The 72,089-nt window shown below is 34.4% G+C and overlaps 2 protein-coding genes and 1 long non-coding RNA gene across 3 annotated transcripts; all 3 read right to left on the reverse strand.

The window, feature by feature from the left end:
- Positions 1–1,167: 1,167 nt before the first annotated feature.
- Positions 1,168–3,499, reverse strand: LOC124843090 (F-box/kelch-repeat protein At1g67480-like). The gene is made up of 2 exons (XM_047319731.2): positions 2,809–3,499; positions 1,168–2,120 (listed from the first exon to the last, which is right to left on the reverse strand). Exons 1-2 carry the CDS (start codon positions 3,345–3,347, stop codon positions 1,493–1,495), a joined length of 1,167 nt encoding a protein of 388 aa, XP_047175687.1. The 5' UTR covers positions 3,348–3,499; the 3' UTR covers positions 1,168–1,492.
- Positions 3,500–3,793: 294 nt separating this feature from the next.
- LOC124843100 (uncharacterized) lies at positions 3,794–4,978 on the reverse strand. Its single transcript, XR_015783439.1, has 3 exons — positions 4,874–4,978; positions 4,630–4,795; positions 3,794–3,864 (listed from the first exon to the last, which is right to left on the reverse strand). It is a non-coding gene; the product is annotated as an uncharacterized LOC124843100 (long non-coding RNA).
- Positions 4,979–41,969: 36,991 nt separating this feature from the next.
- LOC124843078 (signal peptidase complex subunit 1-like) lies at positions 41,970–43,048 on the reverse strand. The gene is made up of 2 exons (XM_047319715.2): positions 42,911–43,048; positions 41,970–42,432 (listed from the first exon to the last, which is right to left on the reverse strand). Exon 2 carries the CDS (start codon positions 42,430–42,432, stop codon positions 42,151–42,153), a length of 282 nt encoding a protein of 93 aa, XP_047175671.1. The 5' UTR covers positions 42,911–43,048; the 3' UTR covers positions 41,970–42,150.
- Between the last annotated feature and the right edge of the window lie 29,041 nt (positions 43,049–72,089).

Genomic DNA, 72,089 nt, shown 5'->3' on the forward strand with positions numbered 1-72,089 from the left:
TACCTAATTTTTCACTATATTCAACATTACTAAATAATATATTGTATTAATTATTTATTATTTTTTAATTATATTATTTCAAATAACTTTTACCGGAAAATATATTACTTATAAATCTCTCACAAACTTCTCTTATAAAAACATATTTTATTTTTAAATCCATCCACTTACTGTTTCCAAAATCATTTCCCTCAAATACACATACTTTATAAAAATACACAGTTACCTGATATATAAAATTGGTGTGTTTTCCATTTTAAAAATCAAACTTATTTCATAAATAATAATAACAATAATAATAATAATGTTTAAATGCAATTATTATTATTTTTAAAATTAATTTAACACTGTTAAATTGAAAATCTTTTTAAACTGTCAGTTTAAACTCGTAACCACAATGGTCCAAACACACTACCCTTCTGCTCGCCATCAGGAAGGGTCGGGCGTGATAGGCCAGACGCCCATATGTCCACGATTACGCAACCTTACCGCTTGCCACCCGTAGAAACAGCAACTCGCATGAAGCCGACCGGTCATACCGCCAACCAACCAGGTTGCCTAAATGGGCCGACCGATCGTAAGGCCAAACTTCGCGAGACCGGCCGACCACATCGCTAATTAGCTAGGTTTAAGGTAAGTAGTGGTTAAAAGTTATTGGACTGAATTTGGACCGTGATTAACTTTTCACTAATCCCAAACCTATAGCGAAAACTATAAATACAGATCCAGGGTGAGTGGTAGATAGATTGCATTTACTGCATATTTATTACTGTTCTATTGAAAAAGCCATTGTTCTCAAACTGACTTTTGACATCGAAGAATCTTTCACAGGTCTCTCATCCGCGCATAGAAAAGAAAATCGAGAAGGTAAGACGAAAAGTCGGACATACGAAATACGAGCAGAAGAGGACGTGGAAGCATTGGACAACTCAGCCCCTCACAACCGAAACATAAACAATACTACTTTTATAATAATCCACCTTCATCTTCAGAAAGAAAATCACATCCGTTAAATTTTCTTAACTTAGTCATTTGGTTTCTTCTTTTTGTCTGCTATTACATGGCCTTTATTCGCACATAGTTGAATTTAAACAACCACTGTTCGTGCAAATGCCTGCAACATAAAATATGAACATGTGCGCCCCACTACAAAGATTGAGACACAAGTCCAACAAATGCATAAACATTTAAGTAGCTCTCAATATCTCATACCATTACTTTCCAATTACAAAAGGACATACAACAGAAAAGAAAAAAAAAAAGAAAATTGCTCGCCATAATTTCATAATTTATTTAAACTAGCTCTGCTCAAAGTTGATGGCAACTTCTTGAGTGAAATTGTGGAAATGGTCCAAGCACAAATCAGAGATATGGCAATCCATGATAAAACTACCAGGAACGAGCAAAAACAGAAAATTAACATCTAATCCTATTAAAATAGCAAGGGTTCAAATCTCTCTCAAAGTCTCTAAACTCAGAAGCAGACAAACTTTCATGCCCTAATAGTTACACTGCATAAGCACAAGCCAGATGGTCTTATATCAGAAGTCTGCCATTCAGATCCTGGTGCTGCACTTGGATCATACAACAAAGTCCTATATGAAGGCTCCTCCTCCAGTGAGAATAGCAATAACTTATCGTCCAATATCCCAAACCGAAAACCAATGCTTGAACTCCCTGTCAAAGGGACTGGTACCATTTTCCATGAATTGTCCTCTGGATTGAATATTGCCAACTTACGCTGGTTTTTCCACTCCGTACAGAACAACTTCTTTCCCAGCACTGCATGAGCAGTGACCATCACACACCCATTTTTCATCTCACACCAGCCATGCTTCTCTGGGCTGTACACATCAACAAACTTGGAATTTCCAATTGTAAAGCTTGACCTTCCACCCATGACATAGAGCTTCCCTTCAAATCCACAGGCAAAGCAACCCCATCTTGGGCGACGGAGGCTTTCTATTGGCGTCCACTTGTTGGTATCCGGATCATACACCTCTGCACTGGAGAGGCTATCACCGTTTGCGCCGTAGCCTCCAACAGCATAAACTAAGCCATTCACTTCAGCACAAGCAAAGTCATACCGAGCCACATTCATATTTGACAATCTGCTCCAGCTGCAATTGCAATTACATAGTTTAACAATAGCACTGTGCTCATAGAACATGTAGCCAAATAAAGATGCATCACATGGACAAAATGATGCATCTTTATCAATTATAAAAGTTAGAGGCTGATATATTGTCAAGCAAATCTCATGTTTCAACGTTGCAATGATTTTTTTAATCTTGAAATCCATTTTAAGTCCTAACATAACTGGGAAACTAAAATCATACAATACAACAAGTCATTTTCTGTCAAGCCATTCCAAACTTTCCTAGTTTATATTTCCTTCCTACTTTATAGTGTTTTCAGTGAAACAGTTGTCACAGATAAAACATACTTGTTACAATAGCTAAAATCTTGTATCAGAAAGACTTCTAAGCATACACAAACAGTCCCTTCAGTTCTAATATCTAAAATCAACACAACACCAGAAATGGATATATTATAATGAACCATAAAGAACTGGCAGTAGGATTATTTTCACCCCGTATAAAGGATTACAGGGTCGAAAAAACAATATAACAGGTTTAAATCTCTCACCAAATCACAAATACCCAAAGGTTTCCCGTGCGAGAGTCTCATAAGTACACCAGACAACTAAGTTAAGTGCCATTTATTAACTCAATTCTGAAGGAGGAATTATAAAATGAAATGTAATAAGTACCAATGTAAAGGTAAGTTTACAGCAGAAAAGCATACCTGTTGAGGCAAGAATCATATTGATAAACCTCTTCTGAGACAGATGCAGTTCCGTCAACTGATGAACAACCAGCCATAACAAGGAGCTTTCCATTGAGAACCACCACTCCAAAGCCAGCCTTTGCTGGACCAGGCATTGATGGAAGAGATCGGCGATTATGTCCCAGACAATCCATGACCTCCCAATGGCTCCCTTTTCCTTTGCTACCAGCTGTTAAGATATAGAGCCATTCCTCGTCCATCCCAGCCAATTTTCGGACAGTTATAAATTCTTTGCTTTGAATAAAGCCTCTCCATCTCTTATTTACACCGCCCATGGATGGGAAGTTAGAACGAGGCACAAGTGCAAGGCAGTGCTTTGAAACATCATCAGGCAGCCCAGGTAGAATGGGGCTACTACAATCTTCATCATCATCTACAGCCTCAGACCTCACACAACGATTGCTTTTTGTAGGGGTTGGTTTATCATGGTTGGCCAAATTGGGAAAACACATATTTGGGTCTGTATATCTCTTCTTTTCAGCCACAAAACCAGGCATTTTTCAAATTAGCAAACACAGATATGACGTACCACAAAGACGTAGAGAAATTTTGTTGGCGACCAATCAACCAAACAGTGTGAAAATGTCTTAATGAATACAACTAACTAAAGGAATTCATAATACCCTTCACCAATTGGGATTCTACAAGACCATGGCATAAAAGATGTTGCACAACGAACCACGTGAGCAGAATATGAAGACGACTTTCTGTGCTTTATCCAATCTGACTGTAGTTCCATAACAGAAGTTATGCTCCTACAGTAATCCTTCTTACTTGTGTTCTGCCAATTATATCTTAAGCTTCCAAATCCGTATTTACCCTCACACATTTCCCAAGTATCTACAAATTAAGGCAAGGAGTTGTAATATTTCAAAGCTAAAAATTGAAATTAACCAATAATACTCATTAAAAAAAAAACTGTAAAGCCATACGAGAATAGGCCATAGAACTCGCAAGCCTTAGCCACCAGTGACTTCCATTCCCTTTAAGTCCATATCAGCTGAAAGAATGAAACTGAGTAGAGGGAAAAGTAGCAGAAGATTAAGAAAACTTCAAGTATTTAATTGAGAAAAGGAAACTCAAATTGAAAAATATTCAATTTGCAGGGTAAACAAAAGACAAATAAGTGTTCCTTTTACAGATATTACTCGAACAAGAAAGCATAAAAAATGTTTGCAAACACCGCAATCTAGAAGTATAGACAGGAATTAACCTTTAACAAAAGTACACCTTTCCGTGTACCTAGAAAGTCCATAAGTTTGATCTCGGAACAAAAGTAAGTTTTTAACAAGAAAAATAATCTTTTGACCTTATTGAATTAAACGTTGGGCCAGATGAAATCATAATCAAATAAAACAACTCAATTGAAAACTACGAAGAGTCAACTGTACTCTTGCACGAAAACCCGGAGCAACATTAGCCAATGGATGCGTTGATAAAAAGAAATGAAGCTAACAAGAGTTCCAAAAACAGCATAAAAAACGAAAAACACATCCCTTCACTGCAAGGGATTCATTTTGATTTTATTGGTACGAAACCACAGGTATCCTCCATGGATCACGAGGAGACAATTTTGTTTGAGTCAAACAGGATTAGGACCACTATAGACAATAAAACACTTAAATACAATTGCACATTCAGAGGTTGAATCCAAAGATTATGAATTTGAGATTGGTAGTAAACATAAAGAGTCCCTAATAAATTTGCAAGTATCCATAAAACTCAGCTGTTGAGAACAAATATATCAATGAGAAACAAGAAGATAAATGGCATCCAAACCAAATCTGAGGTTTCAGAGACACGAATACACGTTTTCAGCATTGTCCTTGGGTTCTGAAGAGAGTACACACAATTCTAAAACCGGAATCCTAAGTAGCTACAGTAACGCAAGAGACAAATAATTAGAGTGCGTATGGAAATCGATTAGAAACGACACTTGGTAGATCTGTAGCAAGAAAAAAACAGAAATTGTAATAATAACAAAAGCAAACTGAAAAACGAAAAAGAAAGAAGAGGAACTTACAAGAATTATAATGAGCTTGAAAGGGAAAAGGGAGTGAAGGGCAGTTTGTGTTGGAAAGGAGAGGAAGAAGATAGGAGTGGCGACAGAATATGAAGCAAAGAGGACTTTATAGGATTTTTTTACTTACCAAAACGGTCTGACACAAGATATTTGGATAATGCTGACACATTTCACCACGTCAGGAAGAACAAGTTTATCTTGACAAAGTAAACACTGAACAAAACTTACACAAGATAGTATCTGCATACTTTATGTTCTTTCTTAATTTAAATTTAGAGTTTTATATTTAAAATGTGCATTATATTTAAAAAATATAAAATTTTTAAATCAACTATATGTATAATCCTGTATATAAGTTTTTTTTTACGTCTACTCGTCTACCTTCCTAAAATTAGGAATTGTATAATATATAATATTATATATTATAATATATAATATATAATAATATATTAATAATATTATTATATATTATATATTATATATTATAATATTATATATATAATAATATTATAATATATAATATAAAATATGTGTATTTATTCTAATAAAATATATGATAAATATTAATAATTTGATTATATGATATAGTAACATGATAAGTATACTTTTATATCATATATAATAAAAGAAATATATATGATTAATCTTGTTAAATGGTATATTACTACTATTTTATCATACATATAGTAAGTTTTTATTATTTATTAATATTCTTTAATATTCTCTATTTTATAATAGATTTTATAGATTATAAACTCTAAAAATAAACATGATATTTTTTTCATCAATCATAATACTTTTTTATTAATTTGAGTATTGAAGAAACTTTTATGAGTAAATCTTTTTCGTCAAAGTTATTAAATTATTAGAGTCATTATTTCGACCCTGCCACATGTCTTGTACACTATTCGCCAAATCCTACTAAGAACGTTTGGCACTCACTGTGGGTTTGTGAAACTCGTCCCATGTCCCTATAAGATTTCTATATCTATTATTGTTTTCGTATACAAAATCATATATTACATACAACATTACACAGTACATATTTTATTCATTTATAAATCCCTACCAATAAGGTATAAGTATAAATCCTTACTAACTAAGGTAGAATACCTAAGACCTTTTATTAAGGGATCACATATCTATTGTTAGTTTGAGGATCCATATCATTCATGAAGACAAATCCAGGTATGCTTCCGTATTAAATTTTACCATGAATATGTGTATGGGTTTGTTAAGGATAAAATATAAGTTTTGGATTATTTGATAGCATTATCTTCAAATCAGGTCGTAAGCATGCTTCATGGTCAATATGTAATTAGAAGAATCTTTCCAATACCCTCTATCACTTATGTGCTAAGACTAATTCTCTAAAATGATTAAATTTACTTCTTTTGTATGCTTGACCATGAAGCAATAATAGAATTGTATCCATTACTCTTCTTTGTGCCCCGAGATTTGAGGAATGTTATTTTGACACTTCATATCTTTTCTACATCAATATTTTATTATGATAAAATTCATTTATTGAATATTTATAGAGAATTTATGTCAAGTCGATCTCAATGGTAATCACGCTAAAGAAAAACAAACACCGCTAGCCACAACTTAGCTCTCGTGGAGTGTCTCAAATTTTATACTTATACTATGGATGACATGTTATCATGGTCATTTAGACACTTGCACCCTTTTGAAGCTAATGGAAGTATATCAGGGATTGATTTCATGTATGAAAATCCATGTGGGGCTCAATACAAAATCAAGTTGACTTGTAGGGCACTTTGAATTCAAGATACATTTCTACATGCAGCAAGGGCCCTCGGTTTCTTTTGTTTGTCAAAGTCCACCATCAACTTCAAGTCCTATATGCTCCACCAAGCCAACAACATCAATCGTCATTCAAAATTTCAAGAACCATTGTAATAGCCAAGTTGAGCCTCAATGCCAAGGGAAGATAACAAATAATTTATTTTCAGTAGTGTAACAAGGAGGCAACAACTTGGCTCTTTGGAGCCTAATACACCAACTCAAAGACAAAACTTTGATGAAGCTCACAATGATAATAACTTCCAAAATAGTCTCGATTATTATGACCACAAAATTCTATCGATTTATAACAAAAAAAAAAGATATCTAGAAAGCTGGTTTACACATCAATTATGTTAATTAAAATGAGAAATAATATTTTAAATAGAATAGGAGTGTAGCATAGTTGGTTAGAGTTCATTGTTATGGATTGGTGGCCATGTGTTTGAATCTTGCTTTGTGCATCATATATGTTTAATATTTTTATTATGTGAAAGTCTTATGTGTATTAATATTTAGGTTTAATTGCTTGTTTTGTCCCCAGTTTGGTTGAAGTGTATCAAGTTCGTCCACTCTTTTAAAAAAGTTACAAATTCGTTCACACGTGATTTAAAAGTGTCAATTGCATCCTAACATAGAAAAATTTGTATCAATGAAGTCCTCTCCGTTAAATATAGACTAACGGTGTTAACTGATTGATGATTCACGGTATAGGGTTTCCGGGAACAATATGCAAGGAGCGAAAACTGATAAAGACCCAGAAGGATAATCAGAATTGGGAAATTGGGAATCTTGCAAGTTGATATTGGGAATCGTGTAAGTTGAAACTGCAATTCCATGTCACCCAACATTTCATTCACATGTTATTACCAATATTGTCACTCTTTTGTCACGTTTCAATTTTGTACTGCCAAATATCAATCAGTTAACACCGTTAGTCTGTATTTAACGGAGAAGACTTCATTGATGCAAATTTCTCTACGTTAGGATGCAATTGACACTTTTAAACCACGTGTGGACGAACTTGCAACTTTTTTAAAAGAATGGACGAACTTGACACACTTCAACAAAACTGGGAACAAAACAAGCAATTAAACCTAATATTTATAATAATGAAATTAACAGTAGTTTAAGAAAAAATTAAAATAAAATATTATTATTTTGTTTGAAAAAAAATTAAAATAAAATATTATTATTTTGTTTGAAAAAAAATTAAAGTGCAATAGTAATTAATTATAGATCTTAAGTAAGGTGCATCATGATTATATTATATATATTTAGAAAAGAAAAAATATGGTAACTTATTCTTTTTTTGGTAATATATATATATATATATATATATATATTATTGGATTTAATTTATTTTCCGTTCATATCTGTTTATATATTTATATTCTATTTTTATATTTATATTCCATTTTTATATTGTTTTAAACATCTATATATATAAATTGTACTCTCTCCTTATCATTGAATAAAATATACATTTTTCATTCTTTCTTTTCTCATAGCATGGTATTAGAGGAAAATTAATTCTTGATCATGTTCTTCCACAACAAATTTTGTTACTGCCAAGATCTTTATCTTCTACCTTTCGTTCTTGGCTTTCCTACAATTTATTCTCTTTCTATGGCTCCTCCCTCTGTTACTTTCGCATCGTTATGTTTCATGTTTTGACTTTGCTTTCTAGGGTTTTCAATGAGACACAATTGGGTGATTTAATCACTCGTAGCCCTGGATTGATTTTTGAGGAATCTGGAGGAGTTTCCAAAGATTTGGGTTGTGAAATTTTGTCCAATTTGAGGTTGTGAAATTCAATGGCTTCTGCAGTTGTTCCTTCTTCTAATAATTCTCTGGCACAATCACATTCCTCAACTTTGGAACTTTCTCAAGAGAAAATTCATGGTCTATTGACACTTCTTCCTCAATCTAATCTCACAGTCACACATTGTACCGGTATAGTGAGTTCTCATAATGTTTGAAATTGGTTTTATCCAAATGAAGTGTATGATTTCTACCCACTTTGCATCTCTTTTTTTGAAACGCATGCATAGAGAAAGTAGGTGATGAGGATGATTGGGTCGAGAGCGTGAAGTGGAACTTTGGAGGGACCAAGAGTCATAAACACATGCCAAGGCATCTCAGGATTGAGGGAATAGACCATGATGCAAAATTAAAGGTTCCACCACCTTAGTAAAGACAAACCCAATATTTAAAATGTTTGAGCTTCCTTCCTTTGAATCATTTTTGAATGAAAGTGACCCGACCAATCTTTCTAAACTAATCCATCTCTCTGCAAAATCTTCCACCCACACTTCACTTACACTTTTAAGGTTTTAAGTAAACTGTTATCACAACCAAATGCTAAGAAAGATCCACATCGTATCCTATCGTGTAACATCTTTCAACCAAACATTACAGTGAGGAACAGAATCGTAAAGAGTAGGGAGAGAAGACTGGTCAAGATATGCTTCATTCCATTTCCACTCACAAAACTCTTTTAACTTTGTTTCCCATAAAAGGCTTGCCAATTCAACGATCACAATCAAAGGCCTCGCCATAACCTTCAACCATGAAGACCCTTCACCCTTTAGACTCAACACCACCAATTCACGCTTTTTCAGGAAGAAAAAGGGCACCAAAATCCTCGAACCCTTTTCTTCTAACTCGTCCAAAGTCAAAATTTTGTGGGATCTTTCAAACGCCAGGTACGAATCCGGTCCTGAACCCGTTCAAGGCTTTCACATTGTGATCATCATTGACTCAAAAATTACCCTGGTTCTCGATGACACCACGTGCTTCAACTTCGTGCTTCCAACGACACAAGGACCCACATCTCACCTCGTGCTTCAAATTCTTCCACGAACCCGAACATGCACCCTCGTGCTTCTAACCCGATGTTCTTCACTCATAAACCCTCGCGCTTCGAATCGAATCAAAGAAAATAACGCTTTATTTTTTTCTCACACGAACACGAACCCTAATAATACGGAGCCCCGATTTTTTTTTCCCAAATCTCATTTGCATTTCTGAATTGCAGGGGGCTGCACTTAAATATTTACATTTTCCCCACTTTACCCTTCCCTAAATCTGATTCAACATTTGTGCAATCCAAATTTTTAAACAAAATTCATTTTTAATGCCACGTGAGATTAATGAATACACTTTTAATGCCACGTAATCCAAACTTAAACGACCGTTTGTCCAATTTGACAACAGGCCTCTAATTGCTTCAATTTTACAAAAAAAAAAGACTTAATTGAAACACCGAAAAAAAGAGGAACCTATTTGAGATTCTGAACTAAAATAGGGACCTACCGAGACATTAAACCTTTTTTTATTTAAGAATGTAAGATTATGGTTTTAATATGAATTGGGTTGGTTATAGTAATATTATATATATTATTTATAATATAATTTTACAATTATATACAATTATAATATATAAATGAATAATTGTCTATTGTAGTGTTTAAAGACTTATAAATTTGGATTTCTGCAATGATATTATAATTTTACGACCCAACAAGGCCCATTCGATATTATTGTCCTAAATTGGCTAAATAATATTAATAGAAGTTTTACATTATAGTTATGTAATGTAGTGCTCATTTCCTACTTATAATAATGGAGTTTTGTGTTTTATTGAATGTATATTTTACATTTTGTCTCAGGTAAGATTTGATTTAGAATGATAGGGTTCGGTTCTTAGGAAAGGTTTTAACTAGTAATTGAAGATGCACAAGTGATAATTGATTTTCAAATGCATTATATGAAGAGGTATAATTTTCAAAATTCTCTACTAAAAGGTAGGAGAAAAAAAATAAACTTTTCAATATTTATAGTTTAAGAATGTCTGAACATTTTGGGATTTATGTGGGACAGATAAAATTATTTTTGGTTCGTAAGATATATATTTTTAAGAATTTACGAGTTTATCATGCAAGGATTACATTCAAGTTCTTGAAGAAATCATGCAAATGATGATTGACCTAAAGATGCAAGTGGAGAAAGGGCAACAAAGGCCTAGATAGCACATTAGGAGCCAGAGAAAATGCACAAGAAGAATAAAGAACTACCATAAGAGTTCCTGTCCAATTTTGAGGTTGAAGCTACTCAACGTCAATTTCAAACATTTTTTTTTATGAAGGTAATGAAGTAACCATTTGTTCATCATCTAGTTTCTAAAATTAAGCAGTTCACCATCTCTCAAGACTTGGTAGCCCATTTAAAATATTTTCTTAAAATTTTCCAAAAAATTTATTTCATAATTAAGTTGTTAACATTAATAATTCGTATACAAACATTTTAAAATATTACTATCCAATAACAACTCCGACTCAAAATTATGTTGCTTGATTAATAATTCTAATATATTTTATTTAATGGATGGTATTTTTAAAATAAAATTATTTTATTTTATTTTAATAATTCAGAAAAATATAATTTTAAAGTTATTATTAGGTCAACATATTTTAATAAACCAAAACTTTACAAGACCTTGATTACTTTAAATATAACCTAAAATAGAGATTTTTTTCGTGATTATCTTACAGAATATCGTTTCTAATATTTTCCTTTTGAAGGAACCAGCATTAAGAGCCAGATACCTTGAATTCCATCTACATCAATGCTAATCAATGAGAGTGATGTTGTTATGATGAACAATTGGTGGATATGCACTGTGCCCTATCTTCTTTCTGTGACTTTTTCCCTCTAATTGTTGACATTTGTGGCTTGTAAGACCCTCATTTTTTTTAATTTAAAACTATATAATACTAGTGGTAGGAAATCACCAGTTCGAGATTTTACAGAACCTTTTTTGTCATTTTTTAACAATGAACATCTACTGTTTTTATGGACAAAATTTACTCACTTTCCTCTCTATAAGAGTTTCAGATACATTTAATGAAATGTAATTTGTTAAACGTCACATTTAATTAGATATTGGTTTTATGCTATTTTTATTTCGTACCTCATTAATCTCTCCTAATATATTACACTATTTTAAGATAAAGTATATTTTCAGTTGTTATTCGTGTAAATTAAATTTCAAATCTTGATTTAGAGACCCAAATACTGATAATGTTATTTGGGGTGAGAAATAAATTGGTATATAACATCTACAATTTGTGCAGTGTAGATATCCGACAAACTTGGTCATTATTTTGGATGATAATTCTTACCAATATCATAATGAAAAAAATATAAAATAATAAAGTATATTTGAAAATAATTATAGAAAAATTAGTAATTGGGTTTTACAGAGAATATTTATTTGTTGAAGTTGTTTTCGTCTAACTTACCTCATCTATATTTCTATCATAACGTGATTTTAGTTTATAAAAAATTACACTAATTTCTTCTTCGTTGAAATAATATTACATTTGACCTCCTTCCTATTTCCTGTCCCTAAAAAATTTCTACTGAAATTAATAATATGGTGACACTTGCATCACTTGTTCTATTAGGGATTTTACGTTAACAAAGTTATCATGTGATGTACCCACATCTCTTTAATTGTCTTATCTTCTTCATTTTAACTAAGCTAAAGTCACTAACATGTTTCTCAATCCTAATAACTTGGTTCGGATGAACTATATATAAATAATTTCAGGTATAAAAAACGTTAAACATACATTTTAGGCATAAAGAAAGCATTAAACGAAATTATGGAACTACATAAAAATGCATTACCTTTGGGAAGAAAAAATTTACTTTTACTTTTACTTTTACTTTCTATTCTCTTTTACTTTTACTAATTTACTTTCTATTCTCTTTGGGAAGAAAAAATGAAGCAACAAAACCTTAAATATTTTAAAAGAGAATAAGTAGATTAGTTTTTGTAAAAAAAAAATGGAAAAAAGTTTTTTATTAATAAAAAAGTTATGTAAAGAAACTTTTCAAAGACAAAATTTTGTCTTTTTCTTCCCCACTTTTCCTTACGTCTTTCCCGTGAAAATCTCTTTTCTTCCTCCTTCTCTCTCAATTTATATATTTCAAGTTAAAAAGAAGCATTAAAAAAAATTGTTTTATTATAAAAGCTTATATTTTAAACTTTTATTGTAAATTAAATTTTTAACCATAAAAATTCAGATATTAGCATAAACCAAATAACTTCAACAAATATGAATCGGTTTAGATTCATTTATGTTATAATTTGAAATAAGAGATGAGATTGGGTTGAAAATGTGAATTAATTTTTTATTTTAGTTCATACTGTATTTGATTTGTCCTTAAAAATTTAGTTGAGGTAGACCGATCCATATAACATATGTATTAATATGTCAGATTCATCCAGCATAAAATATAGTTTACGGATGTCACACAAAATTTAAAAAAGTTGAAAAATAATAAATTTGAAAGTAGATAAAGAAATATATATTAAAAGTAAAATATGAAACACAATTTGTAAGTATATAAATCAATAAAATAGTAATTAAAAAATTTTAATTCTATTTAACACACAAATATTATGCACAACAATAAAAGATTAAAATAATAAATACTTATGCAAAATGCGAGGTAGGCATGTAGGTATTCTTTAGCCCGTGGTGTAGACTGCAAATTATATAGTGCAAACCTTTCACATTTCACATTCCTAGATATTCAGTCTCTCTCACATTCTTTTATCGTGGGTTATTATATATTTAATATTCAGAATGATATGGTATTATGTAGATAAATGATTAAAAAGCACACAAAAGACATTGGTTATATTAAATACAGATATTAATTAGATTGATTAGAAAAATATAATCAGTTTATTTTAGTACAAACTGAACACAGAAATCAAACCGACACAGCTGAAGTAGTCAGTCTGAAGAGGTTTGATTGATTATTAAATTCGAAGAATTTATTCAAACCAATAGGGTAATTTATTTGATATGATAATGACAGTTATCTTGATAAATCCTTAAACCCAACTGCACGCAACAACCATTTCTTCTGTCGGCAATTTGGCCTAAAAGGAATATCTTATATATCACTCTATTAAGTAAAATAACCAGCATTGTACAAGTGTTAGGGTTGTCCCCTGACCGAGTGATAAGAATGACTAAGTAATTGTTAACAAAAGAAATTAAAAAAATTTCATAAAAATCACATAAATATGTAGTTATAATACTTACAATTGGTTAAAAAATACAAGTTCTAAGAATTAAATAATATTTAAGATTCAAATATAATATAATAAATGATTAAAACTTATAAAATACATCTCTAACTGAGAACAAACTCACACAATCCTATACTCTTCAGCTAAAATTCCTACAAATCATACTACTTTTAACAAGAACACTTTGTTGACTAAATAATAGGATAAAAATTAGTTAAATGCTAAATAAAAACCTGAAATAACTTGTTTTAAAATTAGTTTGCTAATTATTAATTTTGATGGATGCCAAACAAGAAAGGCACGTGACTTTTTGGATTGGTATTCCACCTCAGCCAAACGTGTTTACCTAATTCCACCCTTTGGAATGAGAACTTGACTCCAAATTAAGAAGTGAACAACACGGTGTGATGACACGGATACATCTAACTTCATCCCTGCATCTTTTTAACTACAAAGATATCTATCAAGCAAAACCAAAAAATTAATAATTTTATGGTGAAAAAATTATTTGGAACAAATTTTATATTCTCCAATAAAAGTCTTCTACGTATACATAAGACAAAAAAAAATTATCACCGTGCTTGAAAGATTATCGATCAAACAAATTTTATATTCTCCAATAAAAGTTTTCTACATATATACATATACATATATTCTTCATTAAATATGTATCATTATCTCTTACACTCTTCAGATTATCGATCGATCAACTTTATATGTCATAGAGGTGTTTTTCAGGAAAAACTGAACGTTGAAGTAAGTGATCGAATATGGTCGGTATATATTTAATGTCATAAATAATTCATATATATACATTCTTTATTGGTTGACCTGTATTTATGATTGCTTTACCGGCATAAATGTATGACGACTTTGTGAAATTCTAATATCTTTAAAATAAATATTTAAAAGACTTACAAAGTTCATATTATTGGCATAGTATTCTTAAATATAGTACATTCAATGAAATTTTTTTAAAATATGTAAAACTATATATTTAGATAATTCGTCTATATGTTTTACTCTGATTTTGGTTATTAACATTATTTGCGCACGTGTCAAAGCACATAACACACAAATAGCATAAGGGTGAGTTAAATAAAAGTAATTTTTATACAATAATAAATAAATAATTCAAAACATTTCAGGATTCATCTCATTAATTTAATATTATCCTTATTTAATTAGACAATTTAAAAAAGTCTTTCAAAACTTTATAGGTTTAATCATTTCGGACATTCCTATTTTTGTAGGATCGTTTCAAATAAGTCTTTCTATTGTAAATGCTCTTGATTAGGTCTCTTATTGTGAAAAATTGAATCAATTTAGATCTCGCTGTTAGTTTCGTACTAACACCTTTAAAGGAGGTGACACGTGTCAGTTCGTGGTTTCTTTAAAATTTTTAATTATATTTTTATTTATTTTTAATTTTTTTTAAAATAACAAAAAATGTCACGTGTCAAACTGATGTTGTGTCACGTGACAATGACCGTGTGACATGGCACTGATAGTGCCACTTGTAAGGACCGCACGTTTTTAAAAGAAAGAAGTGGGGGTAGGGCAGTCACTCATTGTTTGCATTATAGAAGCGCAATCAGTGCTAGGAAGCACCAACCGCCCCATAGAAAGAAGTGGGATTTTATTTTATTTGGCAAATGGGGAACAACACACGTTCGGGCCCTTACTTTCATTTTTGGCACCATTCAAAAAGCATTGCACATAGGAGATAAAAGGGGGTATGGGTTCTGCACTTGGAGAATGAAATTCTTGCTGCCAAATCCGTGGGAGTGAAAAGCAAGATCTGGGAGAGGTGAAGTGGAGATCTTCTGGAGCTGCAAGGAGGCCTTGGTAGTGCAAGTCTTGGGGGAGATAGATTCAATAGTTGCTAAGGAAGTCTTCAAGAGGTAAGGGGAGCTAGATCCTTTTCTCTGAATTGTATGAACTATGCGTGTACTGAAATCCATAATATACTGTCGTTAATGAACAAATTTTGTATTTAGAGTGATTTTGTTGTATACGAATCTGTATGCGTGGTTGTAGAATTGTGTTGTTGTATGCAAATCTGGGAAGAATGGAATGAAAAATGGGGTTTCTGGGAAATCTGGAAATCTGCTGCGTTTCTGCAGAATTCTGCAGAACGAGCGTACGTCAATTGTGCTCGACCAATAGTGGTCGGCCAAAATAGAACGAGCGTTCGCCCGTATAGTGTTCGGCCTTAAATTTAATATTCTTAGGTGAGAGCCTTGCACGTTCGGTTTTGGAGTGTATTAGTAAGTGTTCGGTCTTAATATGGATTCTTAGATTTGATTCTTAAACGTTCGTTATTAATTTAGTATCCTAAGATAGCAATCTCGAGCATTCGGGTTTAGTGTAATAGTAGTTGTAGGCGTTCGTCCTTAAATTGGTATTCTCAGAAAGTGATCTTGAGTGTTCGGTATTGGTGTATTAGAAATTGTAGCGTTCGGATTGAACTAGTTTCCAAGGAGTTGATTTAGTACCGAACGGTCAGAATGGATTTAGTAGCGTTCGGTCAGGTTTTGATTTAGTACCGTTCGGTTAAGTGGATTTCGACCTTAGCATCCGGCCTGATAGTGTTGATGATGTTTAATATTCGTCATAGGCAGCGTTCGGTTTTGATGAGGTTTAATATTTGAACGTTCGTCTAAACAGTTAAGTCTAAGTGTTCAATCTTAGTGTTCGTTAAAATAGTGTTCGGTTTAATAACGTTTGGTGTTTTAGTGTCGAGTCTAAGAGATTGATCTTAAACGTTCGTCCAGACAGTATCCGATTTTAGTGAGGTGTTCAGTTTTAGCGTTCGGTCGAATAGTGTTTGAGCCAGTGTAGTGTTCGGTGTTAGCGTTCGCCGAATAATGTTTGATCCGGTGTTCGGTGTTAGCGTTCGGCTGAATAGTGTTTAATCCAGTGTGGTGCTCGGTTTTAGCGTTCGGCCAAATAGTGTTCAATCTAATGTGGTGCTCGGCTTGTAGCGTTCGGCCTTGATCTTTAGCGTCCGTCCAAATAATGTTCGGCCTAGTGTTGGAAAATAGCGTTCGTTCAGTAGCGTTCGTCTAACAGTGTTCAGTGAATTGTGCTCGTCCAAATAGTATCCTACAAATAATGTTGGAGTCTAAGTTTATTTTTCTTGAATTGAATTGATTGTGCAAAAGGTTTGGAATATATATACTGTGATGTAATTTATGTGAGAAGTATGTGAATGTATGAGGTATGTTGGATTTACTGTGATCATATGGTGGTATTTGGTTATTCATGACTTGGGTTAAGTTTCAAAGTAACAATATGATTCATGGACGTAATTCCATGATCCTCAAGGAGAGGATACATGGTGGTGTTTTGGGGTTGTATAGAATGATTACATGGTAGCTCAGTTTTGGGGGTCATCCTGAAACTCCAATGGTCTTTCTTCTCATGTAGAGAGGATTGAACCATGTGGTGAGGAGTAGCAGGAGGTCCTAGTCTTGGGTGCTTCCATATGATCCAAGGTGAGTGATAACGGATTAACCTCGTGACTGTGGCCGGGCGGTAGTGCCCAAAGTTCCACCGGGCGGTAGTGCCCAAGTTTCACAAGGCGGTAGTGCTAGGGCGGTAGTGCCCAAGTTTCATAAAGCCACCACGAGTGCAAGACCCGCCATAGCTCGGTAATCATTCTAGTCCGAACGAGTCGGGGTATAAAGTAACAAGTCTTGTGATGTCATTTTACCATGTGTATCAAAGTAATGGATGGGTATGTATGGTGTGATTGTTGTATGATGGTATGAGTATGTCTGACATAATTATTATATGAGGTTTGATGCATGTTTTATAAATGATTGGTTGCATGTTAGCTCACCCTTGCTTGTTTGTATCGCTTGTGTATGTTTCTTTGGCGATGATCATCCACTTGGATGGGAGCAGGTGATGGGGAGGATACCTTGGAAGTAGCTCTTGATGGAGATGGCAGTGCTGCAGCTTAGATTTGCTAGTTTTTATTTCGTGAACTCGTTTTATTTGGAAGAACATTTTGTGTATCTTAAGTTTTAAATTCTCCGTAATTTCCATGGAGAAATTCTGATACTCTAGTTGTCAATTCCGCACTATTCTGAGGATGACTGTAATCCTTAATAACTCTTGACTGCTTTCCTATATTATGCATGATGATGTCTTTATTATATATGCATGATGTATATAATTGGGATGTCACACCACTTGTCATTGTCAGGCCACGTGTCATTATATTAGTCTCAATTTTGTCCCTGTATTTTTATTGTGTCTTAATTTGATCCCTGTATTTTTATTTTGTCTCAATTTAATCTTAGTTTTAAAAATTAAACAATTTTGTCCCTCTTCAAATTCAAACAAAATTTAAATTGTATATAAATCTTAACAAATATTTTTATTAAAATTGATATTTTTGTTAAATATTTTTAACAAGATTAAGTTTAATTATATTTATATTTACTTAATCATATAAAGGTTAATTATGTTATTTAAATATACCTATAAGGGTTTAAAAAAGAGTGACATAACATGTTGGTGTGAATTTTCGTAGTGAAAGTTTCCATAGAAAATCATGAAAGAAGAAATCACCTTTAAGTATTGTTTTCACCAAAACTTTCTCCAATTTTTTATTTAAAATAAAGTGAAATTTTACATTAATAATTTGTTCAATGAGCTAATTCATTTGGAAAATTCACACCACCATGTTATGTCACTGCTTTTTTAAACCTTATAGGTATATTTAAATAGTATAATTAACATTTATATGGTTAAGTAAATATAAATAATATTAAACTTAATCTTGTTAAAAATATTTAATAAAAATATTTGTTAAAAATTATATACAATTTAAATTTTGTTTGAATTTGAGGAGGGACAAAATTGTTTAATTTTTAAAATTAAGACTAAATTGAGACAACATAAAAATACAGGATCAAATTGAAACACAATAAAAATACAGGGACCAAATTGACACTAATGCAATGACACGTGGCCTAACAATGACACGTGGCACTGACAGTGCCATGTCACACTATCATTGCCACGTGGCACAATATCAGTTTGACACGTGGCATTTTTTTTTTAATTTTATTTTTTAAAAAATTAAAAATAAATAAAAAATAAAAATAAAAATAATTCAAAAATTCAAAAAAACCACGAACTGACATGTGTCACCTCCTTTAACGGTGTTAGTACGAAACTAACGGCGAGGTCTAAATTGATTAAATTTTTCACAATAAGGGACCTAGTCGAGAGCATTTACAATACGAGGACCTATTTGAGATGATCCTACAGAAATAGAGATGTCCGAAATGATTAAACCAACTTTATAAGTAGGGGTTTAGTTTTGAGGTAAACTCACTTTTTACTCACTATTGAATTACTAAAGGCCTATAGAGAAAAATTCTGACTTGAGCGTCGATGTATATTTTGTAGGTCACCCCCCTATACCGATTGGTTACCAGAGCAAGGAGTGGAGAGACGTTCGACACCTAGGACTTTCAGACAGGCGGTTATCTTCGTTCCATTTCAGTAGAACATTTTGGTGCCCACCGTTACGCCGAAGATTTTTTGAAGACACCCTAGTGAGACCATAAGGATGGTAGCACAAGACCCATTGGTACTGATGCAGGAGATGCAAAGGAGGATGGAAGCCATGCAGGCGGAGACGATGACATTGAGGGCCGAGTGTGATGCAATACTTAGGTACCGCGATGCGGGGTAGAGGGACTGCGATGCGAGACAGAGGGCCCACCGAATTAGTAGTCAATGACACCCACTCGGACTCCCATAGTGGAATTTCCTAAAACTGATCAAGAGGGTTCTGATAAGGAGGAGAACAGTTTTAGGATCCCCCTTGTCTGCCCGATCAACGTCGTTCGGGCAAGGGCACTTCACCCTTTTACAGCTGCAATCATGGAGGAGTAAATGCCGGATAGGATGCTCCCAGCTCTTGAAAAATATGATGGATCAGGGGATCCGGAGGAACATCTGAGGTCATTTGCGAATGCCATGGCAATCTATTCACCCAATGAGAGGGTGTGGTGCAGGGTTTTTTCCCTGTCGGTTAAAGGAGAAGCTTTGGCATGATTTCACTCTCATCGTCCCAAAACCATTGAACGTTTTGTGACTTTGAGACACCTGTTTGAGCGGCAGTTTGCCTCTAATAAGACGCAAAATCTTACGTACATGGAGTTGACTAATATCAAACAGGAGAAAGGTGAAGGCCTGAGGGATTTTATGGACTGTTATAATCAGATCGCAAGGCAGGTGAAGGGCGTGGGCAAGAAGTTCATAATGAGCACCTTGTCTACTGCTTTAAGACCCTGTTCTTTTGCGGACAACCTGTTCGCACGACCACCCATGAAAATGGATGAATTGCAAGAAAGGGTAGCTGAGTGCATTTGGATTGAGGAGATGCGAGCTATCCAGAAAAGGCAACACGAGGAGCAGACTTCGTCCTTAGGACAAACTGTTTGATAATTTTTCTCTAAGAAAATTAATTTTATAAAAACGAACCATCTTAACTTATGTTGTGACCGGACACGCTTTCCGCTTAATTTTATTCCGCTGCGCGACTCTACGATATCGGTTGTCCTGATACCGACAAGGTTTCTTTATTGTATTAAAATTAAAATTTTCAAAATTAAGAAACCTTCTTCTAAACATGTTCTTCTATATATCTTATTGGGTCAAATAAAACTAATTAGAGATATGTTTAATGCTTATTGCAGATTGACATTTAACCTAGGAGGAACTCTTGTGAAGCCAACAAAAATAAGTCCTTCTAATAAAGGTGACCCACCAGATTTGAGGACAAATCCATCTCAAAGGGGAGGAGATGATAGACGGGGTCCAAGCCCAATACCAAATAAAGGAACCATTAACCATAGAATGGCCAAATAGATACAGCAAAGTGTTAAGGACACACCTCAAGAATTCAGCACATGTATTAAGTGCATTTTTGGGAGTCTCAACACACCATCTATGCCTTCCTACGTGGCTTGTGATCCACATTTAGTGGCAAGGATCTGCACCGTACCAGGCTAGGAGAATTTAGTATAAATTCACCTTTGATCCTTTTGTAAACTGACTTTTGGAATATAATAGAGAAATTTTGCTGATGCAATTTTCCAGCCACTTTCTCTGTACCGAGAGTCATTCATTTGCTTCTTCACTCACCCCTATAGCTTCTTACCTTGAATGGAAGGTCGTCTAAGTAGTAGCCGCCTCACCTAAGCACTTCATCCATTCCAAATAGCAACCAAATCACATCATTTCCGCTGCTAGCTTCCACTTTACTTCCGCTAATCCAATTCCACGATGGTCTTTATTGATTTCTGCATCTATACGAAGCTATCAGGTTGGTTGAAGTGCGGCAAGCCCCGAAAAAAGTAGAGAAAAGAAGCTGGGGTAGTGCGAAGGGTGAGACCGGCGTAGAGGACCGAGAAGGCTTGCATAAAGGCCCAACCGTTCGGGTGATGTTGGGTAGGCGCCACGTTAAGCTCCCTCAGAACGCCCATTTGAAAGTTTGAAAAGGGCAAGAGGACTTTCAGGTCGCGGAAGAAGGTTGAATATGCATAGAAAAGGTCTAAGGCGCACCCTTCCCGACCGTGCCACGCCCTCTAGTTCAACCGAAAGAGCGCCAGTCTAAAGAAATCTGCATCGTTGGCCGCCTTCATGAAGCTAAGCCTACTAACTAGCTCCTTTAGTGCGCGTTTGGGAATTACGGAGGTAGCATAAAGCTTCACCTCGTGGGGAGCCCAATCGTAGCCAGCGACATTAGGCAGGGCAGCGCCGATATAATGCACATGTATTCCCACCTCCTCGTTTTCACTGTCTTCAAGTAGGCAGGAAGAATTGTCAAAGGCTGGGGATTCGACCTGGTGGACGGCGGGAGGATTTTTCTCATTGCTAGAATCAGATTTGATAGAGGAAGAAGAAGCAGCAACGCCATCAGCATACCCCTCGCCTTCTCTCCCGGAAGACTTAGAAGCAACCGAAGAAGACATAATTTACCTGGAAGACTGAGTTTGAAGCTTTTAAAAGGAGAAGAGACAGGGAAACTATTCGGTAATCCGAGAGCTCGAGGGTAAAAGTGAAAATATGGGATGACCCTACCACTATTTATAGAGGGTGAAGGCGGTTCATCAAACTCATCTAGAGCGTCCAAAGGGAAAAGATCTGACGGTTCAAACGTCGTGACGTTACGTCTTACACCTTTTCCCGCTCTTTTTACAGTCATGACTCTTCAACTTTCGCTCTTCCCGCCATTTTGCAGATACTGAAGGGACGTGACGATTGATGAGTTGTCATAACCCATGAAACAAGAGAATCCAAAACCGATAGGTTAAGACTTCAAAACCCTACGCAATATCTAAGATTTTGCTAGGGCTTGGGGGGCCTATGTTACTATGGGCTTATAGGTGACCGATTGGGTACAGTGACAAACTGGATGGAAAGGACCGAGCGGTTGACGTGCCAGAAAGCATCTCATGACCGCTCGGTTCCGACAACCGTTGAGCAGAGTTAAGGCGCAATTAATGTCACAACGACTACTGTTAAGTGGTTAAGGTTTGCATTAATGATCATTAAGAGTTAAATTAATTGGTCAGATTCCTATAAACTCTATAAATAGGGGTTTAATTTTGAGGTAAACTCACTTTTTACTTACTATTGAATTACTAAAGGCCTACAGAGAAAAATTCTGACTTGAGCATCTGAGTGTATTATGCAGGTCACCCCCATATACCGATCGGTTATTAGAGCAAGGAGTGAGAGACGTTCGACACCCAGGACTTTCAAACAGACGGTTATCCTCGTCCCATCTCAGTATAAACATTTCATATATATGATAGTAGAATTTAGAGAATCATTATACTTAAAATAGCTTAATGCTTATATTATATTAGCCAACATAACTTTACCTTCATTTTAAATCCAACTTAGATACATCATCGTACATGTTATTTAACACATATATAATCTTAATAATATTAATGTCGAATCATCCACGTATTTCTTTATAAATCACTCTTTTTCTTTTTTTATTAAACATTGAATCAACCACCTATGGTTTCTTTCAAAATTTATCCTTATCCTCAATGAGTCATTCCACATCAAGTTAATCAAACATCATATAAAACTTTCATAACATCATGGTTAACATTACAATTTGTTATTAGTATACTTATTAAATATCAATTAAAACAAGAAAAATAACAAATTTGATCAATTAGGATGGCCACTTAAGTGAGTTTTTCTTACCTAAGTGTCACTCTTTCTTATGAAACTTTTATTTTCAATCTCTTCGTTGCTCAAATGATTCTCAAAAGTTAGATTGATCATTTGAGCAATGCAATTTATTACTTAAACGTTGTTTTTGAGTGTTTAAGTAAACAAACTCTCATACAAGATACAAATGTTACAACTCCTAAACTACTCAAACTATCATTTATAGCCAAAGAAATGAGTCTTCTCACTTGAACGCACATATAATTGTTTGAGAGAAGTGAGAAAACTTCACAAACTAATTATTTGATTTCAATTAAACTAAACCAATTTTTTTTCAATCTAAAATAATTATTCCCCTACTCAAATTATACTCATAATAATTTAATCAAATTCAAATCACTAGACCTCTTAAATGATATAATATCAAAATACCAACTTCAAATAACCCATATATCAAAACAATATCAAATAACTTTATTCAAATTAATAGGGATTCACATAAGCCCAATATTATCATAAATTATGTACACTTCAACTTCGTGTGATAATTCCTACGGAGAATTCTTCCCATTTTTTTTTTATTTGAATCACAATGCTCGTTTCTAAATAAAAAATCATATTAATAGGAAATCAAGTAGTTCGTAAGTATTTAACCAAGGGTTTAATCCAAATAACACTTAATCTCCAAAATAACTAATTCTTTTTAATTTGAGTAAATAAAGTTACTTTCTCTTACTTAAATGTCAGAGAAGTTCTAACTTGCTCCCAAGAGACCGAATTTACAAATCAAATTATTACTATAAACCTAATAGAGATTCTTCAGCTCAGATCTCACATCCAATCACCCATATTACACATGCACATAACAAGAAAAAACATAAACTAGAGATATGAGAGAAAAGAAAAATTAACTCAACCAAAATTTAATTAAGTTAAAATGCTTATATTGTTCACTTTTCGTATGTTTATTTTGTAGAATAAAAAATAAAAAAATCTAAAAAACTATAAAAAGAGATTTTAAAGTTAAAAAAAGTGAAATATTTTAAATAAATGAAGAATACATTATTTTATATTAAACTTAATGTTTGTTTTTAAACCTGAAACTCCTATAATAATTCTATCTTTGAAAATTACTTAATGTAATTGAAGAAGAAAAAATATTTAAATTACTTATGATTTTAACTTCTAAATGATGCAGAAATACCAAAATACTTAACATTTAGCATTTTTAAATAATAAATTATTTATTTTTATTTAACTTAAACCTTTTCCCTTTAAATGTGTATAACAACACATCCTACATAAATGACCCAAATGTGTTGTACATCTCATTTGGTTGTAGACTGAGTCCTGTACATATATACAGAAAGACTTACATGTAGATTTTTCTTAACCTAATTAATTTTATGTTACTTTAAACTTTAATTTTATAAAACCAGGATGACGTTTCTAATAATTTACATACTTTAAACTAATTTTGTAAATTAACTTTATCCCAGTTAAAGAGAAGTTAAATCATTAAATATTTTTTACAACTTTTTAAAAGGTAGTATAGAGAAAATTTAAAAGAAGCACATATACCAACATTGTGTACGTGTACAAGGTTATAATCTTCCCCTAAATAAAACCAAGAACACGACAGTATTTTTCATAGAAAAAACTTGTTCTGGTATGTTGCGTTGTCCAACCAGAATAGATGATTTTAGTTCTCATTCTATTACGACGCGCCAATTAATTAAAACCATTGGTTCCAAGAATCAGAATACTAATTCACACTTTCCGTTTTCGAGGGTATGCGAAATTTTAGTGAAACTTAGGCCAATAGCTGATTCTATTTATGGTCGAGTATGCATATATCATCACCACAGAATTGAGATTCCAAATTCATGTGTTGAATTAATTGCTGCATCATTATTTGCTATAATTGAAATTGTGGCTCAACTTTGAAGTAATTATGATATTGTTGTTGAATATACCTACATGTATGTGTGTGGTGAACCGATGTTCCCAGTTCATTGGACGTTGAACACTCGTATCCAATTAACATCAATTGCTCTCGTGAATAAGACTGTTTTACAAGTATGTGTTTGATGTAGAATTCTACAAGTATCAGTGCTGTCTCAGTCTCTAAAGTTCTTGGTGCATATCTGAGATATGTTTGGAACGGAGATTTTAGACCATGTTTTGAAATAAAGGTTCTCTTTGGATTTAAAAGGATGTGATAAAATTATTAAAACGAATTAAAATAAAGTGAAATATAATATTAGTATAGATCATGAAATTACATCGTTCATATGATATTGGTATACGAAAAATTAATATAAGATTAAATATGCAGTGATACTCTTTATATTTATGAGTTTTCCTTTGTAACTGAAGTAGAGTGTAAGTACTATATTAGTTGATTTGATGTATAATCTTTTATCCTTATTACTTACAATGAGAACTAAGATAGAGAGTGGATACCTATTTTTTTTAGGTTTAATAATTCAGGAAGTCCTATTTTTGGGGGTAAAATTTCAATTTGGTCTTTTTCTTTCTTGGTGTCTCAATTGGGTCTTATTTTTGTGAAAATTGCAATAATTCGGCCCGTGCCGTTAAATTGAGCCCAACAGCGTCAATCTCTGGTTGACGTGGCACCCTGGACTGAGTTTTTAATTGACGTGGTTGAATTATGTGTATTTAGGTAGTTTTAAAATTAAAAACTTGGTAAAATCTGGGAGACGAACCCTTCCCCGGAGCTTTACACCCTGCGGTTGAAACCATCCTTCTACGGTGAGTTCGAGCTCATCTTCAACGACACTGTTTCGTACTCATCCACTGAGAACTGGAGCAATGGGACATTCCTCAACATCCCAGAGATGACCATCCCCTGCCTCTACACCTTTCACTTCGCCGCGCCGTTCTCCCCCGCCGCGGACTTCTGTTTCTCCGAACGCGCCATCGAGACGAGCTTCTGACCGCCGACGATGTTCTGCCTGGAGCCCTTCGGGCAGGTCAAGCAGTACTCTGACCAAATTTCCTAACCCTAAGGTAGAAATCTCTTTTTCTGGCAGACTGAATCTGAATCTGATGAGATTCGCGCGTGGCGAGGCGCGTGTCGGGAATAGAGGGTTGAGGGGGTTGTGGGGGTTGTTTGGGTTGCGGAATAGCGGTGTCCTTGGGGTCCTTCTTGGTGGGTTTATTCTTGAAGGAGAATCTGGTTTTGGGGATAAGTTGGTTAGTGAGGTTTTGGAGGGATTGTCATAGGTCGGAGACGGTTTTGAGGGAGGTTCGAACGTCGTAAGAGGGTAGGAGGTAGGAGTTTCAGGCGACGAGTTTTTCCAAATCGGAGATTGATTTAGAGATGCTCTGGAAATGGAGTTTGAGGTTTGGTGGATCGGAGGAAAGAGATTGGGATTGTTGGAGTTGGAACTCTATGGAGGTTTTCAATTGGGAGAAGTGTGAGAGGACGGAGGAGGTAGATTCTGTTGAAGATTCGGGCTTTGTTGAACGGCTTTGGGGGCGCTTCGAAAGCCTTTCCACCATTGCTAAGTGCTTCTTCTGTTTCTCTGTTTCGTCTTCCATGGAGGATGACTGTTCCTTTTTCTGGGATTCCTCAAACTCAATTCATAGTACATTCATGGTATTCAGATTCAGGTTTATTTTTACTAAAGTGTAATGCAAATTCTAGAAGAATGTAGAAGCTCCTTAGATAGAAGAATTGACATGTAATACAAGTTCTAGAATATTATAGAAAAAACCTAAGATAGGAAGAAAAATCAAGAATATTCTACATAGGTAAAAATCTAGAACATTCCACATAAGTTGTGGCTAGTATGTTCTAGAATAATCTATGGGTCTATAAATACCCATGAACTCTACCATTTGGAAGATGTAGCCAACATCTACCATTTGTATGAACCAACATCTACTACAACTAAAGACAACTACAAAACTTCTTCCAACTACTACTTCTACATTCAACTATCTCTACATTTTCTCTATCCCATCAACTACTCCTTTCACAACCTTAAAATACTAACAGTGGTACCAGAGCTACGTTCGGTCATCTACTGGGTGTAGATAAAATTTTCAACTACCTCAAACAAAACTATAACTCATTCTACTACTCCCAAATATATTCTCAACAATGGCTACTACTAATCAAACATCATCAATTCCAGTACCTATTTTCAAAGGAGAAAGTTATGATTTTTGGAGTGTCAAAATGAAGACATTCTTCCGCTCTCAAGATTTATGGGATATCATAGAAGAGGGATTCACTATTCCAGAAGACACCTCTACTCTTACTGCAACTCAAAAGAAGGAGTTGAAAGAAAACAAGCAGAAGGATTCAAGGGCTTTATTTGTTCTTCAACAAGCAATTGATGACACAATTTTTCCAAGGATAATTGGTGCCACAAGTGCAAAACAAGCTTGGAACACAATACAAGAGGAGTTTCAAGGAAGTGACGAGGTACGCAATATTAAACTTCATTCTCTAAGACGAGAGTTTGAATTATTAAGAATGAAAGAATCTGAGACCATTAAAGACTACTATTCTAGAATAAAAGAAATAGTTAGTCAGATGAGAGCCTATGGGGAAAATATTCTTGACAAAAAGATCGTTGAGAAAATTTTAATTTCTATTCCCCAAAAGTATGATGCAATCGCAACCGCGATTGAACAAACAAAAGATTTGGCTACATTGTCAATCACACAACTAATGGGCTCTCTTGAAGCTTATGAACAAAGATTGAAAAGGCATGAAGAAGACTCGGTTGAAAATGCCTTTCAATCAAAACTAAAATTACGGTCTCAGAATAAAGAATATGAAGGAAATAAAAGTAGAGAAGAAATTTCTAGAAATAAAGAAAATCCTAGAAGTTTCTCTATGACTCGTCAAGAAAAATATCCTCCATGTGGCATATGTAAAAAGACAAGTCACTTGGAAAAAGATTGTTGGCATCATGGAAAACCTCAATGCAAGTATTGTAAGAAGTTTGGTCACATAGAGAAGTATTGTCGTAGTAAAAATAGACATCAAGCAAACTTTGCTGAAGAAGATAATCAAGAGAAACTCTTATTCTACGCCAATCAAGAATCTTCTGGTAGAGAAGGAAGTTGGTACTTGGATAGTGGATGCAGTAATCACATGGAAAAAGATCAAAGTATCTTCAAAGACATTGATAAATCTGTCAATGTCAAAGTTCGGCTAGGAAATGGCACCACAGTGGAGTCTCGAGGCAAAGGAACTGTCATGGTGGAGACAAAGAAAGGTACTAAATTCATCAAAGACGTTTTACTAGTTCCAAATCTTAAAGAAAATCTTTTAAGTATTGGCCAAATGATGGAGAATGGATATTCTCTTCATTTTGAGAAAGATACATGCAAAATTTATGACAATAAAATGATAGAAATTGGCCAAGTAAAAATGGAGAAGAGAAATAGAAGCTTTCCTATAAGCTTCAAACCTGGAACTAATATTGCCATGAAGGTAGAAGTTGATGACTCATGGCTTTGGCATAGGAGATTTGGCCACTTCAACACACATGCCTTAAAGCTTCTATATACGAAAAACATGATGAGAGATCTTTCATACTTGAAGGAGAATAATGAATCATGTGAAGGATGTCTCCTTGGAAAACAACATCGATTACCATTCTCGACAGACAAAGCATGGAGAGCAAAAGACTTATTGGAGTTGATTCATACCGATGTTTGCGGACCGATGAGAACACCTTCACATCATAACAACAGGTATTTCATCCTCTTCATTGATGACTTCTCTAGAATGACATGGGTCTATTTCTTAAAGGCAAAGTCAGAAGTTTTTGGAGTATTCAAGAAATTCAAGGCCCTTGTTGAGAAGCAAAGTGGAAAACAGCTAAAAATACTTAGAAGTGATCGTGGCAAGGAGTACACATCTCGCGAGTTTGACAAATTCTGTGAAGATGAAGGCATAGAGCGACAACTTACAGTCGCATATACTCCACAACAAAATGGCGTGTCAGAGAGAAAGAATCGCACAGTTATGGAGATGGCAAGATCAAGGCTGAAAGACAAAAGTATGCCTAACACTTTTTGGGCTGAAGCAGTCTACACTGCAGTTTATATTCTAAACAGATGTCCAACTAAAGTAGTCCAAGACAAGACTCCTATTGAAGCTTGGAGTGGGAGAAAGCCATCGGCTAAACACCTACGAGTATTTGGGTCTATTTGCTACATACATGTTCCTGATCAAAGGAGGCACAAGCTTGAAGACAAAACTATACGAGGAATATTCTTGGGATATAGCACACAATCAAAAGGCTATCGAGTCTACAACCTACAAACGAAAAAGCTCATCATCAGTCGAGATGTTGAAGTTGACGAAAATGCTTCTTGGAATTGGGAAGAAGAAAAAGTTGTTAAAAGCAACATTTTACTTCCAGTGCAACAATCTCAAGAAGAAACTCAAGAAGAGGTAGAAAATTCAGGTATGCTTTCTCCACCTCCACAACAAGATTCTTCACCTGAATCTAGTCCAAGAAGAGTAAGATCTTTGGTAGACATATATGAAACTTGCAATATGGCCATGATTGAGCCTAACTGTTATGAAGAAGCATCAAAGCAAGAAGTATGGGTCAAGGCTATGGAAGAAGAGATTAAAATGATTGAGAAGAATAACACTTGGGAACTCGTAAATTGCCCTCATGGAAAAGACATCATTGGAGTCAAATGGATATATAAAACAAAGCTCAATCCTGATGGAACTATACAAAAGCATAAAGCAAGATTGGTTGCCAAAGGCTACTCACAGCAACCAGGAATAGACTACAATGAGACATTTGCTCCAGTTGCTCGCTTAGATACAATTAGAGTTTTAATAGCTCTTGCAGCACAAAAAGGATGGAACATCTATCAACTGGATGTCAAGTCAGCCTTTCTAAATGGGGTGCTCGAAGAAGAGATTTATGTTGAACAACCACAGGGCTTCATCGACAAAGGCAATGAAGGCAAAATACTAAAACTTAAAAAAGCATTATATGGCCTGAAGCAAGCTCCTCGAGCATGGTATAACAAGATTGATAAATACTTCATCGATCAAGGATTCAGGAGGAGCAAGAGTGAGCCAACACTATATATTAAGGCACAAGGTCAGTACCATCTCATTGTCTCTATATATGTCGATGATCTTATCTATACAGGAAACAATATAGAGATGATGAAAGAATTTAAAGAAGACATGATGAAGACATTTGAAATGACCGACCTTGGCTTGATGAACTATTTCCTCGGTATAGAGGTGAAACAAGAAAAGGAAGGTATATTTATCTCTCAAAAGAAATATATTGAAGCTCTATTAAAGAAGTTCAAGATGAATGGTTGTAAACCTGTCACTACTCCACTGGTGGTAAATGAGAAGCTACAAAAAGATGATGGAGCACAAGAGGTAGATGCATCATGCTACAGAAGCTTAGTTGGAAGTCTTCTCTATCTCACAGCCACACGACCAGACATTATGTATGCTACAAGTCTTCTATCAAGATTCATGCAAAACCCAAGTCAGATTCATTATGGAGTAGGAAAAAGAATTTTAAGATATCTACAAGGCACAAAGGAGTTTGGTATATGGTACAAAACCGTGACTAACTCAAGGATGATTGGCTACACAGATAGTGATTGGGCAGGATCAGTGGACGACATGAAGAGTACGTCAGGATATGCTTTCTCACTAGGATCGGGTATTTTATCTTGGGCATCAAAGAAGCAAGCAACTGTGGCACAATCAACAGCAGAAGCAGAGTATGTAACAGCTGCTGAAACCACAAGTCAAGCAATATGGCTACGAAGAATACTTGAAGAAATGGGTGAACCACAAGCTGGACCAACTATTATCTATTGCGACAACAAATCGGCAATAGCAATAGCAAAAAATCCAGTCCATCATCAAAGAACAAAACACATAGCCATTAAATATCACTTCATTCGAGATGAAGAGACAACTAAACAAATACGACTCGAGTACTGTCCAACAGAAGACCAAATTGCAGATATATTTACGAAGGCATTACCAAGACCAAGATTTGAACTACTGCGCACAATGCTTGGAGTTACCGAATTTGCATTAAGGAGGAGTATTAAAGTGTAATGCAAATTCTAGAAGAATGTAGAAGCTCCTTAGATAGAAGAATTGACATGTAATACAAGTTCTAGAATATTATAGAAAAAACCTAAGATAGGAAGAAAAATCAAGAATATTCTACATAGGTAAAAATCTAGAACATTCCACATAAGTTGTGGCTAGTATGTTCTAGAATAATCTATGGGTCTATAAATACCCATGAACTCTACCATTTGGAAGATGTAGCCAACATCTACCATTTGTATGAACCAACATCTACTACAACTAAAGACAACTACAACACTTCTTCCAACTACTACTTCTACATTCAACTATCTCTACATTTTCTCTATCCCATCAACTACTCCTTTCACAACCTTAAAATACTAACAATTTTTCAGAGACTGTGTTTTGAGGGGGAGTTGAGTGATGCTTCGGTTGTGGCTGTGAAGAGCTTGGAGAGGCCATGGAGTAGGGAGAAGGAGTTCAGGGCGGAGGTCTCCACGATTGGGAATATTCAACACGTGAATCTTGTGCGGCTCAAGGAGAGTTTTACCAAGTTTTTTATTTTAAAACTACCTAAATACACATCATTCAGCCACATTAATTAAAAACTCTGTCTAGTGTGCCACGTCAACCAAAGACTGACGTCGTTGGGCTCAATTTAACGGCAGGAGCCGAATTTTTGCAATTTTCACAAAAATATGACCCAATTGAGACGCCGAGAAAGAAAATGACCAAATTGAGATTTTGCCCCGAAAATAGGGACTTCCTGAATGATTAAACCTTTTTTTTTTAAATGATGTAAAGAATAAGTTATATTTATTATTGAAGTAAGTGATGTATTAATTATTCATTTTCTATATTAGTTATAGTAAGAACTAATAAAGTAACTGAGACATCAACCACACCAGTTCTCCTTGTAACCAATGTAGAATGTGAATATTACATTAGTTATTTCAAAAGTGAGTGTCCTTTCTATTTCTTAAGTGTCTTAGTTGTATTGGCAAGTCCGTAGGTAGGTTATGTGAAGCAGTGGGGTTCAAACCCTAGTTGAAACCCTAGTTGATGTCTTTTTGGGTATTTTCATGTTGTCGTTAAGAGGGAAGTAGCTAGGTTGTTTGGAATGTGAACTTGTACCCGGCCAATAAGTAATTTTTTTATGCTCATGGGACAATATCAAGGGATTTTAAAATAGGTAATTTTGTAGGCTCATGGGCCAAGAGTGTGACAGAATTAGGGCTAGGTTAAGGATTATAAATACTAGAGTTAGAGGGAGGTATAGGCACAAAAAATCCTACCGTAGTAATGAGAGAGGTTTGAGTAGAGAATATTATTTTCTGCCAAGGGAGAAGCTTAGGAGCCAAACTGTTAGGAAGACTTAAAAGATCTAGAATTATTTGTTGGATTAGAAGTAAGGGGAGCTAATTTTTTAGAATCATGTTATTCTGATTTGTGTTGATGGTTTGGAACTTATGTTGTTTGCCTTGTCGAAATTATTTTTGGTTGTTCTTGTTGATATATATTGTTGACATTGTGATGTGTGTGTTATTCAAAAATTTATGTTGAGCAATAGCCATCATGTGGATGATAGCCATGCAGACCAAGTACGTTATGGATGATTGATGCGTGATTTTGTTGGGCATTCTATTTTTATTGCTTTCAATTGTTATATTATCTTAGGTAAGATTTGGTGCTTGCATGGTTTCCTATTCTTAACATTGATGTATGACTAGGGCATGTATATGGGGTAGGGTATTTTGTTTATTCTGTTTCACGTAAGCTATCTTTGTGCTAAATCAAGTTTTTCCAAGCTGCTTTGTTATTACCATAATATAAGGTAAATACTAGGTTGTCTTGACATGATGCCTTGCTTCTAGGGTTTATACCGTGTTGTTTAATGTCACATATCCTCTGCCTCGACTATCGCTTCCTTGCTTAATGAAACGAGACATAACATCAAATTAGATGAGTTCCTTGATGAGATCCCTTAGCTGGAGGCATTCCTCCGTGGTGTTTCCTTTGCTCTGGTGATAAGAACACTTTTTAGTGGGGTTAGCCTTGGAGGAAGGCTATTGAGGCTCAAGGAGCTGGATGAGCTCAAAGTTGCATGCTTCTCTGAGTATGATGTGCTTACTAGCGTTCAAGGGAATATATTAGTGGTATTGGGTTGTAGTCAGGTCATTATATTTTTCTATTCTTCCCTTCAGTTGGGACATTGGGCTTCTTTATCCTTTTTAGCATGTTTTCTTCAATGGCCATGTACTTGACAATCAGTTCCCTAAGATCATCCATGTTGCTCGGTGTTTCTATAAAAATGGACTCTAAGAAGGGCCCGAGTTGCAGGGCTCAAATCAATGAATGCATGATCGTAGGTGGAGTGATGTTCGGGATCTGTTAAGACTCCGACAAGTGTACCAAATCGTATCAAGTAATAAACATGGTAAGACCAAGTATCGTTTTCCAAAGGACTCACGGCCTAAACAGTTATGTGATTTCTTGATTAAATAAGACTTGAAAACAAACTCTTTTGGTGTAAAATGCAAATACAAAAAAGTAAATATGCATGCAACTTGATCAATTGGACAAAAGTGCAGAGATGAACGAATTTGATATTATGGGATGAATATGTTGTTGGGATTAGATTTCACCTAGTTTGCTCTCATGTATATACGAATTCTACTTCTTCATTAATGTCAATGTCACTATCTAAAATACTTAAAACCCGATTCCTCGGCGAAGAAAGTTTATCCTTAATTATAGATCATAACGTCTTTTGTCATCCCTAATAATTAATTCTTACGAACAGAAGCTTAAGACAACCAGAACTCATACCCCCATTCCTGATCAATACTACTTCTCGGAATAATTCTCCAGAACCTGAATTGTAAGATACCTTCCGGTACTCATGCAAATCATACATCATGCTAATGAATGAGTTAAACAAAGCAAGCAATGAGCAAAGAAGAATTACTCTAACAATTAATGAAAGAAGCATGTATAATCAAGAATCAATTCAATACATGAGAGTTTACAAAGGTTTACATCCTTCCCCAACAACAAATAGAGTTTAGTTCACCATTGACATGGTGAAACTAGATGAATAATGGAAAAAGAATGAAAGATAAAACCCTAGAGTTGAAGATAGGAACTTTCGCATCCAAATCCGCCTCTGAGGGATCAAAGAGTGTGGTCCTTTGGACAAGTGGTGTGATTGGAGTGGCTTTGAGGTCTTAGACGTGTACTCTTAAGGAATGGCATGCGAGGGAAGACTCACCTGCAAAATATTTTTTGAAGCTCAAGTTAGTAAGAGAGTTTTAGGATATATGATGAGAATAGAGTAGTAAGTATGAAAATTAAGTGAATATTCCTTTGAGAATACTAGTTGTATTTATAGGAGTAACATGGATTGTGGACCTATGTTGTAGTACTAAAATAATACTTACCTTAACTAATAATAACGACCTTACTATAAATAATAACTATAATATCAAATTAGCGAAATTGACGTTTATATGTGAATATTCTTCCAATAAATATATTTTGGACCGTTCTAAAATAAAGAGGCTTAATCACTTTCATTAGACCGTGCTTTTTAGTATATTTATCGGACTGGTACGTAGAAACATATTTCTTTCTAAATATTTTTAAGACAAGAAAAAGTAAAAATAACTATCATAAATTAAAATTTATGTATATACATTTTAAAATTTAATATAAAAAACTTATATAAATGAAATTATGAACAAACTAAAACCTCTTGATTAATGAAAATTATTTGGACATAAATAAATGAATTTAATGGCGATTCTTATCAAATGAGTGTTTTAAAAAGGTATAGCTCCCAAGCCTGTTTTTCATTTTTTAAACCTTTATACAAAAATTAAAAAATAACTTCATAATATTTACACACACAATAAGTCTTCATGGAGTAGATTATTTTTTTCAAATTTTAAATAATTCAAAATTGACTGATATATTGAACATGAATAACTTTATTTTTTCAAGTAACTAATAAGTATAATGGTTAAAAATCAGATAAAATGTGTTTAGTATTTAAAAATTGTTAAGTTTCAATTAATCTTAACATAATTTATCTGGTCAAGCGTAAACATGACTTGCTTAGATACATGTTATAATTGATTACAAAGTGATCGTAAGGATCATAATAAGCTTAAAGTCAAATTAACCGTTGAACGTTGAAATCAGCTTTAATAATTTTATAAAATTAACAGCGTAGGCTAAATGTTTTTCAAACGGTAGGCTAGTTTTGTGTACGAGCAAAATAGGTAGATCTCAATAAGGGATGTTTCTTTCAGCACCTTCGTAGGTTTGCTGAAATTACAGTTTTAACCTTAATAAAAAATTAAATAAAATCTTAAAATGAGGGTAATATTTCATTCCATTGAACTCCATTAGTGATTGAGAAGCTTTCAAAGAAGAATTTCGTATACCCTTTTGTTCTTGTAAATTACAAATTCTACAATAACAACTAACTCCATTTCTGACAATTTTTTGTGTAGCTAACAGTGGAGATGTAGTTTTGGACGGCGATGATGATGGGTGGTAGAGTGGAAAGGATTTTTCTACACGCTGTTAGAGGATGGAGAGCTTAAATTCATGGGCATGGGGCTCTCTTTTCAAAAAAAATTAAAAATAAAATAAAATTTATTCATCATTTATGCTGAAATGCAACTCACACGATTCAATTCGAATAAGTTATTAGTAGGCTGAATCTATTTTTAAATTACTGACGTTTTCGAAATTTATTTAATCTAACTCAACTCAAATATATGGTAGACCAAGTTTAACTCATTTTGACAATTTTAGGTAAAATGAGTAATGAATAGTAAAAAAAGTGGAGAGAAAGTGAAAAAGAATATTTTATATTTATTGAATATTTACGATTGAATGTTTTAGATTAAAATATACATTCTAAAACAAATAATTCGAGTCCTTTTTACATTTTGTATTGTACATATATCTTCAAATCTAAAAATATCTTTTAAATATATAATTCGAAATATTTTTTTATATACCAAATTATGCAAGGATAACTTTTATTTATAATTTTAATGAAGGACAACTTAAAATTTATGGGTTTTATGAGGGTGTTAGAAGAAAAAAGAGAGGTATTGGAAGAAACAACCCTCCGTGAGGCTTTTAATTTATTTTGATGGCCAATAGTGAGCTACAAGAGCGAGAAAATATATCTTTATAAATAATGCTGATGTAACCTAAAAAACTGTTTATGTAATTTTAATCTTCTCAAAATTCATTTTCTCATATATGAAAATCATTGCGAGTTTTATATATAAATCCACTAGTATAAGGACTACCACATAAAAAGGACAACCACTTTGACATCAGTGGTTACTTTCTTTTATAACCAACTATCTAATACTCCATACTCACCTTTTTTTCTCTATATTGAAGTTTCTTCAAAACTAATTAATAATGCTTTCAAATTCATGAAAACATACTAGAATTAAATAAGATGTGACAAATCTAGTCATACTTATAAAATCTCTATCTTTGGTGAACTTCTTCAACATGCTAATGAGCATTGCTGCACCATAAATGTAAATAGTGATTCTTATTTCCTTTCTTGATAGTAATTTGATGAACTTTCAAATATTTTTCAAAGATCAAATCAATATTTTTCAAAATTTTCAAAGATCAAATCAATACTTTTCAAAATTTTCAAAGATCAAATCAATACAATGTACAACACATAGAACCCAATACAAATGCTCCTAATTTTACATCAATAACTCTCCAACTGTCTTAAAATTTGCAGCATTAACCGTAAACACTTGCACCACATTTTCCTCTCCAATAAATTCTACTGTATCATTCAACATCTTAAACACTCTATGTGTAGTTTTTTATATATACGAGGTATTCAATAAATAAAGAGACACGGTCCCTTTGGGATTCACGAAAAAATTACAAATTAAACGACTTTTCTTATCAGTCTACCCATCAAACGTAATTGTACAACCTGTTCTTATCCACTCCACATACTCTTCAAGGATTAGATCAGTTTTTAGCAACCCTTATTTCAAAAGTTTTTCTCTAACATGATATGGTAGAGGTTTATATCCAACTCCATTTCTCCCAATCATCTCACAACTTTTTGCAAAAGCAGGATTTCTAATAACATTGAATAGAATGTCACTTGTATAAAACAATTCAGCAACTAATGCATCAACTATTTCTTTATCCCTTTTTTCATACATCAATGTTATTCCATTATTGTAACTTTCACTTCTTTTGGAATTGAAAGTATTTCATGTTTCCATCCAATGTTAGTCTCGTTTCCTAATGTTGGGTCTATCAATGAGGAGATTCACAGGGGAGACACAAACACCACTGACATCTGAGTCCAACTATATAAGGGATTGACACCACTCTCTACCCAAAATCTTAAGGCAATGGGATAATGAGTCTTTCATCTTTATGTAGTGCTCTACTTTCTCATTTCTATCTAATGTGGGACTTAGACTCACAATTGAATTCCCAACAATCTCCCCCTCAAGGGTTAGTCCCTTCCACATAGGTTTACTCCCCCTCCAGCAAAAGCATTGCCGGTCACCAAGACAAACCATCGGCTTTGATACCACTATTAGGTCTATCAAGGAGGAGGTTCACCGGGGAGACACAAACACCAATAACATCTTAGCCTAACTATATAAGGGATTGACATCACTCTCTACCCAAAACTTTAACGCAATGAATTAATGGGTATTTCATCTTTATATAGTGCTCTACTTTCTCATTTATATCCAATGTAGAACTTAGACTCAATTTGGATTCCAAACACCTGAAACATTCTTACTTCTAGGTCCAGGAAGTGAAGATACAATACCATTGCGATCACAAGAATTTGAAACAGTCCCACTTGTAGACCTTGTAATTTTTTCAAAACTAAAACATGAAATAATTTGTTTTAGTAGAAAGAAGAGAATTTAATTTGAATATATATATATATATATATATTATCTTTATTTTATATTTATTTTTTATCTTTAATTACTTTGTTATTATTTCTTATTAATATTTTTGACTTAGTCATCTTCTATTATAAATAGAGGACCCTATATTATATTCAAAATTTATTGCATATCTCCCAATCATATTTACCAATTATCTCACAATTTTTTGCAAAAGCGGGATTTCTAGTAACATTGAATAAAATGTCACTTGTATAAAAAAATTCAGCAACTTATGCTTCAACTATTTCTTTATCCCTTTTTCATACAATTAATTTAAACTAGCTTGAACACCTTGACTAAATTTGTCCTTTCCTTTATTTTTGGACACCATATTACTAATTCATGTTTCCATCCAATGTTAGTCTCGTTTCCTGATGTTGGGTCTATTAAGGAGAAGGTTTAAAAGGGAGACACAAATACCACTGACATCTAAGCCCAACTATATAAGGGATTGATACCACTCTCTACCCAAAACCTTAAGGCAATGAGTTAATGGGTCTTTCATCTTTATATAGTGCTCTACTTTCTAATTTCTATTCAATGTGGGACTTAGACTCACACTTATATTTCCAACAATCTCCCCCTGAAGGGTGAGTCCCTTCCGCATAGGTACACTCCCCCTCTAGCGGAAGCATTGCCGGTCATCAAGATAAACCATCAGCTCTGATACCACTGTTGGATCTATCAAGGAGGATGTTCACCGACGAGACACAAACACAAAAAACATCTTAGCCCAACTATATAAGGGGTTGACAACACTCTCTACCCAAAACCTTAAGGTAATGGGTTAATGTGTCTTTCATCTTTATATAGTGCTCTAATTTCTCATTTCTGTCCAATGTGGAATTTAGACTCACACTTGGATTCCCAAAGCCTGAAACAGTCTTACTTCTAGGTCTAGGAAGTGAAGATATAATACCATTGGGATCACAAGAATTTGAAATAGTCCCACTTGTAGACATTGTATTTTTTACAAAACTAAAACATGAAATAATTTGTTTTAGTAGAAAGAAAAGAATTTAATTTGAAAAAAAAAAAATATATATATATATATATATAATCTTTATTTTATATTTATTTTTTATCTTTAATTACTTTGTTATTATTTTTTATTAATATTTTCGACTTAGTCATCTTCTATTATAAATAGAGGATCCTATATTATATTCAAAAGAATATTAATTTCATACATAGATTTTCACTATATGTAACATGATATTTAGAGTCTAAGGTCCTTTTGAGAAAAAAAAAATTTATGTTGCCTCTATCACTATACCGCTGTCGACAACGACACCATCTACCGTTGTCGACGGCGCTATCGTCTATTGTCATTTATTACTATCATTATCGGATTTTCAATTTTAATCGACAATCACGCAGTTTTTATTGTATCGGTCAAACAGCCACTATACCGCTGTCGACAACAACACCATCTACCGTTGACGGTGGCACTATCGTTTATCGTCGTTTACTACTATCATTATTAGATTTTCAATTTTAACCGACGATCACACGATTTTGATCGTATCGGTCAAGCGACCACTATACCGTCAACAACACTTTCATTAGAGCTCCTACGCACTCTTAACACCTTTTAAAGTTATGGATATGCTCCTTTTTCTGTCATGTATGGTGACATGTCTCATCTCCTCTTCGAGAAGGATTTAAAACGTCAAGGTCGCTCTTTTCTCTCTTTCAGGTTCGTCATGCATGGTTACACGTTCTGTCTTCTCTCAAGCAGCTATTCAAAGCATCTAAGTTGTTCTTTTTCCTTTATCAAGTACCTTAATTAGAGAATCTTGGATTTTAAGATTTTTTTCTCCTATTCATCAATAGTTTCTTTCGCTACTGTCTCTTCTGACTTCTCTTCTATTACTATTACGTTTGAGTCATCTATATATGTTTCTTCTCACATGACAAAGATCTTTTTTGTTAATTTATTTATAACCGTAGCGGCTCTTAAATAAAGACCTATTTATCTACGAAATGTCAATAATGCATTTTTCAACGACGATTTGAAAAAAGAGTTTTACATGAAGCAACCTTTCAAGTTTATTGTTTAAAGAAAGTCTTCTAATTAGTATTTCATCTTTTATGTCGTCTTTGTAAATTATTATCAATTTAATTTGATGTCACTCAAGTGCAAAAAGAAACATTTTCATTAAATTTTTATAGATTATATTAATAATAATCTTGATACATGAGATTTATTTGCATTTACTTGAAACGAGTTAAATATATTATCTTTATTTTATATTTATCTTTTATTTTTAGTTACCATATTTATCTTTTATTTTATTTTTAATTAATTTGTTATTATTTTTTATTAGTATTTTAGACTTAATCTATATTTCTTCTATTATAGATAAAGAACTCTATATGTATAAGGAAAATTAATCCCGTACATAATTTTTCATTATATTCCATATATATATATATATATATATATATTATTGTTGGAGGGAGAAACGAAAAGAATAAAAGAGTATGAGTGAGCTCAATTGAGGCAGAGAAGGAGAAGCAAAACTAGACACCGACAAACTAAACTAGGCACTGCGACGCTACTAGAAATGATTACTAGGTGGCAAAACAACGTACGGATGGTGGAGAAGCTACAATAAAAGGTGGTTGATGGAGAGAAGAAATGCAAAAATAAAGGTTAGATCCACATTTTCACCTTTGTTCTTCGATTAGGGTTATTGGATCTACAGTCTAGGCTTCTGGACCTCCGATTTTCTATGGACTTTCGATTTGGGTTTTGGGAGTTTAATTTGGGTTTACAAACAAAAAATGAACGACAAATTTTGCTGTTGTTTTGTACACATCTGCAAACTTGGTGATCCATTCTCAAACGCGCGAATCTATTATGAGCCAACCGAGTCTACCCAAAGACGAGTTTGTAAGTGGGTGCACACGTGACCAGCAACCAAACTCACAAGGACTTGATTTCCCAAAAATAAAGAGGTGCACTCTAAAGGATAAAGTATACTCACATTTATTGACTATAACATCAACTGATAAAAATTGTGACCAAATTATAGAAGTGGCAGAACAAACAAGAGCGCATCAGCATCCAAGACAAAATAAAAATAAAGCTTCCTAGTTTGCAACTAACATCTAACCTAAACCACAAAAACCAGTTGGCCGGAGATATAAAACCGATTTCTTTGAAATCCATAAACAATGACAGGCCCATATTGCAACTCAATCAAGGAAAGTAGCACCAAAGGAAAAAAAAGTCACAGTTAAAGAGATTAATCCTATTAATAGATTTAGGAAACAGTAATAAAACCAATAGACTTGATCGCATTTTGGTCCCCTACTTTCTCAAAAATCACCAATATAATATCTTTAAGTATTCGGTGTCAATATGGAACAAAATAGCATACTTAAAATGTGCAAATTCCGTTGAAATTAAAGATCATCAATGGAATCCATAAATCAACAAGGTCTATCAACTATGAAGATTCTAACAAGCATCAAATCAATTGATGAGTCTAGACGAAAGGTTATATCTTGAATAGCTAACAAAATCATTTGGGTAAGGACAATACTTAGATTCTCTAATCTAAGCACGGGTTCACAATGATAATCAATGTTCTCCTTTGATGGAAACCTTAATTATGCAGATTGTGAACATAAAACTCTGATTCTAAATGAAAAACGGTACCAAAAGTATGTTAGATCTGCATCTAAGAATTGTCCTTCAGGTATACCTCATGAGAATGATTAAAATTGGACACTAAAACTAAAACCACAAACAATCAAGGATAAAGAATCAGAATCCAAATGTTCCCCAACCCCATCATCGAAACAAAGTCTAAAAGCTACCAAAAGGTAAAAGAAAAAACAGGAAAATGGCAAACCAACACAACTAAACAAGTATAAGCTATGTCTAAAAGAAAGCAAATATATGGTTGCACACTGCACTATCCACTAAAGGGGAAAGGGGTGGGATGACAACAATAACCTCAAATTAGTGTCAAAACATCAAGTAGTTCAAAGATATATTATCCCACAAAGGCTAAAAATAAAAAACCTACTTCTTAACAGGTTTCTTCTTTTGAGTTACATTGGCAGAGGGTTGTGGCTTGGGGTGCTTTTCAGCCGCACTTGGATCCAACCAAATAAGGGGATGGCGATTGAAAAATGGCCAATTGGGGACAGTGAGCAACGTGGTGAAAACCACACCCCCAGCGTATATGAGAATCATCATTTGGAAAGATGCCATAACATATCCACTTGCAAATGCAATCACGGCAAATGCAAGCAACATTATCTGCATCATTTGCTCCGCTAGCTTTTGCCCTTGCCAATCCATCTAATCAACAACAATTATGAAAAAAAAAACGCAGCATCAGCAACCCTAAGCGGTAATCGAATCATATAATATAATCCCCCAAAATCAAGGTTTAAATGACCAAATTTAACTGCAATTTCCTGGAACAACAAGAACTTCGAAAATACAATAAGAACAACCACAGCTAAAAACCTGGCAAAATCATGAATGAAAAATCTACAACGAAAATTTCAATTGTTCTAGGAATTATCAAATAACACAAATTAGTGGATCAGATCTGGGATAACCATTACCTGCAGTGTGCAATAAAAAACCTAGCTAGGTCTACGATTTCAAATTTGGGGAAAGTGGAAATTGCGATGAAATGTGGATAAAAAGGATAATTATAGCGATGTTTAGCGAAATAAAACCCCGAAAGATGTCTTCTGCTTATTGAGGTGAATGATAAGGAAGGGAAAAAAAAGAGAGAAGAATAAAAAAGAAAAAAAAATAGTGATACCTTGAAGAAGAGAAGACTGAAGAGGAAGAAGATGATGTTGAACGCACGAAGTGAGACACTGAATCCCGCGGCGTACAGTTTTAATGTCCGAATTTACACCAAATTTCAACCCCTTTCTTTGCTCATTATACAGTAAATACAAGGTTAAATTAAACCATAAGTTCAAAATTATTTTTAAACCTAAAAAATTCATCATTATTTTCTTTTCGATTTATAAATCGTGTTAACTAAAGTCAATAATTCAAATGTCATTAAAATTCTAAAAATATAAACATTCAATTAATAATTTTTACATATTTTCTTTTGCAGCAAGATAGTTACATATTATTTTAGTTTAATTGTATAATGGAACTTTAAATTATTAAAAAATATCTCCATATTTAATAAAATCGCAGCAAAATTTGAATGAGAGCTTAACTTCAAATCATGTCATCAATAACTTATAAATTCATAAGCCTATTTACAAATTTGTAGATTCCCAAAACTTTTTAATAATTAGTTCTAATTTGTTTTCTGAAAAAAATATTTTGCGAGTTTTATTCACTACCAATACTGTAAATATCTAATTTAAATAGGAACGCTAACCATATGTTTTAATTAAAATTAAATTATTACCAAGAAAAAACACACATTACACATTTTTTAAACAAAATAGATAATTATAAAATAATCATTGTAATAATTACTAAAATAAAAAATTATCGTTAAATTTATATTAAAATTATAGAAAATGTGTATAAAAAAATTTATACTTTAATAAATTTACAATATTTTATTTCTACAATAAAATCAATTGAAATATGTTTATCACAATTCCCATTTATAATGGGTAGTTTTTTAGAAAAAAAAAATCAATTAAATCCATTATATTTATGACAGTGAAAAAGATTAAAAATCTATATAAATCACAATCTTTTAATAATTCAATAATGAGTTTCCTTTAATCATAGAAAATGTGTATATAAAAAATGTATACTTTAATAACTTTACAATATTTTATTTATACAATAAAATATGCTTATCACAATTCCCATTTATAATGCACTAGTAAAAAAACAGTTTTTTAACGCGCCTAATATGCTTCGGTTTTCAAAAACCCGAAGCGTATTAAAATACAGTGACATTTTTATAATTAAAACGAATTTATACGCCTCGGTTCAGTAAGAATCGAAGCCTATGCGCTATACGGTCTCGGTTATTTATGAAACTGAAGCATAAAACCCTCTGCGATAAGCCCTACTGCTTCGGTCTTCTACGAACCGATGTCATTTGGGAATTTATGTTTCGATTTGCGTTTTAACCGAGGCATAATCTTCGTGTATAGGTTATCTCTCGAGACTTTCCTCCCACATCCATTCACGGTTTCTCTTCTTCGTGCAAACCCTATTCTTCACCTCTATTAGGTTCTTCATCTCTCGTCCAACGGATGGCGGTGCAACGGCAGAGGTGCGACCCATGGGGGTTTCGAGTTCGCGCAGCAGCGGCGACCCGCAACGTCGACTGTGACGGCGAGATCCTTCAGAGCTTGTAACAGTGGTGGTTGTTCGCTGTACCCATGGGGGTTTCGAGTTCGCGCAGCAGCGGCGACCCGCAACGTCGACTGTAACAGCGAGATCCTTCAGAGCTTGTGACAGTGGTGGCTATTCGCTGTTTTCATCTCGCGGCAGAGGAGGTTGGAGATCTGTTCTTTATCGCCAAAGGATGGCAGATCTGGTTCGCGTGGGCTGCAGATGCGAACGTCGGAAAGAATGTTGCGGAGGCGAACGTCGCAGGATTTGCGATGAGGTTCGAAGGAGGTAGAGAAAGGTTCGATTTTGGAGGCGGAAAAGGACTTTGTCTGGCGTAGCTCCGTGAAGGCGGGTGGGCGGAAGAGGGCTTGAAGGGTGGCGGCGGCGGTGGATGGAGGTTTGCGGGCAGTGGCGGGTTTGCTGTTGTTGTTCGGGTCGAGGAGGGCGAGGCGTTCGCAGAGGCATGAGGGACAGAAGCCGGTGAAGGCTTCGTCGGGGTGGCGGGGGCAGGAGGTGGAGGGGCGGTGGGCCTGCGACGGTTGGGGTGGCAGGGACACTCTTATTTTCTATTTTTCTGCAACTTTTTCTTCTTGATGGTTGTTTGTCTTTTGTGTGTGCCAGAGATCTTGAAGAAGTTGAATTATTGACATCAATTGTTGTGTTATCAAATGTTGTTGAATGATATGATATCATGTGATGGTTTTGTGGGAGGTTTGATCAGAAAAGCAACAAAGGAAATTAACCAGTTGTTTTATATAGATGTCTTCAATTTGAGTTCCACAGAGAAAAGAGAAAAGATATGGCTTGGTGCAATGTTCTAGAGATCTCACAAACGAAGGATACAGAGAGTGTGCTTGGAGACAATATTAGTTTTAGTGTGACAGGGTCAAAAATCTTGTGGCTCTTGAAACATATTCTGAACCTGAAGCAGAATCTCTGCCTCTTAAAAAACCAATTAATTACTCTTTGATATGGAGTTGCTGATTCACCACATAATGGAAGTGCTTATTTTTGATTGCGAAATCCTCCATTGCGGTATATCCGAAGAGCATACTACCTCGGTTCAAAGGAACCGAGTTCTATTCCTATATTATTTTAACTCGGTTATATAACCGAGGCATAAAAGTGCAGACCTTTTACCTCGTTTGTATATGCTTCGGGTCAAGAACCGGTGCCTATAGGCTAAAATAACCGGTGCCATAGCCTCTTACTGTACTAGTGATGGGTAGTTTTTTTAGAAAAAAAAATCAATTAAATTCATATTATTTGTGATAGTGAAAAAAATTAAAAATCTATATAAATCACAATCTTTTAATAATTCAATAATGAGTTTCCTTTAAGTATAGTTACTTATATTAGATTTAAAGGGTTAAGTTTAAGATGCATTGAATTAATCTATTGTTACTTTTTTTAAAAAAACTTATAATCACATCTTTAGTTAATCGGTTAATTGTAAGATTTGATTACTTTTAATTAAATTTATATAAATAAGATCTGAAAAAATATAAAAAATATCAACAATTGATGCATTAGAGAGATAAAGAAATATACATAGATGATTTAACTTTACATAACTGTATTTTGGGTAACTAAAGTGAAAGCAAACTCAAATTGTCTATAGATGATATTGGGATGAATCATCTAATGACCCTAATGCAAGTATCATTAGATTGGAGACTTTTCAATAATTAGAGAAGCTGAGATCATAAGCTTGAAGAAGAAATAAATTGTTCTTGATGGAGAAAAGAATATGATAAAAGACAAGTTCTCTAGGCAACATATTGTTGAAGTCATCTTGTCAATATATCATTTAATAAATCATTTACTAATATTGTCTAATGATATCACCTTCGCTGGGATGTAAAGATATTCTATTAAAGTTAGGCTTCCTATGAAATAAAATTATTGTTAAGGTTATTATTCTGCATAACATATAAGAGGGTTATTTATACCAGATAACACTATTTATCTAACTTAAAATTTAGCAAACTTAAATTGATTTTGATCCTTTAAATATCTACACAAAAATATTCACGATACCTATCCATATGAAGCTTTATTGTCCATTATCAAGTTCTACAACCAAAATCATTACTTTGGATCTTCAACGTATCTTAGTAGCAACTGAAGTTCATCCAAAATTGTTGTAAAAGGCAAGCTCAAACAAGCATCAAATCAATAATTCGTCCTTATCCATGTCATTCCATCGTCATGTTGGGTTTATGGAGGAAGTTCAATAAGGAGACACAACACTAACGAGACCTGAGCCGAACCACATAAGGGATTGACACCACTCTTTACCCAAAACTTTAAGGCAATAGGTTAATGGATCTTCACCCTTATATGTTGCTCAACTTTCTCATTCTTACCTAATGTGTGACTTGGACTCACACTTATATTCTCAACAATTCTCCCCCTCAAGGGTGAGGTCCTTCCATATTAGTACACCCCCCTCCAACAGAAGCATTCGAGACATGCGACATGCTTACCTAGAACCCTTTGCCAGTAAAACTTGATATAGAGATGATAACGGTTGAAAAACCGTTATTTTTATACTTAATTTTGATATTAAAAACAACCTTTATGACTTAGAAACTAGCTGGAAATCATGTTTTTGGTTATGTTTTGGAAATAAGAGAGTTGGATGAGTTTTATGCTTGATTTTCCTTGTTTTGGCAAGAATTATGATGGACGAGCCTCCAAGGAGATGACGAATGTGCGTGTCGTGAGCTCCTTCGAAGCTTCCTCCAGAGATGAACGCAGCGGAAAATGACAAAATGATGACGAGAACACGAGATTGAAGATTAACTCGAAGGAAAACTATAGTCGAGCTCTAATCGGACCAAACTCTAGACTAACCGATGGAACCCTAGAAAAGGGGAAAACCAATATGAACCGATTAATCTGTTCAAAATGAAGATTGAACAGTGGAAAAGGTTTGGAACGGATCGAGAGTGATTTTAATCGGCTAAAATCAGAGAAAATGATGACAGATGAAGAAACCCTAGCGGAGATGAGTGGAAACCCTAGAAGAAGATGAGGAAGTGTGGTGAACGAAGAGAAGATACCTTCGAAGACGTGTATGGAGTGCGGATCTGTGGTTGGAGACAATGGAACTCTCGAGAGCGAGAATGAGACGCTCTGAGATGTGGATGGATGCGCGAGAGAAAGAAATGAGAGGCGCGGTCTGAAGACGTGGTTGATGTGTTGGAGTGGAGACGTAATGGGAGCTGACGCGTGCATGAGAGTGGCAGTGGAGAGTCAGCATGGAGATGAGTGAGCAGCACAGTGGTTAACATGGAAAAATGAGAGAATGACGAAGGTTCTTGGAAGGTGGCTAGAGGGAGTCTTTGGACTCTCTAGCATGTGACTTTCAAGAGAGAATTATTTCTGATGGTCAGAAAATTAAATTCTCATTAAGCTCAAAAGTGCCAATACAAGAGAGGAGCTGGGTATTTATAGTAATCCATGCTCCTTACAAGCTAAAATACGTACACAATAAAATGTAAAAACTACAAAAAGAGGACACTAATAAAATACATCAGGCACGATTCCATCAAATTAAGAGGAATTAGATGAAAGAAGTTGAAGTACTAAAGAGCTGGAGTCAGGAAAGGAAGTAAAAGTGCACAAAAGAAGAGACGCATTCACCGCTCAGCGCAACTTTTACCGCTGAGCGGCGTTCTGAAGCATCGCAATCACCGTTGAGGGTTAAAACGGTCGTTGAGCGTCATTCTGAAGAACCACACTTACAGCTGAGCGGCAAAAATGCCGCTAAGCGCCATTTAATTGGGTTTGGACCTATTTTCTGTAATTTTTAATAAACTATATAAGGGTTTAGTCGACCTAGGGTTGGTATCTTTGGACAGAAAGAGGCGAAATCACACTTTTTTCACCCCTTGGAGGAGGATTTTGAATGCGGAAGCTGCTTTCTTCAAATTCTAGGGTTCTATCTTTCATCCTTTCATTGTTTTTCATGTAGTTTCACCATGTTTATGGTGAACTAAACCTCCATTGTTGTTGGGGAACCGATGTAATCCTTTGAAACTCTCATGTATTGAATTTATTCTTGATTTTATATGTTTTACTTCATTAATTGTTAGGGTTTTTCCTTTTTACTCTACGCATTCTTTGTTTAACTCATTCAATTGCATGATCATTGATGTTATCTATATGGACACATATAGGTAAATCTAGAACTGGGGAAATTCTCCCGAAAGCAATATTATCTAGACATAGGAATAGGAGGATCGCTTGCCTTTAAGCTTCTGTGCGAATGTAATGCATGAATAATTGAGAGGGAGACAAGACATTGTAAACTAGTGATTAGGAGTAGGCTTTCTTCACCGAGACATCGGGTTTAAGGTAAATTAGAAAGTGGCATTAACATTAATGAAGAAAGATGAATTCTTGAATACATGAGAATGGATAGGATGAGTCAGAAACCCCAACAACATCATCATTCATATTTTACATCAATCACTTTTGCATCTTTCAATCCAATTGATCAACACATGCATTCATCTTTATTTTTCAGTATTTGCATCTAAACTTAAAAGATTTTGTTTACAAGTCTAATTTAATCAAGAAATCATATAACTGTTTAGGCTGTGAGTCCTTTGGGAAACGATACTTGGTCTTACCATTTTATTATTACTTGATACGATTCGGTACACTTGCCGGAGTGTTAACAAGAGACCATTGAACTTGTTTGAGCCTAACCTACCTTTGATTGAGAATGCTTCCACTAGAAGGTGAGTGTACCAATGTGGAAGGGACTCACCCTTGAAAGGAGAGATTGTTTGAATTTCAAGTGTGAGTCTAAGTCCCACATTGGGTAGAACTGAGAAAGTAGAGCACCATATAAGGTTGAAGATTCATTAATCCATTGCCTTAAGGTTTTGGGTAGAGAGTAGTGTCAATCCCTTATGTAACTAGGCTCAGGTTTCATTGATGTTGTATCTCTCTAGTGAACCTCCTCCTCGATAAACCCAACAATTGGTATTAGAGCCGATGGTTAGTCTTGGTGACGTACAATTGGTATTAGAGTCGATGGTTAGTCTTGGTAACCTACAATTAGTATCAGAGCCAGGTTAGTCTTGGTGGTCAGCTTAGACAAATACATCCCTCCATGGTAAGGTGAAGTCTTGGCAAGCGACCAGTGGTATACAGCTAGATGAATCATGAGAGCTGGAGAGCAAGATATGGTTAATGGTATGACCATGGGTCATAAAAGAGAGCAAGAGATGCTTAGTGTAGACCATGGTGTGAAGTTGTGGGAAAACACTAGAATGAGGGATGAATAATGTTTTTCATAACTCTTTACGCGACTATAGATCTAATCGTGATATGAATTATCCTTGTAAGCTGGTGTTGCTTCCCTATAAATCCTATTTAGTTATGTATGTTTATAGAACCAACTTTAATTCATTCTCTAAGAGTTTGGTAAGGAGTCACTCTTTAGACAGCATAACATATATGTTAAAGATATGTGTGACATGAGATTTCTCTCTACATGAATTAATCGTTTACGAGATGAGCTATAACACACGATCATTTTATATTAGTTCACTCGTTAGAGCTACGTCATGTTCTCCTCTAAGTTAACTTAGAGAGTTTCATCAAATATTCAATTAAGTACATTTGAGTATTCTAACCACTCTTAGTATCCCTAGTCACACCAAGTAATCCTTGTTACCCTGACTGTTTGAGTTTCACCTACTCCTGGTTGTGGAGTGTTTTTCACCACTCCTAGTATTTCTAGATGCTTCTCGTGTCTTCCTGACACAACATCTAGTTTAGTTTGACCCACTCCTGGTTGTCGTTGTCCAACAACAACCACCTGTAACTGTGACCTTGACTAAGTTTAACCCACTCTTGGTTGTGTAGTATTTTTCACCACTCTTGGTATCCTTAGACAATCTTGATATCAACTTGATACGCTGCCTAATTGAGTTTAACTCACTCTTGGTTGTCCTTATCAACCTGGTAACCACCTGTCACCATGACCTAGACTGAGTTTACCCACTCTTGGTTATGCAATATTCTTCACCACTCCTAGTATCTCTAGACGCTCCTGGTATTAACCTGATAAACCGTTTAGTTGAGTTTAACCTACTCTTGGTTGTCCTTCTCAACCTAGTAACCACCTAATATTGTGACCAAGACTGAGTTTCATCCACTCCAGATTATGCAGTATTCTTCACCACTCCTGGTATCCCTAGACGCTCTTGGTATGTGATAACGATTGAAAATATCGTTATCTATGATGCAATTTTGATATTAAATCAACCCTTTTTGACTTAGAAGCTTGCTTGAACTCATGTTTTTAGTTTAGTTTTGTGAATAAGTGAGTAAAGGGTATAATTAATGATTTTATCATTAAATTCCCTTAATTTTGTAGAATATTGGTATGATTTGGAAGAAGAGCAAAAGTATAAAGGATTTGGAACTCAAGAGGGACAGATAAAGTACTAGAGAAGAAGGCTGAAGAAGGTCGCAGGACGCTTGGTTGCCCCTTTAAAGGGACCTTAACGCAGGATGTCATGCATCACCACTTGGGCGCCCCATTAAGGGCGTTGAGCGCCAGCTTCTTTGTGTCGCACACCGTCTGGGCGCCCTCATAAGGGCCCTGAGCGCCAGTTCTCTCACAAGCTCGCTCGGTTGCCCTAATTAGGGGCGTTGAGCGCGAGTGTTATTAGGCTTGGACTTTATTTTTTTCTCTATTTAAGAACTTGCAAGCCCTAGGGTTGGTATCTTTGGGCAGCAAAGATGCAGAAACACAGTTTTCCACTCTTTGGAGGCAAAATTGGATGCAGGAGCTCTCCTCTTCAGTTTCTAAGGTTTTTCTATCACTCTCATTCCATTGTACACCTAGTTTCTCCATGATTATGGAAAACTAAACTTATTTGTTATTGGGGAAGATGTAACCTCTAAACTCTCATGTATTTGAATTTGTTCTAAATTATTATTTGTTTCTTTCATTAATTGTTAGGGATTTTCTCCTTTTCTCTATGATTGTTATGTTTTGATCATTCATGGCATGATTTTATGGTCTTCTTTGTTATTGGGAAATACCTAGAAACCACGATCAGGAGAATTTCTCCCAAAAGCAATATTGCTCAGGGATGGGGATAGGAGGTTTGGTTGTCTTAAGCTTGTGTTCGTAATACAAAATTAATTATTAGGGATGCAAAAGATTGTGGTCTAATAATTAAGGATAGGCTTTCTTCGCCGAGGGATCGAGTTTTAAGTAATTTAGATAGTGACGTTAACAATTGAATGAAGAAGATGAATTCTTATATGCATGAGAGTAAGGATGATAAAATCTAAACCCCAACAACATACTCATCTCATATTATCAAAATCATTCATTCACTTTTGTGTTTTGCCCCAATTGATCAAATTGCATTCATATTTACTTTTTCTGCATTTTGCATTCTAGACCAATGAAATTGTTCTTAAGTCTTAATTAGTTAAGATATTACATGATTGTCTAGTGTCGTGAGTCTTTTGGGATACGATACTTGGTCTTACCATTTTATATTACTTGATACGATTTGGTACACTTGCCAATGTGTTAACAAAATTTTGGCGCCGTTGTCGGGGACTCGTGGTTTAAACTATAATTTTGTGTGATTCTTAACCGATTAGACTTTATTTTTTATTGTTTTTTATTTTTTGTTTTTATTATTTTTTGTTTTTATCTGTTTGTGCTAATTGGGTGCTCTAGTGTTTTGTTCTCTAGTGTATGTAGGGTACAATTCATATTAGAAGCATGAAAATTTTTGAACCTCTTCTTATAGGTTTGCACAAAAGTAGAAGAAGGAGGAGGAACAGGACGTCCAAAGAACTTTTCCCTTCTCTTGAGACTCTTCAACAGCCTTCACCTCAAAGATCTGACTAGGAGATAGAAAATATGACTGAAGAGCAGAATGGTATACGTACCCTATAGATTATGCAACAGTTATTGGCCCTAATCATTTTAGCAGTATTGCAAGGCCGAGGGTTAATGCTGCAAACATGGAGATGAAGCCTGATTTGATTCAATTGGTGAAGAGTAACCAATTCAATGGATTAACTCATGAAAATCCATATGAACATCTGAGCACTTTCAATGAAATATGCAATACAGTGAAGATTAATGGTGTGCTCTATGAGGTTATTAGACTTAGCTTGTCCCTTTCTCTTTAGGAGGCAATGCTAAGATATGTTTAATTCTTTCCCAGAAAACAGCTTTACTGAGTGGGAAGCAGTGGTTGCAAAATTTCTGAACAAATATTTCCCACAGTCAAAAGTAAACAAAGGTAAACAAAAAATTTCTTCTTTCAGGCAGGGAATGGATGAAACATTAGGTCAAGCGTGGGACAGATTCAAAGGTTTATTGCGGAAGACACCCACACATGGCTTTGATGATCCTACAATAGTCATTCTATTCTATTGAGATTGTTGATAGGGGGAGCACTAGTTTAGCTGAACCCACAATCTTAGTAATATTTGAGTTTTTGATGATGACAATACATAATTAATAACACATGTGTTTTATGTGTTACATGTTCTATGCTTACATGTTATATGAGTATATGAGAACATGATTGTGTTGATCGTGGTTTTGTTCATTGCATTTCACTATGTTATATATGTGATTTTATACATGAATGCATGACACAAGTTTTTGGATGAAAAAACCACTAGCACTAATGTTGAACTTTAATTGTGTGGCAAAACAACAGTTTGAAATCGATTACATTATGGGGTAAATCGATTAAAACTCGTGTATTTGCATAAACTTTTTCAAGTGTGCTAGGAGAGTTTTTCAAAGAGAATAGTTTTCAAAACTTTGCATAACACTGTTGCATAATCGATTGCATGTGATATGTATTCGATTAAGTTTGTTACTGTTTTGAAATCACTTAATGTTTGATATAAATTTTACAACGACTATTTTTAAATGTGTTGACCAAGCATTAAATGTTATTCGACTACATTAATTATGAATTCAATTAAGTGCTTTGACTGCTACTATCTATTATAACTGAATTTGTGTATTCGACTGCATTGGTAGCAAAGTCAATTATGTTGCATCTGATACGAGTTCATCTATATATTGACACGAATTTGATTTCTGAAAAAGACTTTTGTGATTCTAACATTTTCATATTCTTTTGCAGAAAAGTGTAAAGTTTACAGAAAGAGAAAAAGCTCCAAGAAACTAGTTTGACCGTGGTGATCAACTATTGTGATTTCTTGAAGAGTAAGAATTGCTAAGTTTTCAAAGTTTGATTTATTTGCACATTTTGGTGTCTACTACAAGATCGGGTTCTACAATCTGCTGAAGATTGGGTTGAGTTCTCTATTGTGATTACAGGAAGAAGGACATGTTGTGTTCTTGACTTTGAGGGTACCTCAAAGGGGTTGGCATGCAGAAGAGGGAATTCTTGCTGCTAGTCTGTTTGTATACTGCCTATATTTTGATTAGAGGGTTAGAGAGGTGTTTTATATTTTTGACATGAGGTCTCTATAAAAACCTTTTTGTAAAAACCTTGATCATTATAGTGCATTGGCTTCCTATGGTTGGAAGGACACTGGATGTAGGCTTGGCTGAACCAGTATAAAAACTCAGCGTTTGATCTTTCTTATTCCTACTCTTCTACATTCAATACGCATTCGATTAAATTTCCGCTGCATTAAAAATCTTTTAACTTGCGTTTTAAGAAAAGTATAAAGGCATCTCTTTTGGTGAAAAAGATTTTGAAAGTTTTAAATTTTATACTTCATCAATTCACCTATCCTCTTGGTATGAGAAATTGAGCCATTCTATTTTAATAATTGGCACCATAGCTGGTTTTCATAAAATATTTGAAAAACTAGTCGATTACTATTTTCGTTAAATCGACTGATCCTGGAAAATGGCATCTGGTTCTCAAACAATGAAAAAAAGTGAATTTGTTCTTGAACTAGTGCATGTTCCATGTAATGATAAACATAATTCCATTACTAATGGAATTTATGAATCCTTTGAAACAGATCTGTTGCGAAACAAGAAAAGTGGTGTAGATGGGCTGCAATCCAGAACTGGAAGAATAGATCTACAGGCGGGAAAATTTACAAGATTCCTAATCAAGAAGAAAAACAATAGGGACCAAAAGGAAAATAAAGGGAATATATCAAAAAGCAATCTCATCATGATGGCAAAATATGAAAAGGCAAAAGCATGTTTGGAACAAGAAGTAAAGGATTCCATGTGGTATCTTGACAGTGGATGCTCTAGGCACATGACAGGAGATCCAACAAAATTTACAAGCATCTCTTAAAAGACTAATGGACACGTCACTTACGGTGGCAACAACAAAGGAAAAATCATCGGTGTTGGTAAAATTCAAACTCCCTCTGCATATGAAATTAACAATGTGCTGCTTGTTGAAGGATTGAAACATAATTTACTAAACATTAGTCACTTGTGTGATAAAGGGCTGAAGATAATTTTTGAATCAAAGTACTGTTTGATTGGCAATGGGTTAACTGATGAGCTGATATTAATCGAAAAAAGATATAACAACATTTACATGATCGATTTTAGAAAGACTTCATTCAAATTCGTTGTTTGTCTTATGTCTAAAGAAGATGATGCATGGTTATGGCACAAGAGACTAGCTCATATTAATATGGGTCAATTGAACAACCTAGTGTCTAAAGATCTTGTCATTGGTCTTCCTAATATACGCTATGCTTCTGAAAGATTGTGTGATGCTTGCCAAAAAGGAAAACAGACAAGACAATCCTTTAAAAATAAAAGAGAAATCTCAACCACTAGCCTCTTCAACTGCTACACATGGACTTATTCGATTCCTCAAGGGTAAGGAGTCTTGGAGGTAACTTGTATGGCTTAGTTATTGTTGATGATTATTCTCGATTTACTTGGACCTTCTTCATCTCTGCCAAGAGTGAAACTTTCAGGGTGTTCAAGAAATTTGTTGCAGCCATTCAAAATGAAAAAGAGCTCAAAATAAAGTGTATAAGAAGCGATCATGGGAAAGAATTTCAGAATGAAGCATTAGATCAATATTGTACAGAGATGGAATTACTCACAACTTTTCTGCTCCTAAAACACCACAACAAAATGGAGTAGTGGAAAGAAAAAATAGAGCACTAGAAGAACTTGCAAGAACCATGCTGAATGAGAGGGACTTGCCGAAGTACTTTTGGGCAAATGCAGTGAGCACAACATGTTATGTACTAAACAGAACTGTAATAAGATTAATGCTGAAAATGACTCCTTATGAATTGTTCAACGGAAGAAAGCCAAACATCTCACATCTGCGGATCTTTGGATGCAAATGTTTTGTTCTAAACAATGGTAAGGAAAGCCTTGGTAAGTTTGATTCTAAAGCCGATGAGGTTGTCTTTATTGGTTATTCTCTTATAAGTAAAGCTTATCGTGTCTATAATAAAAGAACAATGTGTGTTGAAGAGTCTATCCATGTGGTCTTTGATGAGCATATTGATGTTACCACTAATCCTGTTCATTCTAGAAAAACAATAGATGCAGATGATTTTGCTGGAGAGGAAAAAGAAGATGAAGAATTTTTAAGGAAAGAAGATTCTGAAAATGTAATCGATCCTCCCAGAGCTGAATCGATTAAGGACTGGAAAACACCAACAAATGTCTCAACAAGCAACATCATTGGTGATATCACGAGAGGAGTTTCCACCAGGGGTCAACTTAATCAATTCTGCATGAATGTAGCATATGTTTCTAAAACTGAACCCAAAAATATTGAAGTTGCTATTGCTGATGAAAATTGGATGATGGCCATGCATGAGGAACTAAATCAGTTTAAGAGAAACAATGTATGGGAGCTTGTTCCACGAACTGAAAATTTACAGGTTATTAGCACTAAATGGGTCAACCGGAACAAGATGGATGATTCAGGCGAAATCATAAAGAACAAGGCAAGGTTGGTTGCTAAAGGCTACAGTCAAGAAGAAGGAATCGATTATGATGAGACTTATGCACTAGTAGCCAGACTGGAAGCAATAAGAATTCTACTCGTTGTTGCATCTGTGATGAAGTTTAAGTTGTACCAAATGGATGTCAAGCGCGCATTTTTGAACGGGTATATTAAGGAAGAAGTCTATGTGGAACAACCACCAGGATTCCAAGATTATGAGCATCCAGATTATGTTTTCAAACTCAAAAAGGCTCTGTATGGATTGAAACAGGCACCAAGGTCATGGTATGACCATCTAAGTGAATTCCTGATAAAGAAAGGATTCACTAGAGGTAAAGTGGATTCTACTCTCTTCATTAAGAATTCCAAAAGGGATAAGTTGTATGTGCAAATTTATGTTGATGATATCATTTTTGGTTCAACTAATCCTACTTTATGCCAGGAATTTTCTAAGACTATGCAGGAAGAGTTTGAGATGTCCATGATGAGAGAACTCACATACTTTTTGGGACTTCAAGTTAAGCAGACTGAGAATGACATTTTTATTCGTCAATCAAAGTACTACAATGACCTGTTAAAGAAATACAAAATACTAGACTACAAAGAGGCTACAACACCTATGGCAACTAACTGCTATCTTGACCTTGATGAAGCAGGAAAAGCTGTCGACCAGAAAATGTATAGAGGTATGATCGGATCCCTATTGTACTTAACTGCTAGTAGAGCAGATATCATGCATAGCGTCTGTCTCTGTGCTAGATTTCAGTCTCAACCAAAAGAATCACATCTTATTGCTGTAAAAGGAATTTTGAAATACTTGAAAGGAACCAAGATTCTTGGTTTATGGTATCCAAATGGTTCAAACATTTTTCTTGAGGGATATAGTGATTCTGACTTTGTCGGCTGTAAACTAGATAGAAAAAGCACTAGTGGTACCTGTCATCTGCTAGGATGTTCACTAGTTTCTTGGCATTCAAAGAAACATGCTTGTGTGGCATTATCTACCACAGAAGTTGAGTACATAGCAGCTAGAAGTTGTTGTGCTTAATCTCTTTAGATTAAGAGTCAACTAGAGGACTATGGCATATCATTAGATCATATTCCCTTAAAGTATGATAATAGTAGTGCAATTAATTTGACAAAAAATCATGTTCTTCACTCTAAAACTTAGCATATTGAAATAAGGCATCATTTCATACGAGACCACATCCTCAATGGTGAAATTAAGGTCGAATATGTAGATACCTTACATCAATGGGCAGATATTTTTACAACACCTTTGAACAAAGAAAGATTTTATACTATTCGAAATGAACTGTGAATTTTGGATGACAGTAGTATAAAATAGATTAAATCGATTATGCTATGTTTGTATGCATAAAATATATGAGATAATAAGAGATTAAAATGTGATGTTTGATTGAATCAATATTGCTATGTTATTGTTGTAATATATCTAATCTGATACAATGTTAATACATACTGATAAATGCTCTGACAGGGGGACCATTGCATATCATTGATATATTTCACATGTCTTCATTTAAAGGGAAAAAATCTTAATTTCATGTGAATATCTTTGATAGGAGGAGCATCATTATTTGGTTCTTGATGATTATCTGATGCATCTCTGTATGCTTGATTATTTGTATATCAATACCATTGTGCTTACCTTTTTTGCTAATGCCCAAAGGGGGAGAATTATGTTGATTGGTAATTGATTGATAATCTGTATTGAGTTGTGCAACATGGTTGATTATTAATCATGGTTGTGCATCATCAAAAAAGGGGGAGATTGTTGAGATTGTTGATAGGGGGAGCACTAGTTTAGCTGAACCCACAATCTCAGTAATATCTGAGTTTTTGATGATGACAACGCATAATTAATAACACATGTGTATTATGTCTTACATGTTCTATGCTTACATGTTATATGCGTATATGAGAACATGATTGTGTTGTTGTTGTGTTGTTCATTGCATTTCACTGTGTTATATATGTGATTTTATACATGACAATGTTTTTTGATGTGAAAAACCACAAGCACTAATGTTGAATTTTAATTGTCTGGCAAAACGACAGTTTTAAGTCGACTTCATTATGGGGTGAATCGATTAAAACTCGTGTCTTTGCACAAACTTTTTTCAAGTGTGCTATGAGAGTTTTTCAAAGAGAAAAGTTTTCAAAACTTTGCTTAACATTGTTGCATAATCGATTGCATGTGATATGTATTCGATTAAGTTTGTTACTGTTTTGAAATCTGTTAATGCTTGATATAACGGTGACAACAACTATATTTTTAAATATGTTGACCAAGCATTATGTTGAAATTGTTGATAGGGGGAGCACTGGTTTAGCTGAACCTACAATCTCAAAGCTTCTGGTTTTTTATGATGACAACATATAATTAATAACACATGTGTTTATGTGTTACATGTTCCTTACTTTCATGATTATGATTATATGAGAACATGTTTGTGTTGTGTTGATAATTGCAATTCACTATGTTATATATGTGAGATTTAATAAGTGATTGCATGAAAATTGTTTTGGAAAAGAAAAACCACATGCACTTTAGTTGAACATAAATTGTGTAGCAAAATAGCAATTTTAAGTCGACTTCATTACGAAGTAAGTCGATTAAAACTCGTGGCTTTCCACAAACTTTTTCAAAGTTTGCTGTGAGAATTTTTGAAGAGAAAGTTTTTCTAAACTATGTTTTTAACTGTTACAAAGTCGACAATGTGTGCAAGCCATTCGACTAAGTTTGTTATGTTTTGAAATTCTGTTAATCCTTGTCTTAAAGTGTCTAATGACTATATTTTTAAACATGTTTGATCATGCATTAATTGTGAGTCAACTGCATTAATTGTGTAATCAATTAATATCTATAACTGCCACTAACTGTTATAACTGTCATGACTGTATTCGACTTCATTAGTGGCAAAGTCGACTGAAGAGCGTCAGAATTGTGAAAAACTATATATTGATGCAAATTTGAATTCTGTAAGAAGTTTTGAGAATCTAACGAATTGTGTGATAATTTTCAGATTAGTGTTGTCTTACAGATTTGGGAAAAGCTCCAAGAACTCTTAAAGAAGATCGTGGTGTTCATCTATGGAGATAGCTTCAAGAGTAACGATTGTGTGCTTTTACTGTCTGATCAAATCTGCACTGAAGGTGCCTGTTCTAGTGATCAGGAATTCAATCTTTTGAAGATTGGTGTTGTTGCCTTGTTGTGACTACAACAAGAGGACGTGCTGCGTTCTGGACTTTGAGGGGTTTCTCAAAGGGTTGAAGACGGCAGGAGAGGGGACATCTTGTTGCTGGTCGTTGTGTGTTGTATGCCTATATTTTGATTAAAGGGTTAGAGAGGTGTTTTATATTTTTGACGTGGAGGTCTCTATAAAAGCCTTGTTGTAAAAACCTTGATCATTATAGTGCATTTGCTTCCTGGTGAGGAAGGACACTAGATGTAGGCTTGGCCGAACCAGTATAAAAAGCAGTGTTTGATTTTTGTATCCCTACACTTTTACTTCATCGACTCTGTACTGCGTTTAATCAACTTTATTTGTGCTGCACTTAAAAATATTTTTCTTTGTGTTTCAAGAAAATTTTTAAAGTCATCTACTTTGCGAAAAAGATTGAAAGAAAACATTGTTTTTATATTTCACCAATTCACCACCCCCCCCCCCTCTTGGTGTTGAAAATTAAGCCATTCTATTTTAATAATTGGCACCAGAGCTGGTTTTCATAAAATATTTGAAAAACTAGTCGATTACGTTTTCTATTAAATCGACTGATCCTGGAAAATGGCTTCTAATTTTCAAACCTTTGGTTAAGGTGCATCAACAAATAGACCACCTCTATTTGCTGGTGAAAAATATGTTTTTTGGAAAATTCGGATGCAAATCTTTCTTAAATCTGTGGACAAAGGTGTTTGGGATGCAATCATAAAAGGTCCATATGAACGCACTCATGTTTTGAATGGAAAAGTTGTTTTGAAAAATTTTTCTGAGTGGACTCAAGATGAGAACAGCAAAGCACAGTATGATGTTAAAGCTAGGAATGTAATAGCCTCAGCACTAACAATGGATGAATTTTTTAGGATATCATAATGCAAGACAGCAAAAGAAATGTGGGAAGTCTTGGAGGAAACTCATGAAGGAACAGATGAGGTGAAAAGAGCTAGAAAAAAGTCACTCATTCAGGAGTACGAATTATTCAAAATGAAAGCAAGGGAGACAATCTATGAAGTCCAAAAAAGATTCACACACATTGTCAATCATCTTATGGCTCTAGGAAAAGTATTTGACAAGGAAGAAATAAACTTTAAAATTTTGAAAAGCCTCAATTGGAGCTGGCAGCCGAAAGTTACTGCTATATCAGAATCAATAGATCTGACCAGCATGAACATGGAAACCTTGTTTGGAAAACTTAGAGAGCATGAGTTAGAACTTGGAAGGCTGAGGGAGGAAGAATAAATTGAAGAAAAAAAATCAATAGCCCTCAAAGCCACAAGCCGAAAAGCTTCAAAGACTACTGGACCAGAATCTGACTCAGAGACTGATCTGCATGACAAAGAATTGATGACTATGGTGGTAAGAAAATTCAATCGTTTCATGAAAAATAATAGTTCTTCCACTAACAATCCAGGTTTCTCAAGAGGAAGAAAGGAGTCTAGAACCATTGCCATCCAATGTTATGAATGTTGAAAAGAAGGACATATCAAGCCTTAGTGTCCAGATCTGAAAGCCAAGCAGAAAAGGAATAGAAGATTGGTTCAAGAGAAAAGCAGGAAACAAAAGAGTGCATATATTGCTTGGGAAAACAGTGATTCAAATTCTTCAAGTGATGAAGACTGCAATGTTGAAGAAGAATCCAACATCTGCTTCATGGGGGGATCTGCAATCAATGATTATGACAGTGATGAGGAATTCGAAAATAAACCTGTAGAAGTCAAATATGACATGTTGCGTGGATGCATTTCAAGAGGTTCATGCAGAGGTTGTGAGACTGCAATATAAGGTCAATTAACTTATATCTGAAAGAAGAGACTTTGAGCATAGAATCAACAATCTGGTTAAGGAGAATGAAAGACTGGAAAAGAAATTAAATGATGCATTAGAATCTGCAAAGAAGAGTGATGCTAAGTCAAAACATCTTGAAAAAGAATGCCAGAACTATCCTGTATTGGTTGAAAAGATTCATTGCTTGACCTGCACGTTAGCAAAATTCACACAGGGTGGGGACAATTTAGATGTTGTACTGAAGGCCTCTAGAAGAGTTGTATTCAGACAAGGCATTGGCTACAAAGCTCAAAGTAACATCTTAGATACAAAGAAATTTATATATATCAGTAAGCCTGTTACACATGCATATTTTTACTGTAATAACATAGGACACATTGTTAGAAATTGTTACTACAGAAAGGTTGGAGTTTCAAAAGGGAAATATAAGTGGATTCCCAAGGAACATCTATCTGCAACTAATTTGACCGGACCCAAGTTCCAATGGGTACCAACATCGAAAAATTTAAGTTGTTTTGCAGGAAAGTAGATGTTGTGAAAATGCAGAACTCAAGGATGAACTAACTAGATGATATCAAAGTTCTTTAGTATCTACAAGTGGTAACAATTATTTTATCATTGCATCATGCATAACATTTGTTTGAATGATTGCTTATTGAATGTATGATTGATGATTGATTGAATGAGATTGCTTTTTGTGAAAATTCAATAGCACGATTTTTAATCAAATTTTTAATGTTCTGTCATACTTAAGTCAACTTTATGTTTAACAAAACCGATTAGATATCTCTGTTTTAGGGCTTTCTATGTTTGCAAATTTGAATGGGCCTAGTTAAGTATATCCTTGTTCGCGCCTTTATATATGTATGCTTATCTTGAGTCTATTTCACACAAGCTACACAAAACCCTTGTTTCTGTTAAAGAGTCTCTATATTCTATACAAAATTCTACAAGATGGTCGCCTCATCTTCACGACCAGGGAAGCGCTCTGCATCTTCTAGAAGAGAAGCTGATCCTTTTGGGTGGTTCAGTGATGACGATCAACGCACTGATTTCATATGCCAATGGGGGTACAAAGAAGTGATCAAACACAAGTGTTTAAGTATTTCGTTTTTCCGCTGTGAAGGCTTCTTATTTCAAGAATGGTTGGAGAAAGCTGGTCTGACAAAATTTGTTGAACTTCAAGGGAACTATTATCCAAACCTTGTGAAGGTATTCTACTCTAATTTGAAAACGAAGGCAAATTGTCTCACGTCCTGAGTAAAGGGTGTGAAGATAAGTATTGATTATTCCATCTGGAAGTATGTAGCGGGATTTCAACAAGAAGGACTGAATGCACATCAGGGGATACCAGGATTCTCCAAAACTGATATCTACAATAACTTCTTGAAAAATCCTGACATGGTACGGAAATATGAATCCTTTGATATTAAGAATTTACACAAAGAAGAATGCTTATGCGCATGCATGATTACCTGGATTATACTTCCAAGGGGTGAGGATCGATCCATACTGAATGGTGAAGATGTATACCTGCTTTATGCATTGCAAACTGGTACTCAAACGGATTGGTCTTTGGTGATAAGTGATTATATGTTAAAGTTTACAAAACAAAAGGAGTATCATCTACCATATGGAGTGTTCATAACTAAAACTTTGAGAATGCAGAATGTGGATATCACAAATGAAAGAACAATTTGCTACAATCACCAGAATGTTTTAGAAGAGCTATTCTTAGACTCAGTGGGTTTCCAAAAAGGAAAGGAAGGTTGGGTATTCAAGGATGAGTACATTCCCGGTACTGATGAAATGAATCCTGTAAATATTGATTCATCAAGATATGAATTTCAGCCTCAAACAAGATTTGAAGAATTTGTGGATGAAAGATTCAAAAGACTTGACGAGAAAATGATGATGCTTCAAAGATCATTCACTAAGCTGCATCAGAAGATGGACTATGCACTGAGAATAAATGCTTTTGGAGATACTTCTATTGATGATTCTGAAAGAGGAAAGAACAGTGCTGAAAAAAAGATTGTAGAGTCATCTGAAACATAATAGGGGTCTTGTGTTTACAGGTTAGTGTCATACATTTTGATTGTCTTGTGTTTAGGTTGTGTGTTTCTAGATACTTGCTTAATGTTTTTCATGTTAATTTGTAGTTGGCTTCTTATGCCATATTGTGTTTTGGTTATCTGATTGTAATTACAGATCAATATTAATGAAATTAGATATTTTGTTTGCCATAAATCAGTATTATAATTGTGACTTAATCTGATTATAATCAATTGTGTTATGTATGAAGTTGAATGTATTATTGATTATTGTTGCATTCATACATTTACACATGCATATTATAACTGTAACAATTCATGTATTACAATGATTCTAAAATGCTTGATCCAGAAAGCATCTTGAAAGGTTTTTGCAGGAACATTGCTTCTGGATAAACAATACTGGAGATTCAACTCTAATAAAAAGCAATGAAGTTGATTATGAATTTGGGACAATCGATTGTTATTAACAGGGGTTAAAAAAATTCCATGAGTTGGAATATTGTTATCTCTTTATTGATTACATACTATTGATTGTTTTATATTTGTTATATCTATGTGTTATAATTGATTGAAATGTTTGAGAGATTATATTGAGATTGTTGTATTGATATTGCATTGATATGCTTACATGTTTTCTAACTGATACAAATATGTCAAATGTCAATAAATGCTCTGTTATAATCTATGAAACATGCATAATGACAAAGGGAGCATTACATATTTTTTAGATATTTCACATGCCTATACTTAAGGGGGAGAGTACATTCTTTCTTATGTGATTATCTGTGACAGGGGGAGCATCTGTGTTTGCTTTATGATTTACTGATGCATCTTAGAAATAATTGAATATCTAAATATCAATACCTTTTTGCATACCTTTTTTGCTAATGCACAAAGGGGGAGAATTATACTGATATATATGGATTGATATTTGTTTGATAATTTGTATTGTTGTGTACAACATAGTTGTTTATTAATCATGGTTGTGCATCATCAAAAAAGGGGAAGATTGTTCAGATTGTTGATAGGGGGAGCATTGGTTTAGCTGAACCTACAATCTCAGAGCTTCTGGTTTTTTATGATGACAACACATAATTAATAACACATGTGTTTATGTGTTACATGTTCATTACTTTCATGATTATGATTATATGAGAACATGTTTGTGTTGTCTTGATAATTGCAATTCACTATGTTATATATGTGAGATTTAATCTGTGATTGCGTGAAAATTGTTTTGGACAAGAAAAACCACATGCACTTTAGTTGAACTTAAATTGTGTAGCAAAGCAGTAGTTTTAAGTCGACTTCATTATGAAGTAAGTCGATTAAAACTCGTGGCTTTGCACAAACTTTTTCAAAGTCTGCTGTGAGAATTTTTGAAGAGAAAGTTTTTCAAAACTATGTTTTCAACTATTGCAAAGTCGACTATGTGCGCAAGCCATTCGACTAAGTTTGTTATGTTTTGAAATTCTGTTAATGCTTGTCTTAAAGTATCTAACGGCTATATTTTTAAATATGTTTGACCAAGCATTAATTGTGAATTCACTACATTAACTGTGTAATCAATTAATTGCTATAACTGCTACTAACTATTATAACTATTATGACTGTATTCGACTTCATTAGTGGCAAAGTCGACTGAAGAGCGTCATAATTGTGAAAAACTATATATTGACGCAAATTTGAATTCTGTAAGAAGTTTTGAGAATATAACAAATTGTGTGACAATTTTCAAATTAGTGTTGTCTTACAGATTTGGGAAAAGTTCCAAGAACTCTTAAAGAAGACTGAGGTGTTCATCTTTGGAGATAGCTTGAAGAGCAAGGATTGTATGCTTTTACTGTCTGATCAAATCTGCACTGAAGGTGCCTGTTCTGGTGATCAGGAATTCAATCTTGTGAAAATTGGTGTTGTTGCCCTGTTGTGACTACATGAAGAAGATGTGATGCGTTCTGGACTTTGAGGGGTTTCTCAAAGGGTTGAAGACGACAAGAGAGGGGACATCTTGTTGCTGGTCTTTGTGTGTTGTATGCCTATATTTTGATTAGAGGGTTAGAGAGGTGTTTTATATTTTTGACGTGGAGGTCTCTATAAAATCCTTGTTGTAAAAACCTTGATCATTATAGTGCATTTGCTTCCTGGTGAGGAAGGACACTAGATGTAGGCTTGGTCGAACCAGTATAAAAAATCGTGTTTGATTTTAATATCCCTACACTTTTACTTAATCGACTATGTACTGCGTTTAATCAACTTTATTTTCGCTGCATTTAAAAATCTTTTTATTTGTGTTTCAAGAAAGTTTTTAAAGTCATCTACTTTGCGAAAAAGATTTAAAGAAAACATTTTTTTTGTATTTCACCAATTCAACCCCCCCCCCCCCCCCCCCCCCTCCTTCTTGGTGTTGAAAATTAAGCCATTTTATTTTAACACATTAAATGTTATTCGACTAAATTAACTGTGAATTCAATTAATTGTTTTGACTGTTACTAATTGTTATAACTGAATTGGTGTATTCGACTGCATTAGTAGCAAAGCGTTGCGTCTGATCCGAGTTTATCTATATATTGATGCGAATTTGATTTCTATAAGAACTTATGTGATTCTAACATTTTCATATTCTTTTGCAGAAAAGTGTAAAGCTTACAAAAAGAGAAAAAGCTCCAAGAAACTAGTTTGACCGTGGTGATCAACTACTTGTGATTTCTTGAAGAGCAAGATTGTTGAGTCTCAAAGTCTGATTTATCTGCACATTTGAGTGTCTACTGCAAGACCAGGTTCTACAATCTGTTGAAGATTGGGTTGAGTTCCCTGTTGTGATTACAAGAAGAAGGACGTGTTGCGTTCTGGACTTTGAGGGTGCCTCAAAGGGGTTAGACTGTAGGATTGGAGATTCTTGTTGCTAGTCTGTTTATGTACTGTCTATATTTTGATTAAAGGGTTAGAGAGGTGTTTTATATTTTTGACGTGAGGTCTCTATAAAAGCCTTGTTGTAAAAACCTTGATCATTATAGAGCATTGGCTTCTTGTGGTTGGAAGGACACCGGATGTAGGCTTGGCCGAACCAGTATAAAAACTCAGCGTTTGATCTTTCTTATCCCTACTCTTTTACATTCAATCGATTATACTTTAAACTGATTCGATTAAACTTCCGCTGCAATTAAAATCTTTTAACTTGCGTTTCAAGAAAAGTATAAAAACATGTCTTTTGTGAAAAAGATTTTGAAAGTTTTAAATTTTATACTTCACTAATTCCTCCCCACCCCCCTCTCCCCCCTCTCTCTTGGTGTGAGAAATTGAGTCATTCTATTTTAAAAAGATGCATGATTGAGATAATAATTGGTTTAGCTTTTAAGTAGATGGTGGTTGCTCATAGTTGTTTTAAAAACAGATGCATGATTTCAATTGTGATTAATTTGTTGGGTAGGATATTATCAAATTGTGGAACTTGAGTTAACCTGTGAGAGGTTGGACTCTAGAGTCTTTAATTGATTTAATGTTATTGCTTTGGAAGCATGATTGATTTTGCCTAAGTTTCTATGATTAAACCTCTTGCTTCCTTGTTACACATCATCAAGGCCATTTGTTCTTCTCCCATATAAGCCAATGCCAATATGTGAACCCAACAAAGAACAATGTATCTTCTATCCTTTGAACATTGAGCCTAAATATGAAAAACCTTTTTGAAATCCTTGCCTTGAGGTAAGTAGAGTATGTTTATATGGTAATGGAGAATGGTTCAAGTTTGGGGTTGTGGGAAACCGAAAAGAACTTTGTGAAAATCTTTAAAGAGCATTGAGCAAAAGAAAAAGCAAAAGAATAAGAAATGAGAAAAGAAAGGGTTAAGCTCAATGAAAGGAAAGTTGGGAATGAGTTGAAGATTGGTTTCTCACATGAAAGGAGAAATAGAGGTTATTGTTAATGTAAATAAATGAATTATGCACTCTCTTAACTCAAGAAATTTTGTTGTCTAGAAAAACCAATTTTCTTCATAGCCCGACCATGTTACAAGCCTTGAAAAGCCCTTGTGATGATAACTTGCTTGTAAGTGTGTTTGATGGTATTTAAATGAAAGGCAAAGTTGATTCATGTGACATTGTGATGTAGAGTGTAAGAGTGTCACCTCACTATACACCTTTGAGTTTGAGTGAAACACTATCCTGGGTGAGGAATTGTTCCATGCACTTTATGATAACATTCTTGCTTGGTTGTTGATTATTCATGACGTTTGCATTTGTTGTGTATGTCTTGATTATGTGAGCACCATAGTTGAAGCTTGATTGGCTAAAGCATCATTATATCTTGACTAATCTTTCTATGATAAGCAGACATGAGTGATTTACTTGTCTTAGAGGAAAATGATTTTTCTTGTGCTAGACCATTGTAGTATGATTATTTTGTTTAAGCCAAGTTACATTTTGCTTGAGGATAAGCAAAGTTTCAAGTTTGGGGTTGTGATAACGGTTGAAAATACCGTTATCTGTGATGCAATTTTGATATTAAATCAACCCTTTTTGACTTAGAAGCTTGCTTGAACTCATGTTTTTAGTTTGGTTTTGTGAATAAGTGAGTAGAGGGTATAATTAATGATTTTATCACTAAATTCCCTTAATTTTGTAGGTTATTCGTATGATTTGGAAGAAGATCAAAAGTATCAAGGAGTTGGAACTCAAAAGGGACATATAAAGTACTAGAGAAGAAAGCTGAAGAAGGTCGAAGGGCGCCTGGTTGCCCTTTAAAGGGCCTCAGCGTAGGATGTCACGCATCACCACCTGGGCGCCCCATTAAGGGTGTTGAGCGCCAGCCTTCAAGTGCCGCTTCACGCCTGGGCGCCCCATTAAGGGCGCTGGGCGCCAGCTTCTTTGTGTCGCACACCACTTGAGCGGCCTCTTAGGGACCCTGAGCGCCAGTTCTTTCGCAAGATCGCCCGGTTGCCCTAAGTATGGGCGATAAGTGCCAGCCTTATTGCGCTTGGACTTTATTTTTGCTCTATTTAAGAACTTGCATGCCCTAGGATTGGTATCTTTGGGCAGTAGAGACGCAGAAACACATTTTTCCACTCTCTAGAGGCAGAATTGGATGCGGGAGCTCTCCTCTTAAGTTTCTAGGGTTTTTCTATCACTTTCATTCCATTGTACACCTAGTTTCTCCATGATTATGGAGAACTAAACTCATTTATTGTTGGGAAAGATTTAACCTCTAAACTCTCATGTATTTGAATTTGTTCTGAATTATTATATGCTTATTTCATTAATTGTTAGGGATTTTCTCCTTTGCTCTATGCTTGTTATGTTTTGATCATTCATGGCATGATTTTATGGTATTCTTTGTTATTGGGAAATACCTAGAAATCACGATCTGGAGAATTTCTCCCAAAAGCAATATTGCCCAGGGATGGGGATGGAGGTTTGGTTGTCTTAAGCTTTTGTTCATAATGCAAAATTAATTATTAGGGATGCAAGGGATTGTGTTCTAATAATTAAGGATAGGCTTTCTTCGTCGAGGGATCGGGTTTTAAGTAATTTAGATAGTGACGTTAACAATTGAATGAAGAAGATGAATTCTTATATGCATGAGAGTAAGGATGGTGAAATCTAAACCCCAACAACATACGCATATCATATTATCAAAATCATCCATTCACTTTTGTGTTTTGCCTCAATTGATCAAATTGCATTCATATTTACTTTTTCTGCATTTTGCATTCTAAACCAATGAAATTGTTCTTAAGTCTTAATTAGTTAAGGTATTACATGATTGTCTAGTGTCGTGAGTCTTTTGGGATACGATACTTGGTCTTACCATTTTATATTACTTGATACGATTTGGTACACTTGCCAATGTGTTAACAGTATCCACCTTATACACCGTCTAATTGAGTTTAACCCACTCCTAATTATCCTAGTCAACCTGGTAACCACTTGTTACTGTGACCTAGACTAAGTTTCACCCACTCCTGGTTTGTAGTATTCTTCACCACTCTTGGTATCTCTAGACGCTCCTGGTATCAACCTGATACACCGTCTAGTTGAGTTTAACCCACTCTTGGTTTCCACTAGACAATCATGGTATCAACATGATACGCTTCCTAGTAATCTTTAACTCATCTGAGTTAAACAACAAGTGTTTTAATTCTCTTCAGAATTTGCAATCAAACTGATTGCTTATAAGTTGTTAGACGATTATTCTCACGGAGAAGATATATGTTCAATACAATACTGTCTACAGACTCGATAAGTGTTTTCTCTCTTTTCTCTTTCCTCACATATAGTAAGCTAAATATTATATAATGAAGCTTGAGAGTATGCCCTAATATTTCTCTCTATCGCTCTCTTTTCCATTTCTCTCCTTTCAAAAGTAAGCATGTATTACAATGAAGCCTGAGAGAGTTTCCTTTTCTTGAGCTCTTCTCTTTCTCTCTACCCTTGTGTAGAAGGATTTGACTTTGATAGCTCAAAGAGACTTCCTTACTCAACTTTGATGATGATTTGTCTTTATACTCTTTTTCTTCACATCATCACATTTCTTCTTTTCTGATCTTCTATTTATACACCTTCGATGATATAGCCGTTTCGACGAAGCTTGTCTTGAGATTTGGTGATAATATATCTGTTGGTCGAAGCTTGTCTTGAGATCCGATCTTTTATGGCTATTGTTGTAGGTGTGAGTCATAGGTTGGTGTCTTTTTGTGAGAACATACTTGTTTTTCAGAACTTCATCAAAAACATATTTGACTACTTATTTAGCATGGCTTTTGATGAATGGAACATTCCACTTAAGTCTTCTTCTTTTTATCGTTCACTTTTTACTCGCACAAGATAGAGCAGATGAATGCTTGTAGTAGTTATCCTACATAAGGTAGAACAAATGTTTATACAATAGATATGTCCTTTTTTTATCCTATTATTTTTAAACATTGAACATTTAATGGAATTCAATGCTTATTCAGAGCAATCAAGGTTTTTATGTTTTCGATCATTTATTCCGGATTTGACTATTTGTGTTCTCTAGTGGGATTACTAAAAATTTCATGAAATTTACATTATTGAATGAGAGTGTGTTTGGTATGTAGTATTGTTTAGCTTATTGGAAGACTTTTTCTTGGTTAGTGTTTGTTTGATATATACTTGTTATTTTCAAGGGTGTGTTTAATTGAATGCCTTTTATGATGTGTTTTGAGAAAAGTTTTTTGTTCTTTTGATGTGTTTACCAGATTTGTCATTTTATGGTGATAGTTCGTCTAGCTTAAGCAAACCATTTAGATTTTTCTAGCAGATGCATTTAGTACAATGTTTTCCATCACATCATTTTAAGACTTTTGTTATGCTTTCTTACTTTGATACTTTCAACAATGCAGCATATTAAAAGAGTTATCGACTAGTAGTTTAAGACTATCATTTAGCAAGGTTCTTATGAGTTTTTATTTTTATTTTGAGACATCTTTTCCATCTTCCTATTTTTTAGCTATTCCTAGAATTAGTTTGATCATGTTTAGAAGGAATTGTCTAGTGTTTGTGTTTCCTATAGAGATCTAGATGCTTCTTTCTCAAACCCTAGTTCCTAGTGATTTTCTTATTTGCGTTTATGACTAATGTTTTGTCAACTTTCTTACTACTTTTGGTTGAACTATTGAAGGTATTAGTTGAGTTTTGACTTTTCCCTTTGGTATCCCTTTTTTCTTTCCTACAGACTATGTTTATATATTTTGAGATTTATTGTGACTAAGTTATGTTTATTTAAGCTTCTTTTATTAACATTTCTTTAGTCTCATCTTTTCAATAGGCTTGTTGTATTGACTTTTTCTACTCTATACTTAGTGTTTCTATATTTGGTGTTTTGATTATTTGTGATTTTTCTTAGTTAAGATTATTTTATTTTATTGTTATTTGTTAAACTTCAAAACCAATGACGTTGTAGACGTGTTTGTCTTGTCTCAACCATAATTCACTTTTTTGATGTTTAACAAATATACATACTAAACAAAGGGTTCTACTTCGATGTGTGTGTGTTTATTTTTTATCAACATTCTTACTTTGTTATGTATACAATTTTAGTTGACCTTTTTTTTCTTATTTGGTTTAGTATATTTCTCTCCCCCTTATTTGTGAAAGATCAAAAAGGTGATGTAGAAGGGTACTCAAAATGAGTTGTTTAAGGCTCCTATCATGAATTTCCAAGTTATTATGTTTGGGTCATAGTTATCTTTGTTTTCTCCCAAGTGTAAACTCCCCCTATTTTGTTGCACTTTGATAGAGTATTAAGAGTGTATGAGAGAAGGAAGAGAAATTAATATGGCAGTTAGCAGGTTAAGAAGTGTGTAAGGTTGTTAGCTATTCAGTTAACAATTAGGCTGGTAAGGGGAGAACCTTATAAGAAGGTTATGAACAATTGTAAAAGGTTAACTTTTGGTATTCTTTTGTATAGACATGATCTTTGTTCCTGTGGAAAAGGGGAGTGAACCCTCGAGAATGGAGTGTGTACTTTGTTTTTGACATTTCAGAAGTAATACACATATTTTTTTCTTCTTTCGATGTGAGTGTGTGTTGTTTAGTGTGTTTGATTGACTTCTTGACTAAAGAAGTCTATCAATTTGGTCTAACCTGCTGGATCAAAAGGTGTGGAGCGAGATGGAG

This window comes from Vigna umbellata, chromosome 1 (assembly GCF_029865625.1).
Source record: "Vigna umbellata cultivar VRB3 chromosome 1, Vumbellata_1.0, whole genome shotgun sequence".
Classification (NCBI taxonomy): domain Eukaryota; kingdom Viridiplantae; phylum Streptophyta; class Magnoliopsida; order Fabales; family Fabaceae; genus Vigna; species Vigna umbellata.

Excerpts from the sequence above, each read along its gene's own strand:
- LOC124843090 (XM_047319731.2), bottom strand. The coding sequence starts at position 3,347 with ATGCCTGGTTTTGTGGCTGAAAAGAAGAGATATACAGACCCAAATATG. Across the intron at positions 2,121-2,808 it reads TATGATTCTTGCCTCAACAG|CTGGAGCAGATTGTCAAATA; the intron begins GTATGCTTTTCT and ends TTGCAATTGCAG.
- LOC124843078 (XM_047319715.2), bottom strand. The coding sequence starts at position 42,432 with ATGGATTGGCAAGGGCAAAAGCTAGCGGAGCAAATGATGCAGATAATG.